Below are 68,337 nucleotides of genomic sequence, written 5' to 3' on the forward strand. Positions count from 1 at the left end.
ACGACAACGGCTTGGTTAGTTGGGCCCTGTGTCGCTTCAACTTTAACAACCTTCCAATCTGCTGGAGGCAGCAGATCTGTTGGAGGTTCAGGTTGCAGCTTGTCCAGCCGTCTCTTGCGAGCGCTGACTTTTGGGTTGGTGCGGCGTTCTTTGAGGCTCCAGACTAAAGTTTGGAAGCACTTCCGTGCCCCACTTCACCTTTTTCAGCCAGTCCTCTGATGGGCTGGCTTCTGTGTTTGCGTATTGCCGACAGAGTATGTGCCCTGAACTCCTCTTTTCGGCATACGTGAAGCGTTTGGCTTCTGCGCTGGTCGATGGCCCAACCTCCCCCTTTACTTTGCCAGAAGGTCGGGCAGCCGCAATGTTGCTTAGCTGCCTCTCCAAGGCGTCGGTATGGGGGGGTACTGTGCCACCCACCCCAGGATTGGAGTGGGGCCTCGAAGGGTTCGCACGCTCGCTTTCAATCGAGCAGGTCTTTCCTGCTGTTGAGCGGGTTAGGCCAGGCCTTTGGGCCTGTAGACGTTTCGGGAGTGTCTTTCTCATTTGTTTTTTTTTTGTGTTTTTTTGTTTGTATTTGTCTGCTCTATATTATTCCCACGAGATGCAGAGAAGGGGAACGGTCAGCCCAGGCAGAAATCCACGTTGCCCGGGTAAGGAATCATTAGAACAGGGGACTGCCATATCCCTGAGCTCTTGTTGCTTGTTGCTAAGTAAAGAGGATGTTCAGCAATGACTATGCAATGCTATAAAGTTTTCTAACTTTGAAATAAAGTATGCATCTCTAAATTCTAAACTTTGTTGACTCAGGCTTTTCAAAGAATAATTTTGGTGCTCGAAAACTTAGCTGCACTGTACAACTCAAGTCACCGAACATTGTTGCCTGGAGAAGGACTTATATGTTAAGGATCTCAGCCAGATCCGAGCAAGCTTTTCTTAAACTTCAATATTTATTCCGATTTGCACAAACAATTTGGAGTAAAACTTGGACCTGAAAAATATCTGAGAAAATTTCGTATTAGAAATGGAGTCACTGGGTCCTGGTAAAAAAACGGATAGTCCGCCTCCAAGGTCGTCACGTCTGGTGTTCCAGCTTCCGACGAGGAATATGGCATTTGGCGAAAGACCAGCCACGAGCCGTGTCCATGCTCCTGCTTCGGATAAGAATACTGCTTCTGATCCAAATGAGCCGCCAAAAGAGGAAAGACGCGGCTTATTCGGACGAAGCAAGAAGACACTGAGTGTGAGCCCGAAAAGGACTACAGTTCCTCATGAACCAATACCCCAAAACCAAAAAGGGAAGACTACGCGTATTCTCTATACCACAGATGAGGAAGTTCGCGACGCTTTACTGGAGTTTGGTGTCTTCATAATCTTTCTTTTCCTTACATCTTTGGGTGAGTAGAAATTTAAAGATTTTCTAAACGAATGGATAAATACTTTAGGTGTAGTGTAGTGAAGTACACCTGTTCATCCTGTTATTTAAAAAGTAGAAGGTTAAAATTATTTTGAATTTTGCAAGGATATCAAAACTTTCAAAGGGATAGACTCCGTTTTATGCTTTCGTGGATACTGAAGAAACATCGGAAATAAATTAATATAAGAGAACCAACTCTTAAAGCAATTCTTAGATCTTAAAAGCCAGAAAACTAGAATTTGTATGTATTTTTATGGCCCCAATCCGTGTTAAGAAACGCATTTTCATTCCAGTTACTCTGTCTGTGCGTCACCCTCACATGTTCTACTTTAACGATACTGTAAAGAAACTGTTTACCACTCGAGAACTGGTTGTGGCTCCATCAGTGACGATTTCTTTTGAGAAGATTCTCACTATCCCAGATTGGTGGGACTATTTGGTGTACAACTATATAAAAACATTGCACGGAGATATGACAATTACTACTCCAGAAAGTAGCCTAGATCCAAATGGAAATTTAACCAGTAGGAGCAACTCTGAATATTTGCGACATGGCACCGCGACTCACTGGAATACAAGGGAGGGATTTGTAGACCGCGATGATAATGAATCCCACCAACGGAACAAGGAAGTTGAAGCACGGACCCAAGATTTCGGGCTTGAAGACGTAGTTGGGAACGCCAAGTCTGAAAGCCTAGACCTGGGTGAACAAACTGTCGATACAAAAAAAGGTCAGGGTGGTTTGGGTGGCATCTCACATCTCCAGGGTCGCGTATTTCTGCTGGAGAACCTTCTACTCGGTCCCCCGCGACTTCGGCAGATTCGTGTTCAAAAGGAGAGTTGCCATGTTAGCGAAGACTTTGTACGACACTTCAACACCTGCTACGCCGCATATTCGGCGGGAGTCGAGGAAAAAACGGGGTTGCACAAAGGTACACAATTTCATTCGATGGGCGCACTCCACGCCACTCCGATTTGGACAGTGCTGGCATTCTATCGAACTGGTGGGTACATTGCCGATCTGACCTATGAAAGGGATGAAAATCTTCGGAAAATAAATAAACTGAAGGACGACAATTGGCTGGATAGTGGATCAAGGCTTTGTTTAATGGAGTTTAATCTGTACAACGAGAATACGGACATATTTCAGAGCGTCAAGTAGGGTTCAGCTTCGATTTAAGGTTACGTGCATTTAAAGTTTCTCTTCCAACCAGACTTCTAGCCGAAATACCCCCCACGGGAGGGGTGATTCCACAGACGCATATGCAAACTGTCAAGCAGTATTCTTTTTTCACCGATCGCAGTCTGACTATGACTGTGATCTATATATTTTGGTACATCATGGTCGCCTACTACACTATCTATGAGATCAATGGATTACGCAAGTCGGGCTGTAAAATGTACTACAAATCGTTGCTTAATGTTCTCGACAGTATTGTATTAGTGGTAAATATAATCTATTTTCGTGGCTTTCTGATCTACCTTTCCATTTTCGACAGTGTTATTAATCGCTTCCCAATCTTCGTTACCATCGCTTCCCGATCATCCTTTCCATTCCTAGCTTTGCTACCTTGCCTTGGTCTACAACGTCTGGCATACCTTCCAAGTTCAATCCCTTACAACTCAGGCCCAGACGCATGAGGGTTATCAAAGTATTGATATTCTTTGTTTCGTGAACATCATCTACGTGGATATGATGGCCATTCTAGCTTTTCTTGTATGGATAAAAATATTCAAGTTTATCAGTTTCAACAAAACACTGGTTCAGTTTACAACTACTTTAAGAAGGGTATATTTACATTTTTAAATTTCATTGGATGTAATATTTGATACGTTGTTTGAACATTTGTAGTGCTCCAAAGATCTGGCTGGCTTCAGTCTAATGTTTGGCATTGTTTTCTTGGCCTATGCTCAACTGGGTCTCCTGCTCTTTGGTACTAAGCATCCAGATTTTCATAACTTTGTCACCTCAGTCTTGACCATGATCCGCATGATCTTAGGCGACTTTCAGTATAATCTCATTGAGCAGGCGAATCGAGTGCTGGGCCCGATCTATTTCCTCACCTACATTCTACTTGTATTCTTTATATTGTTGGTAAGCTTCGAGCGCGAAATGAGTTTTTCCAGTTAATATAAGTATAATTTCTCTAGAATATGTTCCTAGCCATCATCATGGAAACTTATAACTCGGTAAAGAGTGAAATTACGCAAGGGCGCAGTCAATTGGGTTCATATATCTATAAGAAGCTGGCTGGGGCCCTTTACTGGATCATCCACTGTGGCCGGAAGCGACGGGCTCACCCTAACCGCCTCACTATTTCTGCCAATGAGGTTGATCTGGATGGCACGAACGCTGAATTCGAGGAGCCTAAAGTGCTAACAAACATCACCCAAGCAGAGTAAATTTACTTGAGTAAACTTACTAGCCGGTACTTATTTATTCAGCTAAATATATTTTTTAGCGCACGTTACTTTGAAGAGGTTCCCCCCGATGTTCAAAACAAGGAACTATTTCAGTAAGAGCCTCGAAAATGTTATTGATGGCATTAAATATTTATAAAACACCTGGGTTTTCTTTACTAACTCTTAGTCTGACAAATCGCGTGACACTGATGGAAGAAATTCTGGAACAGCTGGTCACCAATATGGATGATGTACTTAAACGCATCGAGAGAGAGCAAGGTACAAGAAAGAACTAACCTCCATGTACATATGCATTCCAGTGATGTATCAAAAATACTGTTTGTTTTTTTTTATATAAAGCATTGGTTAATCATTTGAACATAATATTTATGAGGAATGCGGGAGGGATAGTGGAGTGACAAAGAACACCTGAAGCGGTCATACCGCTGGGTAGCGTCTGTCTCTTTACGAAGTTGCAACGGGAGAATGAGAGTGTCAACAGACCTCCGGTATCAGTCGCAGCCAGAAACTCATACTGAACATATCAAACACATAATCTATTAAAAATAAGCCAAACCTGAATTGACGTGTGAGACGCTTCTTACTCGTCACAACCAGTAAACCCGGAACTCTGTAGTACATCTGATGCTTAGTGGTTTTTTTGCAAATGTTACATTTTAAATTTTTTCTACATATGTCATCTACATCTACATCACTCTTTTAGCTCGCCCCCCTCCCCTAGAGCCACACACTACACGAAGCAAAGTGTAAATGAGAGAATGTGCAAAGAACAACAAAAGCTGCGGGACAGGGTGGGTTTAGCCACTGCAAATTAAGTTCTTCATTGTGGCTATAATAATGATCCAATCGGATCCCAATTTGGTAATCTGATAGATATGGGCATTCCCTACGAAATGGCGTTTTCTTTTATCTTAAAAATTGTAGATGTGGGAGGTTTTCGCCCTTTTGCGTGGGCGGGGCTAATTTTGTAACTACACTGGTTTCACTGGTGTGAGCATATAGCAGTCTGAATGCCAAATTTGGTGGCTCTAGCTCTTATACTCTCTGAGAACTAGCCGACAAACAAGACGGACAGACGGACGGACGGACAGACGGACGGACGGACAGACGGACGGACGGGCAGACGGACAGACAGACATGGCTCTATCGACTTGGCTTTTGATGCTGATCAAGAATATATATATTTTATGGGTCGAAAACGTTTCCTTCTGTGCGTTACATACAACCGTTATTCGCACAAATGCAATATACCCTATTTACTCTTCGAGTACCGGGTATAAAAATTCCAGTTTTTAAAAACTCTTCACAACAAAGTTCTGCCATAGAAAAAAACCATAATTCATCAAAAAATTGGAATGCCTCAAATCTATCAGAAAAAGTTGGTTTGGTTCGAGGCTTAAATAAAATGTGCAATTTGGTGGGGAAGTGTTATCGATGTAGATAATAGCATAGTTTTAGGAGGGACGAATACAAGCTCTGTTGTTACAACATATGTTAGATAGATACATATGTTATGTGAAAAAATGTGTACAGCGGATTGAAGCTTTTGAGCTGGAGTTCGTTTAAATTTTTTTAGATCGAATTTAAACAGATCAAAAGGCTAGGTCGTTCTGGCAAACACCCAGACAGAACGCGTCACAACTTGTATACCCGGTATATGGCCAAGTATGGCCATCGTACCACCACCTAAAACATTCTTGATTAGAAAGTTTTGAATTATTAAATAAGTGAAAATAACGAAAAGTGCACAATTGAGTACATGCGAGTTTTTTAAGTTTTTTATTGTTCGCTATTTAAAAGTTTCACATTTGTATTTATCTGGGATTGCCTATTTGCTAAGGATAAAGTGATTGATATCTACAAAAAAATTGGTTACGTTTGCATTATGCGTTTAGAAGTTATGGGCGACGAAAGTCAGTTATTGTGAACATGTACTCATCATTGCTCCCAACTGTATATACTGCTTGAGTACCGTGTATAAAAGTTTTGTCGCGTTCCGTAGCATCGCCCAACGTTCCTCCACGTTTTATTTGTTTTTCCTTTTTCCAATATTATTTGTTTCACTTTTCCCAAAGAAATCTTTTTTATACTCCCACTTTCGCTTTGCTTTGCTATCCACCCACCAGAGACTTCAGTACCGGCGCACTGCTTCACACATGAACTTCTCGATACGAAATAATTATTTTTTTTGGTAGGTCTGTTTTTAAAATCGACATGAAGCAGCTTACATATCCCTTTTTTATGAGATTGTATTTCTAATACATCACTCACGTACTGATCAATAACATATATCCAACAGGTGTTTATTCTCACAATTATAAAAGACAAAAGAATTGCGCGCTAATACGAGACATAATAGGGACCTAACATCACACAAATACCCAAAAGCCCTCACTCTATTTCGGCAAATTCCGGAACAGTTTCTCCGCCTCAGGGTAAATCTTCCCTTCTTTGAACATTCCTGGACCACCAAAATATTTACGGCATTGCCGCTTGGCGTTCCTAGAGCTCCTACAGGGACAAGTTCAACAGGCAGAATCTGGTTCCAGGAGTCATTGGCCAGTTGCCACAGGCAGTCGAAATTTATAAGCTTCAAAAGGCTTGAAACATTTATCCAATCAAACATCAGACAAGCGCCAGACAGACAGACAAGCACAGGTGGAAAAAGCGTATACAAATGAAATCCAATCATGAGTCTCAGTTAAGTGTGGGTCAATTGTTTGATTAGGCAATTCGCACTCTAAAGCATTTAACCCATTGACCAGGCTATCTGTATCTGTAGAGAAGTGTTTGTGATCAATCAGATAACTTAAGCCAGATGATGTGCGCTGTGGAACAAATCCAACTGCAAGTCTGTCCATAATATATATGTACATATATACACATGTAGCAACTAACATAGATATTGTAGATAATAATTTGTGCCATCGCTTGCCATAACATAAATACACAGTTAAGTCTAGGTTGCGCTTGGCCTGGGTGGGCCGCAGAAATATTATACATAGAATAAAATATATTTGAGTACATAATTATTTTGTCTAAGAACAAAAAAATCTAAAAGTTCACCAAAAGTCGGGAACGAAAGAAAAAAAACACTACAAACATACATACATACACAGCATTATAATGTGGTAATCGTACTTAAATGATTATGGTATTAGTATAACAAAGTTTTGTGACACGTTTTCACGTATTTCACTTATCCGTCGCATTTATGCAGCTCGTGTTTGTCATGCGGGGCAAATGCAATCAATCCTTACTTGAATTATACAAATTAAGTGTAACTTCGTATAAGTAACAAACCTAAAAATGTATACAAGAAATATATATTTAGTTAGAAAAATGCCTTGCAAATAAAAATTACCTAAGTATTGCACATATTGGATAAAAACACTCAACCTGAATCATTGCGTGCGAGCAATCGCTAGAAATCTTACAAAAAGATTGTAGAATTAATGTTTATAATTGATAGTTTGTAAATATTTATTGATAACTAGCCTATCGAGTAATCGCTACTTGTCTTTGCTCGTTTACTTAGCAGCTATTTCTTCATTTCGTCACGTTGTTTATTCAATTAAATTTTGACAATACTAATCGGCTAATCGTTACATATACGACTAGTTGCTTATATATTCATAGCTTGTTTTATGTTTCGTTAATAATAGGCTTAAGGGAACAAGGCTTGCCTTGTTTCTCGATTAACCACCTTCCTATCAAATATATGTTATCTATCAATCATTCTCGATTGCTCGCTTCTTATCGCTTATCGATTAATATCTTTCTTATCGATTACTCGATTGTTCACTGTTTTTCTTCTTTGCTTTTTGTTTGCATTGTACAAGCTGCCGAATGGGTTTAAAAATGTTTAAGTGTAACAAGGAACTATATCTATAATGTTGGCTAACTCGAATGTTATCGTAAGAATATCGTAAGAATTGTATATATCGGTACTGTTATTATTGTTTTTTTCGAGTATGGATTTTTGAAGAAAGTGGTTGACTTGGGGAACTGGTACTTGGGCGCCACCCGTCTCTGTTCACATAGCTTATGTGTGTGTGTTTTTTTCCGCTATTTTCAAAAGTTTCGGGTTTAGTTGTTCTCTTGTATTTGATTCTGCATTTGGCAACGCTTGTTACTATGTCTTTCGCACTTGGTTGTACATTATTTGTAGGTATTCTGTATTATGTTTGTTTAAGATATAAATGTTAGATTTATATGGGGAGTTACTACACGGAGTTACCAAATTCACTCTATATATTTATAAAATCATAAAAATACACACACAAATTAAATTGTGCTGTGACAGTTTGCGTAAACATATTAGAAAATCTTGACCTAGTCTCGCTTAAAAATTACATTAAAACTGTACGTTTTTTTGGTGTATGATTAGTTAGGAATGGAGATGGGGGGGTTACATAAAATTGCTGGCATATCTAGAAGATAATCTCCCACCTCGTTTTTTCTGAATCAATGTACAAAATGGTTACATATAAAATAAATCGGGTTGATTGGGAGTTTTAATAAATAAAAATGAGTGTAAGTGGGTTTGTGGATTGTAAAACATAACAGTAATAGAATTTAAAATACAAATACTCTCTCTCTCTCTCTCTCTCTCTCTATCTATCCCTATGTCTCTCCCTATGTTGTTTCGGTGATTTCCTGATTTGTTGCTTCTTTTTGTTGGTTATGTCGACAACTCTGTGCTACCGCGCCGCATCATGTTGAGTTCGCTGAAGTCCATCTCAGTCGATTCAATCGACTGAATGGATGCACTGCGCAGCTTTGTACCCGGCAATTTTCCGCGACTCTTCAGCGCCGTCAACTGTTAGGGGACGGAAAGAACTTATCAGTTTAAAGATGTTTAAAATTAAAATAATTTGGAAAAACCCCAAAGAAAGTAACGCTCTTTTTACAATTATACAAGTTAAGCAATCATTTTAATGAAAAAACCACTGGATTTTGACTCCCCTTTGCAGAAATTAAAATACATTTGAGGCCTACATAGAAAGCTTATTCCTTTTTTGTCAAATTATTTGAAATAAAAACTGCAAAGGGTATTCAAAAGTCTAGCAATTCTTTCATATCTTCTATATATTTTGCATGCAATTACTATCTCTGATTGATTTAGAAGTTAGTTAAGCAAACATCGAGATGCAAAATACCTATTTAAGTAATTAATCACTATTGAATAATGTTATGCGCATGCAGGCGTGCAGAATAATAGCATTAGTATTATAAGTGTTTTTTTCGCCAAGACACTCCCGAAAAATTGAGGTGCGAGTAAATGAATATGTAAACATACGTAAACATCAAACGAAGACGGTTAAAACGTAAACATCAAACGAAAGACGGTTAAAACAAACAAAAACGGCTTCTATTGTGAAACAACTATAAGTAAAATCTATTGAAGAGATACGTAGAAGTAACTTTTATTCTCAATTAATTCACGCAAAGGAAAAAGGGTTTCGTCTAGGCTTGCAGAAACGTTTCATGCCTGGGCTAAAAGAAAAGGTTCAGGCCTACGTTGAAAGAAAAGATTCATGCACACGCTGACAGGCACGTCAGCAAAAGCGTGGCAAAAAATGCAATTTACAGCTATTTACTTGAATAGCAACGGGAAAATAGAAAGAGGCAGAGTAGGGAATAATGGGAATGATGGGTAGAAAATAATGGAAGTAGAACATGCTACTGTGGCACAAATGGAAACTAAACGATATTATACAAATAAATAGAACGCATATGACCATGCCTAAATTATTATTTCAAAAAACATTTTATCATCAGATTTTTTCATAAAGACCTGTCGTATTTTTCTGAAGTTTTGTTTTAAATTGGTTTTTGCAGGGTGGTTTGCAGGAGGGGAGCATGTTGCATTGTAATTGAGTTTGGAATTAGTTTAACTTGTTGTAACTTTTTTCGGTTTCAGTTTGTTTTTTTTGTTCTTTTTCATTTCGTTTTGTTTTTATGTTAATTTGTTTCATTTCGTTTTCATTTTTAGTACATTTTTTTCTTAATTCGGGCTAAAAGTTAATTTTAGCTTATCCATTTCCACGGCTCAGTATCGGGGCTGGTTATTGGCGTGGGAAACTATAAGTAAACCGACGACAATGGACAATATTTTTTATTTTTTAGCTTTGAACAGAATAGAATGAAACAAAAATTCAATGGGCTACTAAAAAAACATAAAATTACACTACCCGACACGATTTTTGCTCAAGGAAGCAAACCAACTTTGTATCAAAGATAAGGGTCTTAGAAATGGTCTGATCATTTTTTTTTTTATGTCAGAACTTTTTTGAAGAATTTTTAAATTAAGCTGGGAAATATTAAATGTTAAAAGGCTAAAATATTGATATTTGTGAGGTATTTTTAACGACATTTTTGACTATAAAAACTCTGGAAAAGTTGAACAAAAATTATACCCTGGGTTCTTGAGGAAAAAAATTTGGATTTTGTCGAGTAGTGTTATCATCGGGGCTTACACTCGTTGACTAAATGGGTATACAAATATTCGGAAACAAAAGTAAGAACAATTTTAAGGAAAAAATGGAAGGCAAATAATGTTAACTCCCTTCTATACATGATTGAAGCACTTTGAAGCTAGCTAGTGGGAGGTCACACAACATTTATGGGTGTAAATAATAGCGGCTGTGAGTGAGTAGCCTCGAAGAGTAGCTTGATCGAGTTTTACAGAGCTCCCTGATCCTTGATCGAGTATAATGTGCTTTCTGTGCATCGATGAAACATCCTTCAACCCTCTCCAGAGAATACAGACAAAGTTTTTGGTTTTTAAATGAAGCTGCAAGGAGTGTGTTATACTCCTTGCTGGTGTGCTCCTAGATCTTCTTTTCTGTATGCTTTCTGCACAAAACACAGCTGTGTGCACAGCTATAATGTGAAGTTTGTTAACAGGCGACCAGAAAAGAGCCAACGAAAGAGCAAACAAAAAAACTCAAAACAAAAACGGACAAAAGGAAAACTCAAACAACGAGAAGGGACGTGTGAGACGCTTCTTACGCGTCACAACTTTTATACCCGACACTCAGTACTACATCTGCACCTTAGCGGTGTTTTGTTAAATTTTTTTTCAACTGTCATCTACATCTACAACACTTCTTACACCAACACGCTCCATTAGCTCGCCGCCCTTCCCTAGACCCACACACTGCAGACTCGCGGCAGAGGCAGCACCCGCACACAAAAAAAAAAAATAAGCTGCGGGTGGGTTAAAAGTCGGCAGAGGCCGAGTGAAGCAGAAGCAGAGTGTGACAGAATGTGAAAGGAACAACAAAAGCTGAGGGACAGGGTGGGTTTAGCCACTTCAAATTAATTTCTTCATTCTGGCTATAATAATTATCCAATCGGATCCCAATTTGGTGATCTGATAGATATGGCCATTCCCTACAGAATGGCGTTTTCTTTTAACTTCAAAATTGTAGATTTGGGAGGTTTTCGCCCTATTGCGGGGGCGGAAGGGGGCGTGGCTCATTTTTTAAATACACTGGTTTCAGTGTGAGCATATAGCAGTCTGGTGGCTCTAGCTCTTATAGTCTCTGGCTCAAACAAGACGGACGGACGGACGGACGGACAGACAGACATGGCTCAATCGACTCGGCTATTGATGCTGATCAAAAATATATATACTTTATGGGGTCGGAAACGTTTCCTTCTGTGCGTTACATACAACCGTTATTCCCCGCAAATTGTTGTGAATTGGTTAAAGGTTTGAGGTTAGCTGCTATCGTTTGGGCAACTCCACTTGCAGACTCTCTCTCTCACCTCCGCCTTTATGTCGGCCAGTCTGTCCTGCAGGTCGCGCACCTTATCCGATTCATCCAAATTGGCACGCAGTTCGCCTTCAGCCAGCATTTCCGAGTTCTGATTGAAATGAAACAAAAGAGAGTTAGGAAAGGAGAAAATACAACAAATACAAATACTCGACATACGAAATACTTTTCCGCTTCGATGCAGACCTACTCTTTTTGAAAGATATAGAGCTTATAATGTTATAATAGTTTGATGATACTATTTTTTTTTCTATGGAATTTTTTTTTTATAAATTAAATTATTATGTTTATGTTTAAATTATGTTATTTTTTTAAAATATCTCTTTAGAGGTAGTGGTCCTTTTTTCACATAACTTAGGTATCTTGAATCTGGTTTTAATGAACTTAGCCATTCTATAAAGCTGATGAATGCATCTATAAACAGTTACCGACTGTTTTGTTGTTTTAGCTTACCGTTTGAAAAATATTAAGCTTTGAAATGCAAAAATGTTGATTTTTGACTTTAAAAAATCTCGAAAAAATTAAATCCTCTGTCCTCTTTAGGTGCATTCGGCGTCGATTAAAGTATTGCTTATAAAAATTTATGGCTTAATTTCGACATGAGTCTATCAGAAAAAGTCAGTTTGGTTCGAAAAAATTGCGATTTTGTTGAGTAGTGTAATCAGAGAGTTGCAGTGCTTACCTTGGTCTCCAGTCGGGATATTTCCTGTTTCAGTTCGGCCACCGTTTGGCTCTGTTCCGTGAATTTGATCTTCACATTCATCAGTTCATCCTTCATACGAGATTCCAGATCCGAGTATCTGTAGGGAAGATTATAAGTATCTTTATGTTGGTACACTTATTTTTTATAACATCTGGCTCTTACCTGTGCTGCTGTTCTCGCGCCTTATTGGCCATATCCTTCTCCCGGGTAACGGCCATCTCGAGCTCTTCTTTGAGCTTCTTTTGCTCCTCGTCCTGGCGTCGCAGCTGGTTGGTGGATACCTGCACTTGGGTCTCCAACTCCATGACCTTGAGGCGCAGCTCCTTCAGCTCGGTGAGTGTCTCCATCTCTCGTATACGTGTGGTCATCAGCTCCTCCTCGAGCTTTTGGGTTAACTCGCTGGACTTGGAGCCCTCAAAGAAATTGGTCAACAGCTTCTTGGGCGTCGAGTCCAGCGCTTGGGTGTTCCTTTCACTCTCGCTGCGCTGATTCTCGGCCAGCTGGCGCTGCCACTGAGAGCTGAGTTCCTGCACCCGCTGCTTGAGATCCTTGAGGGAGAGTGAGGCCTCCGCCTCGCGCAACTTGCTGGCAATCAGTTCGTCCTGCAGATGCGCCACCGAGTTGTCCGGCGTTGTCTCGCGCAGTGTCTTCTTGTCCTCCTCCAGCTCCTCGACCTTTGTCTTAAGATTCCTGATCTGATCCTCGCTCTCGGCCAGACCCTGACGCACCTTCACTAGCTCTTCCAGCAAACAGGAAACCATCTCGTCGCGCTGCTTCAGTGCCTCCTCCTTCATGCACAGCTCATCGATGGACGACTGGCGCGAGTTGTTCTACATTTTGTTGGGTAACATCATTTATCATTAAACTTCTTTCATCTATGAATGAATGGGCGGTTTTAGGGCATGCGGTGGCAGTGTTTAGCTATTATACAAATTAAACTCGTACTATGACTGATAAGATACAGATACAAATTATTCTCTGGCTGCTACAGATACACATAATTCGGCTACTTAATACTAAGTCACGCACACGGATTATAGGTGGGTTTTTATAAAACGTTTCCAACCCCATAAAGTATATGTATATATTCTTAATCAGCATCAATAGCATCAGAGACTTTAGGAGCTCGTGCCACCAAATTTTGCCTTCAGTCTGCTGTATTCTCACGCTGAAACTAGTGCATTTCAAAAAATAGCACCGCCCCCTTCCACCCCCACAAAGGGCGAAAATCTGCCCTTTGCTTTGTACAATGGCTAAGTTCATAACAACCAGACGTAAGATACTTAAGTTATGTTACAAAAAAAACCAGACTTAAAAAATTCTATTAAAAAAATGTCTGCCATAGAAAAAAAATTATCATCAAACCATTTCTTAGTCCCATATATTTCATAAAAAGTTTGTCTGGATCGAAGCGGCAAAATTGTGTCGAGTAGTGTTATCTCTTTTACGGTTTAATTCTTAGATCTAACAAACAAAGACTTTATCTAATACAAACAACCAAAAAAGCATGCACAAAAATAAAAAAAATAATTTATACATATTTATGTACAATGTATACTATACATATAATTAATGAGTGGAATTCACTTGGGATTTTAGGAGAGGAAGGCAGGTAAGCTTTGGGAAAGTTACGCATAAACTACAACAACATTTTGATGTCTTTTTCTCTTTTTTGAGATACTTACGCTTTCGATGGATACATTCTGTTTTTTTTTTTTAATTTTGGGTGTGTACATTTTTTGTTTTTTGAATAAAGCGAACATTTTGTGTGTGAAGCACCACAACCATAAAGTAAACCAAATAAAATAGAAAAGAATACAGAAAAGATTAGAAACATAGTCCGTTTTAGTTACAGGAAACAATCAATAGAGAGTGAGCGGTAGGGAATCAGGTGGTGGAACAGATGGCAGTAGGTCGGGCGGGATTGCACTTACATTCTCCTGCAGCCGTAGACTGAGACCACGAACCTCCTCATTGGCATTCTCTAGCTGATGGGAGACTTCCAGATAGGAACGTCTAAGCTGCATCAGTTCCGTTTGAATGGCATAGCTAAAGGAAAAATGATTAGAAAGAGTTATCTAAAGATATTAAATCTCTTCCCACTTACCTTGTTTCCTCCTCTTCGGCACGTGAGACCTGACCTCGCACCAGGCGATCGGCCAGCTCTGCACTCTCCGCCTCAAGCAAATCATTTCGCTGCTTGAGCAGACAATTCTCGCGACGCAGCCGACGCAATTCCACCATTTCCTCCTGCTCCTTTTTCTTCAAGTCTTGATACTCTTTCTCCATTTTTTTCATGCGCTTTGTATTCAGCTTCTGGGCATAGGCGAGATTGAAGAAACCCTCCGGATCGGCCTCCACACGTCCGGGCAGCTCCTTCTGGAAGAACTTCAGCATGGCCTCCATGTCCAGGCAGAGGAGCGTCTCCTTGCCGGTGAGGAGCAGGGCCAGTGCCACCTTAAAGATAAACTCCATGCCCTCGCTGAGGAAGACGTCCATGATGCGGCAGCTGAGGTTCACATTCAGCGTGGTCGTGTAGAGGGTGAGGAACCAACTAGATGCGTACATCGTTGTCTGGAAGCCCTGCTGCTGGAAGTGTATGTGCATGTCGGGTATCTGCTCCTGCACGAGATTCTCCAGCTGGTACATGCACAGACCCAGTTCGGACATCGATGGCTTGAACATGTGCCGCATGCGATGCTGTTGCATTATTTGCACGAGCACCGCGAACGCCTCCTCCTCGGGCATTTGCATCAGCAGCAGGCCCACAATGAAACCGGAGCCCTGGCAATAGCCCACCTCGCGATCGTGCAGCGAATACGCCTTGATCACATTGAACAGTGCCTCCTGGCCGGGCCCGTCCTTCTCCTTGAAGAAGTCCACCTCCGGGTAGGTGCGCGCAATGTCGCGGCGTATCACCTTCTCGCAGGCGCTCGTCGCCTTGATGTACTCCGCATACTGTTTCTTGTCCGCCTCCGCCGCTGTGCTCAACTGTTGCCACACAATCGCCCGAAAATGGTGCGGTATGCCGCGACGCACCAGCTCGCGCACACACGGATTTTTGCGCTTCAGTGCCCCTTCCCAGTCGTTCAGAATGGTGGCCCATGTTGTCCAGATGTCCTCCTCAGCCACGGAATTGCCGCCTGTTGGAAAAACCACACATTTAATTAGTTCTCGAATTCTCAAGGGAGTGGGGGGGGGGGGGTCGAAGCTTCAGGGGTTTATCATACGTCGCATTATAGCTAATTTATGCATTAATTGGAATGCCATTTGTAAATGGTTCTCCGATTCGGATCCAGATATAAAGGAAATCGCTCTCTTCCTCCACACGCCCGGGAGAGATCAGATATTTGTGGGCGCTTTCAACTTTCCACTTTTTCGATAATTTGATAGCTAAATAAAACCCGACTACGATTGTGGAATGATTGATGAATGATGTGGTAAAGGCACAACTTTGTGACTAATTTGTTCCAAAAATGTTTCCCATAAGTGAAAGGACACGATCGATCGTATGTGAATGTGAATTAGGGCCGGCAATTGGTACTACAAATTACTTACTCGATGTGAGACTAATCTGACTCGTGTCGGAATTCTTGCGACTGTGCGTAGAGTGCAGTGAATTGAGTGACTTGGCATCGCTCTCGATGAGCTTGTTTGCTGCCTCCAGTTTGGCCAACAAATCCATTTCAGAGGTGGGCAAATTCTCATCGGCTGTGGGAGGTTGAGTGTTACTGTTGCTCCCAGTGACCTTCACGTCCATCTTCGTTTGGCTCTCCTGTGTTGCGGCAATTGTCGTGGCTGTCAGGGTCATAGCGACGCTGACGGCAACGGCAATGGCGATAGCGACCTGATAGTAGCGTAGTCAAAGCTGGCACACAGACAGGCACAGAGAGAAAGAGAGAGACAGAGAGTTGTATTTCTGAGTGTGTGTGTGATCTTTCAGCAGGGATTCCTGATCCTTTGATCTAACAGCAACGACACATGATGCTCGAATTCTTCTGTTTGCGATGCTCAGACGCCTCTTACTGAAATTGTCAGAAGAAAGTGGAAAAAAAAAAAAAAATAGTTAAAAGAAGTAATAATCTTTAAAATAAACGAATAGGAACGTTTTTGAGACCGCTTCGTATGCGTCACAACTTTTACACCCGGTACTCAGTCAGTATATATGAACCCTATTGGTTTTTTTCGAATTTTAAGAAGAAATTAGTATTTCAAAAGTATAAGAGTCATCTTGATCCATCTATTTTCGTACATTTTGTTTCTCATTTCTAAAAAAGATGTCTTTCTCGTCACTTCTCTTCTAACATCCTTCTTAAGTACTTGGCATTAAACGCGACAACAATGCTGTGCAGAAAAGCACAGGAAATTTGCCGTTTCGAAACGTTATCGAAGTGCTCTCGCCGAGAAGTAACACCTTCCGCCCAGAACAGTTATCAAAATCGGAAATAGCTGGAGAAAAAGAGAAAACCAAAAAAACTTTTGCTTTTATTTTATTCTTTTACTATGTTTACTATTTCTTACATGTATTACATGTTATTCTTTCATTTTCTTTTATTTAATTTTATAATGTTTTTTTTTTTTCTTTCTTCTTCAAATTTTTCCATTTCATTTACATTCCATTTCCATTTTTCTTTTATTCTGCGTCTTTTCTGATTGACTGCAAGGCAGTAAGAAGCGAAAAGAGAGAGATAAAGACAGGTAAAGAGCGCCGTCATTATCGCGCCAATGATAACCGAAAGTTTTTTGTTGTATAAACTTTAGTTCGTTTTGTTGTTTTTTTGTGTAGTGTGTGTTTCGATTAATCCGACATTCCTCATTAGAAGAACTTGTTTTATAGATTGATTATATTTCATTAGCTTGGATTTAACTTTGGTTTCTGGTTTAGATTTTTGAATGTTCTTTTATGGGGGTGAAAGATCGAATGGACTGATCTCTTAATTGCTTTTATTGACTCATTGTATATACTGATACCGTATATGTATAAACTGATCCCGTTCTTAAAGTATCTGCTTTGATTCTTGAATGCACTGCCGCAATACGTGCTAATCGATTACATTCTTTTGGTGGTTCAATGCAAAATTATATCCCATTCTTCACACTGCAGTATTATTGTGACAAAGCCTCATACAACCTGCAAACTGAAATAAAACCATAAACAAATATAAATTAACCAGTAAAGTCAGCTATAATGAGAATTGAAATATTTACATACATATGTAAAATGGGTATGTTCTGGTGCAGCTGTCACTTTAATGTAAGAACCAAAGTGGCAACACGATAAGTTCAGAATTGTGTAAAAGCCTTTTCCTAAAATAAAACAAATAAATCTGCTCGCCATTAAGGGGTATGCTCTGGTGTTTTATCAGCTATCCCTTTCTGACAGAGAGAGAGAAGAGCCTGTCTCTTTGGTGGCTGCCACTCCCAGTCGATATTCATCTATCTCTGCTGTTGGGTTTGGGAATTGAAAAGCAAAGTAAATTCATCATCATGCACAGGGATACATCATACATACACATGTACTTATTCATTTACAAAGATACATACATACAATGTAGGTCAGGAAGCGATAAACAATAGAGTGGCTAAGAGCCTGGGGCTGGTTTTTATCGGTATGTCTGTGTCAGTGTTTCTGTAAAGTGCATGCAGTCGGTGGGTAACCACTTAAGTGCCACGGGCCCCCTCTTCTTCGTGATCCATCAAAAGCCACATGTTCTCCATTACACCCAACTCCCCGCTGAAGCACCGCTTAAGACCTATGAGGTGGGGAGTTTGTCTGTCTATGGTTTATCTATGGGAGGCTCTGGACATTAATTGAAGGGGCCCTCTGAGTGATTCATTCTGGTGGCGGTGGTTGTGGATGAATCAACCTGCAATCCAGATATGAATCAAGAGTAATCAGACTTTTTCCACTGTACCCTTTATTATTCTTTAGGATTGGGTTTCCGTGGTAGCTGTAAGTGCTCTGCACATCTGCTTTTAAACGAATTTCCTCCCATCCTTAGATTTCAGTTTAAAGCTAATTTCTCTTCTTTTTTTTTGCCCAATTGGAAAGCAGATCATTTTCCATGTCAGTGCAATTTACCTATATTCCTTAAAGTTGTCTTTAGAGACGAGCTGTAGTTTAAGCTTACAATCAGTGGAATATGCTAAAACGTGTTTACATTAATCTATGTATTAAGCAGTGAAGGAAACCGAATATTTTTATGACTTTACATCGAAGCTAACGAATGACTATATTTATTAACTATCTGCTTTTGCAGCTGTGGGGACTCTACCCCACCCTCCCCCCTCCGAAATTGGCATAAAAATACGAAAACAATATGAAAAACGAGAAGGGACGTGAGAGACGCTTCTCACGCGTCACAACTTTTATACCCGGCACTAAGTACTACATCTGCACCTTAGCGGTGTTTTGTCAAATTTTTCATTTTTTCTTCATCTGCCATCTACATCTACAACACTTCTCACACCAACACGCTCCTTTAGCTGGCACCCCCTTCCTAGACCCACACACTGCAGACTCGCGGCAGACGCAGTGGCCGCACATGGTAGAATTCCTAATAGGTAACGTCGTCAGCTGGGCTTATTCACCACGGGCACCATGGGCTTATTCACCAGCTTATTCACCACGCTCTCTCAGCTCTCAGAGAGACAAGCGCTAAAGAGAGATAGCAAACGTTTTACGTTCTGCACTCTTCGCTTTTATTGTTTCTGCTGACAGCAAAGTTAATATTTGGAGCAACAAATATTTTGCAGACATGTTTGTTTCTAAAAAAAATTTAATTGAATAAAGATTCAATTACATACACATTACATTACACATCCAAAATAAAATAGTAGTTGCATGCATATTTCATTGTCTTCCGCTTACGTCTTCATTCGTAAACAATGAAGAAAAATAAGAAGACAATGAAAAAATCGTGCGCTACACAACCTCTTTCGTCGACGTTTGGCAAACGACTGACAAGCTGGTGTACCTCGAATGAGAAGGCACTGTTGTGAATCCGTCACCTTGTTACTAGTTTCACCATGCCCTAAACTGCGAAATAAAATAGCTCATAGAGGAGTCAAACTGACCTAAAAACTGGCTGCATAATCAGTAAAGGGGATTGGCTCCCAGTGCCTTCGGCTCTGGGTGAGAGAGCCTTCGGCTGAGAGTTTGGCGTTTGGCTCTCTTGAGCATTGAACGCAAAGCAACATTCACACATTTTGCTCTCCCTCTTTCGCGCATTCAAAGTTTAAGGCAAATTGCAGCTTAAATGTGCAACAAGGATTGACAACTTGATTATAATTTTTCGAGAATATTGATTAAGTGTCGCAAAATGCACTTTTATTTTTGGATGTCTATAATCATTTTGCCTGTCGTAAATCTGTTGGGTTTCTATTTTTAAGTGAAACTCAATTTAAGCTTATATTTTGGCCTTTGACGTTGACTAAGTGCGAGTGGTGTCATTCAGGCCTATGAAAGTAATGAGGACGAGGGGTGAAGCAAAGAATAACAGAGTGATAGTTGACAATATCTCTGTTGCAGTGTTACTCATATGGCAGTAGTGTTCACATACAGGCTAGACATAGTCAGAAAAAGAGACAGCCGTGTGTTTGGGTTTTTTTTTTGTTGTTGTAGAAAATATATTATAGAAAAAGCCATCAACAACAACAGATAACTGGGGGAAGAGAAGATAAAGACATACTAATATCTCCATCGATACGATACGTGTTGATTAGATTTCGACACGACACTAAAACAACAACAAAAGCAACAAATAAAGCGCCCAAGATTGTGCCAGCGTGTATGCGTGTGTGTGCATATGTGTGCATATGTGTGTGAAATCAACTGTAACAGCAAAAGCAAAAGGCACAACAGCAACCGATGTGCAAATCGTAAAATCTCCATTAAAAATAAGGTTAGTGTTGACCCTCGCCCACGGGCCCGACTCAGTACGAAAAGCGCACAGGAAGCGATCGGTACGGAACGGAACAACGGTACGAAACGACACGAAAAAAAAAAATAAAAGCAAAAGAGACGCAAGCTCCGACGGTCATGAGAACTCGCATGTAGAAAAATAATTATTTCATTTAATGGAAAACACATTAAAATAATAAGGCAAACAATCATATTAATCCAACAAAACAAACCTAGGCAAAGGCCAGGCCAAAAAATAAACGGGTTTCAAAACCTTTCTCCCCTCCCCTCTCCCGCTATCTTTCCAACCAACATACATATGTATGTATGTATACTGATCTTCATTTTGCGCCATCGACTTTTACGGTTTGTGCTTGTGGTTGATTTTATTGTTGTTGTTTTTTTATTAGTGCCAAAGACAAGGTTAAAAAAGACTCCACTCAAAAATAAAGAGAGATAGAGCGAGCGAGAGCCACCCACGGTGCATACAAAGAAAAGCTGCACAAGGTGCAGAAATACGACAAACTACTCCAAAGCCGGCGAGACATAGAGTGAGGAAGAAACAAACATAGACAAACTTCAGAGAGAGAGAGAGGATTCATAGACATACACTTCAAAGAGTAGAGAGCACAAAAGCGAGCGAGAGATTGAGAGAGCGTGCTCATGACAGCCACAACGGAAGCCGTGGCCGCGGCCGCCATTGCCACCACTCCCGTCCAGGAGCAGACTGCGCTGCATCCCACTCACCCCGCTAACAAGATCATGTCGTCTCTGCCCTCCACCCCCACAACCGCCACCACAGAGACGAGTCAAGCTTTGAGCGAGATCTTCTTTGTGGAGAGCAGCCGCCGAAAGCACAGCATTAAGATTCAGGTGAAGCTCTGTCCGGAGGGCGTGTACCTGCGACGTGAGACCGATCAGGATGATCACATCAACGAGCAGCTCATACGCATCGATGACATCATTGGTTCCCGGTATGGTCCACGCCTGAAGAAGCGACCACGCGGCGGCCTCACTTCGTGCAAGAATCCAAGCGGGGATGCTACACAGGAGCAGGAACAACAGCCAGATAGTGATAACAGCGCCTACCTATATATCTATGCGTATCTGAAGAAAGAGAAGCCCCTGCGCCGCGTGCAGACGCTACGCATTCTGCGCTTTCGCTCGAGCAACGACTACGCGGAGAATCTGCAGACGGCAGAGCTCTGGCATCGCACCATACGGGATCACAAACAGCGTAACACCACAATTATCGACATCTCAGGCTCCATTTTGGGCTCTGGCTCGAGAAAACACCTGTTGATCCTGCTCAATCCGAAATCGGGCTCGGGCAAGGGCAGAGAGCTCTTTCAGAAGCAGGTGGCGCCGCTGCTCACTGAAGCTGAGCTTCAGTATGATCTTCAAATCACAACGCATCCCCATTATGCCCAGGAGTTTGTGCGCACTCGCAAGGATCTGCTGGAGCGTTACTCTGGCATTGTGGTGGCCTCCGGCGATGGGCTCTTCTATGAGGTCCTCAACGGCTTGATGGAGCGCATGGATTGGCGTCGCGCCTGCCACAATCTGCCGCTAGGCATCATACCCTGTGGCAGCGGCAATGGTCTAGCCAAGAGCGTGGCACATCACTGCAATGAACCGTACGAGCCGAAGCCTATTCTTCATGCCACGCTCACATGCATTGCCGGGCGGAGCACTGCCATGGATGTGGTTCGTGTCGAGTTATCCTCCAAAGATAAACACTACGTGATGTACTCCTTCTTGTCCGTGGGTTGGGGCCTCATTGCCGACATTGACATCGAAAGCGAACGACTACGCTCGATTGGAGCCCAACGATTCACACTGTGGGCCATCAAGCGGCTCATCTCGCTGCGGACATACAAGGGCAAGGTCTACTATCTGCCACACCCCAAAGAGGAGCAGGAGAAACCCATCGCCGCTGCAGCTGCTTCTGTTGCTTCCCACCAAGAAAAGGAAATGGAAAAGGAAGCCCCAGTGCAGCTGTCAGTGGAGGTGCCGGCTCCACCGAGCAGGCCCATCTCGTTGCCCCTTAACCTCAACGGCGATGTCGGAAGTGTCAATGATTTCAGCGAATTCAGGGATCTGCCCGAGGACTTCAACGAGGAATCCGAAGCGGACCCGGACCAGTTTGTCGATGCCCTGTCCTTGGATCGTTCTATCTTTCGCCAGCACGCAGACAGCTGGCACTCGGCAATGTCCCGCCGCACCGCCTTCTATTCGGTGGGGGGCCAGAGCATCCGCTCGAGTCGCAGCCGGATGAGCGTGCACCAGCGGATTGAGGCGGCCAATGCAGAGTTTGCGGAGCTACTGCCCTCGGGCACTATACCGGGACTGCAGATGCCATTGCCTGCCGCCGATGGATGGTTCTGCGAGGACGGGGATTTCGTGATGGTACATGCCGCCTACACGACGCACCTGTCATCCGACTGCTACTTTGCGCCCGAATCCCGACTGAACGATGGCATTATCTATCTAGTGATCATCCGCAGTGGCGTGGGCCGCCACCAGATGCTTAACTTTCTGCTGAGCATGAACACGGGCACCCATCTGCCGCACGGCGACGATGATCCCTTCATTCGCGTGGTGCCTGTCAGGGCGTTCCGCATCGAGCCGTGCGGTAGCGATGGCATCCTGGTCGTCGATGGCGAACGTGTCGAATATGGACCCATACAGGCGGAGGTGCTGCCGGGACTGATCAATGTGATGACCACCAATGGACAGTGAGCGATATATCGATAAAATTATGGTAGCTATGCGACATTAGATATGTGTTGCAGATCATAAGAGAACAGTTACTACGCATGAGCATTTGTCGATAATTGTCTACGTTCGAAAGACATTATTCCATCATCCAATTTATACGATATATTAACGTAAATGTACGCAAAAATGTTAGTTATTCGATAAAGCCCATTCTTTTGTTAGCTATATATTAGATTTATTATTAAAAGCCAGTCGATTTCACTAATTAATGAGATATCGATAGGGCGATACCTGTGCTTTCATTCCAAAAAGATCATGACACTAATCGATGGTAAGCTTACTGAAAATATGAATTATGTGGATGGAGGGATACACATGTGCATATGCATGTATGTACATATGTAGATAGGTTATTTGATAATCGATTTTTAATGGGATCGTTACCAGATCGTTCAAAGCTATGAAGTGCACACTCTCTACAGTAGATCTGCAGAAAGATCCGTCAGAAAAGGAAAAAAATACTTAAATAACACTACTCGACACGATTTTGCCGCTTCGATCCACAAAAAAATTCGGACTTTAAAAAATCGGGCAAAAGTCGAAAAAAAAATATGTGTCCCCACTACCTCTAAAAAAATCCGTTACAAAAAAATACCAGACTTTAACAGTTTGTTAAAATAATTTCTGGCACGGAAAAGAACCAGATCTTAAAAAAAAAAAATTAAAGCCCCCAGAAAAAGCCTATCAGAAAAGGCGGATTGGTTTGAAGAGGAAAGAAAAAGGTGTATTTTGTCGAGTAGTGTAATCAATTATGTTGGTTTCCACTAAAATATATTTTTTTTTGCAAACTGTTTATTATTTTAAGACCAAGATAAAGCAAATAAAAGACTAAACAAAATACATATAAATATGTATGTATGTATGTACATACAGTTGTGTTCAATGAAATAGTACTCGGGGCAATCGGTCCGATGTTCAAGAGGGATGCCCATTAAAATTCAAACTTCGACGACCAGCTTATGCCAAAGGGATTACCGAAAGCACACATAATCTATATTAAATAGTGAATGCTCTGTCCCGTCTGTACATATTTGCCCTGCGGGCTGGGTGGGTGTCAAGTAGCTTAGAGCTTTCACTGTGTCGCTATGAATCAACATATCATATCAGAAATTATCTCTGACAGGTACTTAAGTCCGCGGCAGCAATTATTCCTGTAATGACAATCGAAACTCTCTGTTGGATACCCCTTAAATATAACTATTCAACACATCCATTTGAAATTGCAATGGAAATATGAAGCGGTCACTCTTTTGAAAGTAATTCCCCTAGTATTGCCTTCGAAGAGGTCTAGCTTTTCAAGGGTGTATAGCGATTGATTATATTTGCAATCTTATCATAAACTCAAACAACACATAGACCTATGGACAGGCCAACTCCGGTACACTGGAAACGTTTCCAAAGCATACTTTTAGGCCATGGTGGGAATCATTTCTGGTGCACATTTCGTTCTGGAAATGACGGCCTATGGGTAATTTATGTTTCTGGTAAACTTTTCGTCGCGCGAGTGTCCCGTGTCCCCGGAACGGCGTTGCTCATCGATCAGTTTTCCAAGATGTTTTGAAATGAAACTTAATAAAAATATATTTCCTGCTATATTCGGTACGTCGGTAATAAATAATATGTGAGTTAAACATCGGCAGCGCTGTGTGAATGTGTCACGAATTACCCCCATTTCTGGAAGCCCGACATTGACGTCACGGCAAGGCTGCAATCCGTTCAAAGTCTCGTAGGTCAAGGTTTATGGCAATATAACCATCCGAGAAAACAAAGCAGTGTACCGCTCAGTAAGCTCACGTCTCTCGCCCCCTCTCACTCACTCTCGCCCCCTCGTTCACAAAGAAGTAACGCTATTGAAACGCTGTCGTTGTTTAGTTTGCTTTAGTTACTAAACGGTCGTTAATTTCTTTACGTTCTCACATACTGTGAAAGGAGGACTGGGTACTGTGCAACAGTAAATGGTGATGAAAAAAAAGACCCATTGAACATAGGTAATACCATGGAGTTTGCATTTGGTTAACAATTTTGTCACGCACCCATGAGCTTTCCCTCTTTTATTATTGCGTCTGTCTGCTGTCTGTCTGCTTCCTGCTGCCCGCGCCACTTGTCTTCTCTTTTGTGTATTTGCTGCAGCCTGTAGCACACGAAAACACTTAAGCCAACCACTCCATGTAAATTCGGACCATGGAAGTGCACACTCGGCAGATATTTCTGCACTATTTCCAGTCTAATTCATTCAAAAAAAGTTCTCCTTCAGCCACTTGCCGCGCACGCCAGCCACATTTAATGTGTGTTTCGGCTTGGCTCCCTGGCCATGGCTTTTGCGGTGGGTCTGGCTTTTTATACCCGGTGCTCGAAGAGTAAATAGGTTATACTGTATTTGTGGGGAATAACGGATGTTTGTAACGCACAGAAGGAAACGTTTCCGACCCCATAAAGTATATATATTCTTGATCAACATCAACAGTCGAGTCGGTTGAGACGTGTCTGTCCATAAAAACTAGAGCCATCAAATTTTGCATCCAGACTGCTGTATGTTCACACTGAAACCAGTGCATTTAAAAAATTAGCCCCGCCCCCTTCCGACCCCGGAAAAGGGCGAAAACCCCACAAATCTACAGTTTTGAAGATAAAAGAAAACTAAAAACGACATTCCGTAGAGAATGGCCATATCTATCAGATCACCTAATTGGGATCCGATTGGATCATTATTATAGCCAAAATGAAGAAATTAATTTGCAGTGGCTAAACCCACCCTGTCCCGCAGCTTTTGTTGTTCTTTTCACATTCTCTCATTCAAACTCTGCTTCTGCTTCACTCGGCCTCTGCCTCTGCCGTCCCTCTGCCGACTTTTAACTCACCCCGTCCCGCAGCTTATTTTTTTTTTTTTTGCGTTCGGGCGCTGCCTCTGCCTCTGTCGCGAGTCTGCAGTGTGTGGGATTGAGGAGGAGGGGGGGGGGGGGGCGAGCTAAACTAGCATGTTGGTGTGAGTAGTGTTGTAGATGTATATGACAGATGAAGAAAAAATTTAAAATTTTACAAAACACCGCTAAGGTTGAGATGTAGTACTGAGTGCCGGGTATAAAAGTTGTGACGCGTAAGAAGCGTCTCACATGTCCCTTCTCGTTTTGGTTAAATATTTGACTGCGACATTACTTTTCTGATTCCTGAATATCAAGATAGAATAAAACTGGTGTAGAAGATTTTTACGGAGTACCATACATTTTTTGCGCGCTTTCAAAGTCGTCTGATTTTGAGATGCTTTGACTTGTGAAAAAGTGCGGTAAACATTAAGCAACTTGCAGCTTTAAGTGTAACTCAAATATAGGTCGAGATATTTCAATTCATTGCTAAAACATGTTTTTTGATAGTTATGTGTAGTTTTTTAATTGTCCAATGTTTTGTTCGTGTATATTTTTGGCTTGGTATTAATAATTGCACGTGTGTTCTGTGGAATATTACTTTTGCACAGCACATCCCTGCACAGAGGTTTAAGTAACATGTTATTAAAAAATTATTATAGAATCATGTGGTGTAATTTATTTTTGCCCGTTTTTGCCCCTTTTCGGAAAATTTTAAATTTTGCAGATGCCTTTGTTCGCTCATGCAGCGCTGCTAGAGGTCTGGACCAACTCCAATCATGAAGCAACAAGTACTAAGCGAAATGCAATTGTACGTTGGAACGATTCCTATCATATTAATTTTAACCAAGCAATCATTCGCTGAGTCAATCAAATATATTTTTTTTTAAGTTATAAAANGGGGGGGGGAGCTAAAGGAGCGTGTTGGTGTGAGTAGTGTTGTAGATGTATATGACAGATGAAGAAAAAATGCTAAATTTGACAAAACACCGCTAAGGTGCAGAAGTAGTACTGAGTGCCGGGTTTACAAGTTGTGAAGCGTCTCACACGTCCCCTCTCGTTTCGTTTGTTTTGTGTGCCGTATTTCCTAACTGCTCTTATCCGGTAAATATATGTATTATGATGCATAATATATTATGATGCTCGCTTTCTCCTTCCAAAAACGTCTGTACTTTTCGACTGCTCTCAATCATTAGCTCTCTTAAGTTCCCTATCTGTTAAATTCTGTTTGTGTTATTTGGAAACTTAATCCAAATTTATGGGGTATCAATCTCTTCGGCATGCTTTAACTTCATCTGCCTCGCAAATGCACCTCTCTCCATCCATCGCTGCAGTGACGCTGTTTCTTCTCCCGATTAGTCAGAAACCTGATATTGAATATTTTACGCTGACATTTGCTGCTCTCCCTGAACCGCAGCCCCTGTCTCCGTATCTCTCGCCCACTCTCTTTTAAACAAATCACACAATTTTTAGCCAATGATTTTTTTTGTTTAATGACGAATGAATAATACATTAGATGACCCACCCGCCACTCGCCACCGTGGGGGCATTCGCAGTATTAGTGGGGAAGTTCATTTTTGTTTATTGCTAACTTTAGGCACAAAAACAAAATCAACACACATTTCAGGGCACTCAATAAGCGCATTTTCAGGTGTGGAGTCATGCCAGGGAGGATTTCTGAATACAGTCACGGCGGCATCAGGAAATCTCAAGTATTGAAATTCCCCAAAGTGATATCACTGTGTCCCTGTGGGTTCTCTGCCTGTCCTGTCATTTCCATCCTTTGTGCGCCGTTTGTCCCCAATGTAATTATAACTTCACTCATCAAAAATTTATAAATGCCACGCCCACACGCACACACACACTGCCAAACCCTGGTTCCCAAACACTCTCATTAACCCAATTTTTATTGTTTGCATTGCATTGGCGCCAAGCCCCTGGCAAAGGCTTTGACGTCAGAAGCCAATGGAGACGTTCAATTACAGTGAAACTTTGCTTTAAAAGATAATGTACACCGAAAGTGAATAAATTTCTAGGGGAAATGTTTCACTTTTTCCACCTGTTCTCGTAAGTAAAGGAGAAACGTTTCACTTTGAGTGGCACACAAAAATAAGAAAAATAATTATATTTAATTCTTGTCTTTTTTCTCCGATCAAAATCTTTGTTTGGGGCCAACTTTCATTTTATCCAATTTGTGTTTCGTTTATAAGTGTTATAAAAATTATTAAACTCCCATAACCAGGGACTGCAATTAATGATTATTTGTAATTATTCAAATAAAAAAATCATTCAATCATATGCCAATATTCATCTTAAAGGATAATCTATGCATATCCACCATGATTTGAGTGTGTTGAAGTTATATCGAAATACTCACAGTATAATGATTAGTTTTGAGTTATACTTTACTACTCAATCAATAATAATTATGTTTGAGCACAAAAATAAAACTCAAGATATAATGATTAGTCGTTTTTTTTGCTCAAAAATAAAACTCAACTTTCAATTTTGACTTATTCTTACGTAACAAATGGAAAAGTTAAATTTATTCTTCATCCGTGAGCTCAGACCAACAATAATAAATATAAGTTTTCCACAAAATAAATCAACGTCTAATCATTATTTCTTGAGTTTTATTTTGTTGCTCAAAAATAATTCTTTTTGATTGAGTAAGTATAGTATAATTCAAACCAGATCATTATCTTGTGAGTTTTTCGATATAACTTGACAGTTAATCATTGTCGTTTAATTTTTTGCATAACACTTATATTGATTACCATTCCTGCCCAAAACTGTTCAACACACGAGTAATCGAATATCACACGAATATCATAATGCATAATGGAAAACCTTTGAATAATATATTCTTAAATGCAAAAAACAAGAAACTCGAGTGGAGAGAGACCCCGGATGGATAGGGGTTACCAAAAAAAACTACCAGAAGCATCAAGAAAGACCCAAAAGCAGGTGGCGGTGTTTTCGACTGGGTAGGGAAGATGCGATAAGAGTATCGTTGATTTCCTCAATCGGAATGTAGTGGACCGGAGGCGTAACAGGGGCAATGAATAAAAGAATGAAATCTTTATCTGAGAAAGCAAGAGTGGTTCGATCAAGAGAGCAAGTGCAAGCGTAGGACAGTGGCACAAGCGGCACAGAGCAACTAATGGAGTGGGCGTAGAGAGAGCGAGGAGGGACGTGTGAGACGCTTCTTAAGCGTCACAACTTTAATACCCGGTACTCAGTAGTACTAGTGGTTTTTTCCAAATTTTACAGTTTCCTTATTTTCTTTTATATTTTTCCTTATTCTACATCTACATATATCACTTCTCACGCCAACACGCACTTTTAGCTCGCCCCGCTCCCCTAGAGCCACACACTGCAGAGTCACGGCAGAGGCAGAGGCCGCACACTGTGCGAAGCAGAGTGTGAATGAGAGAATGTGCAAAAAACAAATATAGGCTTCTGGACGGGGTGGGTTAGCCACTGCAAATGAATTTCTTCATTCTGGCTACAATTCGATCCCGATTTTTCGGTGATCTGATAGATGAATCTATCTTTCTATTGTCCAGCTGTTAAAAATAACTTTCCGTTCCCTTATTTCCTGTTCCTGAAATTTCCCAACTACGGTATACCCCTATTTCACCTACCCACAACAGGGTATCGTTGGCGGCAACAACAAACGAAAGCCTGAGCCAAAAAGAAAGCAGCAACGCTGAAACTCGAAATTCGAATCTCGAAATACATGAAATACCAGCACGTACACACATACACACGCACAAATATGAACGGCTGTGATTGGAGATTGGCACGGATATTGGACATTGAAGTTGAATTGTGGAGTTTATATTGTTGTTTTTTTTTGTTGGATCTTCCAATATTTGCGGCAGGTAAATCTCGCAATAATTGACGCTGGTGGAGAGCGCGGAGGAGGGTCAGAGCGGGACCGTTCGCCCTCTGTTGTTTTTCTCTCTACCGTTTCTTCCGGCTGCTGCTCATTATACCCGGTACTCGAAGAGTAAATGGTTAAAATATTGTATTTGTGCGAATAACGGTTGTATGTAACGCACAGACGGAAACGTTTCCGACCCCATAAAGTATATATATTCTTGATCAGAATCAATAGCCGAGTCGATTGAGCCATGTCTGTCTGTCCGTCTGTCCGTCCGTCGGTCTGTCCGTTTTGTTTGTCGGCTAGTTCTCAGAGAGTATAAGAGCAAGAGAAACATCACAGCATCCAGACTGCTATATGCTCACACTGAAACCAGTGTATTTAAAAAATTAGCCCCGCCCCCTTCCGACCACGCAAAAAGGGCGAAAACCTCCCAAATCTACAATTTTGAAGATAAAAGAAAACGCAATTTCGTAGGGAATGCCCATAACTATTAGATTACCAAATTGGGATCCGATTAGATCATTATTATGGCCTCAAGTGCTAATTTTTTTTTTACACTTTTTTTTGTTTTGGCGGGTTTGTGACGAAGATCAAAAAGCGCTTCAAAAGGAAACATGTGGCACGGCAAGGCATACCACGGCACGTGCACAATAACAACAATAAAAATCGTAAAAAAAATCGAAAAAAGTGAAAAAAACTTTGAAAATTATGATGATAAAACTATGCAAATAAATAAAAGTCGGAAAAATATGACAGAAACACTTTAAAAGATACAAGATATACTATTCGAAAACCCCGAAACGTTTGAATCCCAGAAAAAGACACGGGACAAGAGAATAAAATGTTTGAAGGCTGTTTGTCCCGCTCCAACCTTCCTTTCACAAGATAATGACAATTGACAGATCGCAGCACCCACCCACGCACGCAGTGGAGACAGGGGACTGCGATGCCCAACTCGAGCCGCGCGCACTTTCAAGTAGATTTATGATGAACATTAACATGATGACGACGTTCTGCGTGCTCCATGTGTTCCACAAAATGATTTTAATGATTGTGATTTAAATAGAGGACAGAAAAGAAGAACAAAACAATAAACAATTGAATAAAGCGCAGTCACGCTCACACATACTCGTACGTACATACATATGATAAGGTGGCGCAAAGTTACAAATTTTTCAGGCCAAATTTCTAGGCTTGGAAAGTCTGCACAAGGGGCAGTGCGAAAAGGTCACGGATCCGACCACACTCCGATTCCCCGCTCAAGCGGTGTCCCGGTCAACGTGACGTCGGGGACCGGGGAGGGGCGGTATATCCCCCATCGTGAAGCCAAGGTGAAATCCGTGTCCAGCGAGGGAGCCCACTAGTACGGACTACGTAGCCACGCAGCGGATATAGCGCAGATATGGATACGGGACACCCGTTCGGTACACCGGTACTACAGACAACGCCAGCAGCAGTTCAGGGTTCTGAAGATAAACCCAAAGAGACAACCAAAAGGGTTCGGGACCCCGCAAGCCCGGCGAGATCGCAGAGATCGACGCCGCCAAATAAGGCATCGCAGAACCTAGCGGAGCTGGGTAGACTTCTGGAGGAGATTAAGTCTCGGATGCTGGACAAGAGCACGCGCCATATAAAGGAGGCGACCAGAAGCCTGTTCGTGCGCACAAAGATGCTGCATTCGGCCATACAGGATGCAAACCAGGCAGCCGCAGCGGGTAGCAGCGACATTCAGGAGATCGCGGAGGGCGTAGTCCTCTGCTCGAAATGCGCACAGAGCACTCAGAGCGCGGACAAGGAGCAGCAGACAACGACCGAGCCGTGGCGAAGGCTAAGCCAGCCCGTTGTGTCGGATGGCCCTGTTGGGGAGCAGGCTCCAACGCGTATGCGCCCAGCAGGTCACAAAAGCGCACCCAAGAAGCAACAGAGGAAGGCCCAGATAAAGCCACACGAGGAGAAGGCGACGCACAATGCCCCAGCCAACAAGAGAGCCTAGAAAACCATGATAGCGGGTGGAGGGTAGTGGCCAAGTAGACCAGGAAAGCGCACCGCGCACGCCCTGACGCGGTCGTAGTGCCTGAGGACGGCAAGACGTACAGGTGCTGGCCATGGTGACCAGGAGGGAGGACAACCAGCTGTCGGACCTGGGAAGCTGCGTCTCCAGGGTACGCAGCACCTTCAACGGCAATCTTTTGCTGGAGGTGGCAAAAGGCAGCTCAGAGAGCGCGGATTCCATGAAAGAGAGCATCGCCCGCGTACTTGGCGACGCAGCGGCAGTGCGTGCGCTGACAGAGGACTCGAAGTTGGTCGTCTTGGAGATCCGCGATCTCGACTCCCTAGCGACAGAGCGTGAGATCTGTACCGCCATCACGAGCCAGTTCGGCATAGAGGAGGGACGAGTCAGGGTGCGAAGCCTGCGACGCGGCTACGCGGAGTCCCAACGGCGGTGGTCAGCTTGCCTTTTTCCCTGGACAAAGCAGTAATGCAGCGGAGACAGGTGCGCATCGGCTGGACCGTCTGCAGGATCCGCGAAAGAGGAGGACTTCCGAGGTGCTACAGATGCCTGGAACCTGGGCACATTGCGAGCAGCTGCAGGAGTGCAATAGATAGGAGTGGCTGCTGCATCAAATGCGGCCTGGCACCAGGCCGGCAGCAAAAGCTTCCCGGCCGCGGGCTCAGTCAACGCAGCAAGACATGCGGTTGATCCAGCTCAACATGAACCACTGCACTGCCGCGCTGGACCTCCTGCAACAGACGGTGCGTGAGCGGGGATCGTAGATGGCAATCCTCAGCGAGCCCTATAGGGTTCCCAGCTGCAGCAACTGGGCCACAGATGGCTCGGGCAGAGCTGCGTTGTGGACATGTGGAGTGGAGATGCCCCAGATCTGCGACATAAAGTCGGCCGATGGGTTCGTCCGAGGCAAAGTAGGCGGTAAGTGGGTCTATAGCTGCTACCTGGCGCCCAGCCTCCCGCTGGAGACCTTCAGCCGAATCATCGACGAGCTGATCGGAGACCTGCGAGGACGAAGCGGCGTCGTGGTCGGGGGCGACTTCACTCCTGAGCTAAGGGAGTGGGGATCCTCCCTAAGCAACGCTAAAGGACGCACGGTGCTGGAGGCCTTCGCCACCTTGGACATGGTGCTGCTCAACGAAGGATCCCAACAAACGTTCAGCAGGGGAGGCATGGGGTCAGTCATTGACATCACATGCGCCAGCAGCGCGTGGGCCAGAAACTCCAGTTGGAGAATCAGCGACGCCTACACCGCTAGCGACCACGAGGCCATCGAGTGCGTGTTTGGCGGACCGGATCGGGGAAGAGCAGCCCCTACGCAGCAAAGGAAGGCGTATCGGCAGGTCACGCTAAGGACACAGGCCTTCGCAAGCGCCCTCCGGACCCACACGGCATCAGAATCTGAAAGCTGTAGAAACAGCAAGTGCGCAGGTCGGTGGCACTACGATACGCTCGCAGAGGGCAATTAAGTACCTCGGGGTGCTCATCGACACTCGACTCTCCTTCAAGGAGCACTTGGAGTACGTGCAGAGGAAGGCCAGCGGAACCGCAGGAGCGCTCTCGCGAATGCTTCTCAACACCAGAGGCCCGAAGCAGGCAACGCGGAATCTCCCGACGAGTGTTGTGACTTCGCAGATCCTGTACGCCGCACCCGCGTGGGCGAAAGCCGCTCAGGCCGACCCACATGCGAGGCGTCCCCTAAGGATCGCGTGCTCGTTCCGGACTGTGTAGGACGAAGCAGCGCTGGTCATCGCTGGGCAAGTCCCACTCAGGGAGCTGATAAGAGAAAGAGAAGAGATCCATACCGCCGGCGGAAGCGAGTCGACAAGAACCGAGCTGAAGGCTACAGCAAGGAGGAAGAGCATCAGTAGATGGCAGACCCAGTGGGACGGTTCAACTAAGGGGCGCTGGACATATTCCCTCATCTCGAAGCGGCAAGACTGGATCGTGAGGAAGCACGGCCAGGTAGATTTTTATCTCACCCAGGCGCTTTGTGGACACGGCTGCTTTCGCAGCTACCTCAAGCGCTTCGGCCATGACACGGAGGACTGGTGCCCAGCGTGCGGCACCGGCATAGTGGAGGAGTCCTCTTCGAATGCCAAAGGTTTGATCACGAGCGTCTCCGCCTGGAGGCAGTAGTAGGCGCCAGGATCTCTACCGAGACCTTGGTGCCGATCATGCTGGCCGAGCCAAGGGCATGGGAAGCGGCCGCAGAGTTCGCCTCTAGCGTTATTCGAACTCTAAGAGTGTTGGAGAGGAGGCGTAAGCAGGAGACGGAGTAGGAACCTTCGAGCGTGCGAAGCAAAGCTTTGCGGCAGTACCGCGCGCGTTGGGCGCCCACTCCCACTCCCAAATACGGCCCGCATTAAATTATAGCCACTAGTGTAAGAATGTAGTATTAAAGCAAGAAAATAGAATAGAAGGAATAAACGAATGAATACAAAAAGACGAGAAGGAACGTTTTAGACGCTTCTTACGCGTCACAACTTTTATACCCGGCACTCAGTACTACATCTGCACCTTAGCGGTTATTTGTCAAATTTACCATTTTTTCTTCATCTGTCATATACATCAACAACACTTCTCACGCCAACACGCTCCTTTAGCTCGCCGCCCTTCCCTAGACCCATACACTGCAGACTTGCGGCAGAGGCAGAGGCAGCGCCCGCAAAAAAAAAAACAAATATAAGCGGGGTGGGTTAAAAGTCGGCAGAGGCAAAGCCAGAGGGACGGCAGAGGCAGGGGCCGAGTAAAGCAGAATCAGAGTGTGAATGAGAGAATGTAAAAAGAACAACAAAAGCTGCGGAACAGGGTGGGTTTAGCCACTGCAAATTAATTTCTTCATTTTGGCTATAATAATGATCCAATCGAATCCCAATTAGGTGATCTGATAGATATGGCCATTCTCTACGGAATGTCGTTTTTAGTTTTCTTTTATCTTCAAAACTGTAGGTTTGGCAGGTTTTCGCCCTTTTGCGGAGGCGGAAGGGGGCGGGGTAATTTTTGAAATACAATGCTCTTATAGTCTCTGAGAACTAGCCGACAAACAAGACGGACGGACAGACGGACAGACGGACAGACGGACAAACAAACATGGCTCTATCGACTCGTCTATTGATGCTGATCAAGAATATATATACTTCATGGGGTCGGAACGTTTCCTTCTGTGCGTTACATACAACCGTTATTCACACAAATACAATATACCCTATTTACTCTTCGAGTACCGGGTATAAAAATACATACATATGTATGTACACAAAGATAGTTAGATAGGGCAAGACGGCAGCACTGCGTTGCGTTTCGCCGTGGTGCGACGGTGCGGCAATGCTTGCAAGGTGTTGGCAAGGTGGCAACGCGCATGCGCAAAGCAAGGTAAATCGGGAGAGAACTTTAGATCAAGATGCCACGCCAAGCGGTGTTGAGGGTGGTGGCAGGTTATGGATGGGTGATTAGAAGGAAAGACAAAGTTACAAAAGCAGCAGAGAGCAGCTGATGTGCTGGAAGCGCATGGGAGTAATAGAGACAGTCAACGAACAGGATAGGGTGTTGACGGAGAAGGGTAGAGCAAGGGCAGGGCTAAAATTTGTTGTTGTTGGGGAAGCTGCAAATGGCGGAATGACTGATGATGATGATAAACGCAAGCGAACACGTGTAATTAATTACATTAATGCACGAAAATATGTACATATAATACATATGTATGTATGTACATATTTATGAAGAAAATACAACAACTTGTACTACATATGTTCGTGTGTGTTGGAGAAATTGCCAACAAAACCGTTCGGTCTTGTAAAAATTTGTTTTTGTACAAAAAATATGTATGTATATGTATATAAAAAACACACACGAGAGGCCAGACAAGAGAGAAAAGAAGTCATAAAAGACGGAAAGAAAGTTTTTTTTTCGAAGATAATAATGGAGATGCGATGCACTGGGGCAGACTACACGCACACACGTCCACTAAGTTATGCATATTTGAATCTGGAATAGAACAGTTCGATCAACTTACCTTTCCTTCTCGCTTCCCCTTTTGATAATTTTCACTAATGTGAATGAATTCTCGAGCGGGATGGAGAAGGGTGGTTGCCTGTTCTTCTTTTGTTGTTATCGCTGTCACCGTCGCTCCGTTAACAGCCCGCAAGCAGCAGCAGACACAAATCTAGGAATCGGAAATTCTGCCTGCAAGTGCCATGGGAATCGGCAGACGAATTAACTCCAAACTACAGATGCCTCTTCCATTAAGTTGGTTTTTTGCTCTTGTTTCACACACAACATTTAGACAGAGATACCGAAACGAAGGCACAAACTTTGCAAACGTCACTCTGTTTCTCCTCCTCACACTTGCGCGCAAACACACGTACACAGGCAGACACGCACACACCTCTTTCACACTCTCCCACCTCCTTCTTTTATTTATCTGTTTCTGGCCGTGTGTTTCGAGATCACTTTTCAGTAAAATAGCACTCGAAAAAAAAAAACATGCAGTTTTCATTCAATGGAGTATGTTACTCTGTTTAGCTATCCACGACTACGACAGTCCAACTAGACTCTGTCTATTTTTCCAGGTCCAGCCCAAAATCTGTTTGGGTACCATATCTGTTTATCTGTGCACGACAATAAGTGTGACCACGCATTTATCGATAGTATATACCGCACAACCATAAAAAATATACCGAACTATACCTTCTCATTTTAAAAATGTACCGTAAATATAGCGTACGTCTTAAATTATTGTCCTCGGTTTTAATGTTCTATTTAAAATTACTAGATTGACTATTAAATCAATTCTACATAACATTGCCCAATTTTCATTACTTTTTTTGGATTGTTTGCAAAATAAAACCAAGTACTCAGATCATAAAAAAAGGGGCCGCTGGAAACATCAGGGATGATATTCGCATTCGAAATGTTGTGAAACACAAACTACTTTCTAGCCGGGCAGTACTTAGCTTTTTAGGGTCAATAAAACAAATCATTATATGTAAAGCCTAGTACTCATATCGAGGGGCCACTAAAAAAAATTCAGGAAGGCTATTCGTATGGAGCCGATAAGAAATTTTGCGTTACTTCCTAGCGGCTGTACGCCAGACAGGACTCAGATCGACAAAAAAAAACAGGCCGATTAAATCAAGAAGTCAGCCGATAGTATTTCGTGGTATTGATAGTATTTGAGTGCTATTCATGGTATTTGTGAGATATTCGTTGGAGTGTTGCTAGCAGCTCGAAAAACAAAGATCTGTTTTAATTTCCGAGAGGGTACCTTGCAAACAGAGAGTATAGTTATCAAGCAAATGGAGGCAACAATGCCACTGAAGTTGATAGATAAATGACCACCGTGCTTCTAAACGAGCTTAAGGCCATCAAACGGCAAAAAAGGAAACAATTATTATAGATTAATGAGATTATATTGAATTTATTTGCATTTTTAATTTGTTTAACTTATTTGAACGCTAGTATCTTCATGTTGCCAAGACACAGACCGGGCTGGGCTGTTAACAAAATGGGTTAAGTTGTTTTCCTTTTGGGACCACGTACTGCTTCACAGGGTCATGCCGTGGAGGGGCGAAGGAGGCGATTTTGACTCAAAACTATCCAATTTTGAAAAGGAAGGGTGCTTGGATGCGCCGTTTAACAACCTTGCAAAGGGCGCAAATATTCCTTGGCACAGCTGCAGATGTTATTCAAAGACATATGCAAAATCTCTGTCATATTTTCAAACTGCGGAATATGCAAAGGGTATTGTTTTATGGGTTTCCATAAATACACACATATTTATATGATTTATAATACTGTATAGACAAACGATTCTCCTGGTTTCTTTCCTGCAGATATGGGTTTAATCAAATTTTGTTACGAACCTGTTTTGGTGTTGGGGCAAGGCCGGCTAGCCAGTCATCCCAGGGCTGACTTCTTCCCAGGCCCCCAGGTCGCACAACAAACCAACTCTTCGGACATCTCGAACAAATACGATAGCAAAACGACAAATCAAAATCAATGCAACGGACTTTACTCTACATCTAACGGACAATCATCTCTTCGACACAGACGTGGACCAGTTTGAGGTGCCGATGGTCTACCTCGGGCGTACTCTACTTGAGATCCGACTCAAAACAACTACGAATCTCCTCTCCCAAGTGCGGCGGCCTTTCTCCTTCTCGCCTTTGTGGTCCCCTTTCCCCGCCCATACTAAACACACTAGCACTTCATTTCAAACGTTATAATATTTAACTCAAAAACTAAATATATACTTAACTATAAATCCCTACACTATTTTGTTGTTGTTGATATTTTATGTTACCGCTCTACCCTTGGGTAGAGGGGGATTATTTGGCCGCCCGCCTTTACAAGGTGGAAATCGCCACTTCGAGATAGGTAACTTGTTTCAGTTTTGCTCCTATACTTACCTGGCGTAGAGGTTATGTTCCCCACGTGCTTGCAGTGTGACCGCGTAGTTACGACTAATCCCTACACTAAATCTTGGTGGCGCGTCCGCCTACTCCCGCCTCTTCAACTTATATTTTTTGGTGAAATAAATAAGTGTTAATAAATATAAAGAAATAAACGTGAATATAAGTGCAACGACTACATATAAATCCTCCTCCTTCGATCATGCAAGAGCCGCCAATCCCACTAAAAGCTATCTCCTGCATGGATCCATTTTGCATTCATTGTTTTATTAACCTTTTATTCAATTTTCACACATTTTCAAATAGGTAAAAAAAACACAACACAGCTGCCTGATAAGTGTGACCGTTCGGAATGAGTTTTCACATCTGGTCACACTCTGCTGCTAGGAAAAATATATTGCACATTTTGCTAGCAAGCGTGCCAATAAGGTATTTTATTAAGGGTCAGGCGGTACATCTTATCGATAAGTCCGCGGTTACATTGTCCTTTACTTATCGCCAAATTGCCGATCACTACAATAAACTAAAAAAATTTGATTCGCGAAAAAATAAAAAACTTAATAAAGTTTAAAATGCCCGATGCTGAACAATTGCCTGATGGCTGGGAGAAGCGCACAAGTCGCTCCACAGGTGAGCAAATCTAAACAAAAAAAACTGACGTTAAACAGTTTTGGTACACAATTTTCTGATGACCGGTAAAATCATTATTTTTTTTGCAACAAATTTGCAACATGTGAAACGCACGCAGGTCTTAGCTATTATCTGAACGTGCACACCAAGGAGTCGCAGTGGGATCAGCCCACCGAGATAGCCAAAAAGTCGGGCTCGAACGCTGCCGATGGACCGGCCGAGGTGCAGTGCCTCCACTTGCTGGTGAAGCACAAGGGCAGCCGACGGCCGAGCTCGTGGCGCGAGCAGCATATCACACGGACCAAAGAGGAGGCCCAGCTGCTACTCGAGGTCTATCGCAACAAGATCGTACAGCAGGAGACGACATTCGAGGAGCTGGCCCGGTCCTATTCCGATTGCAGTTCGGCCAAGCGCGGCGGCGATCTCGGCAAGTTTGGACGCGGTAAGTCGCGACAGAAAAGTTTGTGTATTTATTTTTGCATGGCATGACATGACCCTGAAGCTCACAAATCGTAACTGCGTCATTTCCGGTTATCTAGGTCAAATGCAGCCACCCTTCGAGAAAGCCGCCTTCGCCTTGAATGTAGGTCAACTCTCGGGCATTGTGGATACCGACTCGGGCCTACACATCATACAGCGCAAGTCCTAGGCACCCAGCATAAGCATGAAAATTAAAACAATTATTAATTAAGTTGAAACAATACAAAGGCGCTACAGCTGAAGGAAAATTAATGCTTGAAGGTTACTTCCATGCACGAAAAGAAGGAGAAAGAACAGCTAAACGGCGGTCCATGAGGATAAAATGTAAAAGGATTTAAGTCGCTTCCCAGATCCCAGTTAAAATTTTAAACCTACGAAAATGCTGCGCGCACCATTAGAAGGGATAAATTCAAACATATAAACAAACATATACAAAAATACCAACATTCATTTCAAAATAGAACTGTAGTTTCGAATTGATTTTCATTAGCCAATGTTCAGTTTGCCGGCCAGTAGTTTGGCCCCCAAAGTCTTCTGGCTTCTCAGCAGCTGGCTGACCTCCGGCTCGGCCTGGATGGCCGTGCGGCAAGTTTGCAGCTGTTGGGGTCGCTCTTCGACAAGCTTCAGCAAAACGAAGCAGCCACGATTCACCGACAGCCAGGCCTTGAGCTGCGAGCAAAAAGGGGGGCACAAAAATTAGTTAAGAGGCACGTGGAAAACGGAAAGAGAGACATTAACTTACCCCATCGCTGGTCAAATGTTTCAGTATCTGTTCGCCAAATGATTGCCCCTCCTCGACCTGTTGCTTTCCATCGTTCTTGAGGATCTTCTTAAGCACAATGTGCATGCCGGCCTCCTCGATGCCCTTGACCAGCGGCTTGGCCGGCTCTTCCTTTGTAGGTTTAGGTTCTTTCTTGGCCCGTTTAGGCTTAACAGTGCCATTTTCGGCTTCCTCTTTGTCAGGTTTATCCTCCTCCTGCTCTGATTGATCGTCATCGTCGTCACTGCTTTCCTCGATTTTGGTCAGTTTCTTGCGCTGCTTTGTGGCCTCAGAAATGATATCCTCCAAATCCTGATGGCCCTTCTTCTGCTGTGACGGCTGTGCACCATCGGCGTCCGCTGTTATGCGCCAATCCGGCTGAACCACAAGTTGAGCGAGAGCTTCCACAGCCTTTTGATAGGAGACACCTTGGACTGCAAGAGACGGTATGTAATTAATGGGCAGGAGAGAGAGCTAGAGAGGAGACCATCCTGTGTAACTTACTGTGATTCAGAATATCTGCTGTGACCAAGCCAATGTGACTGTTGGACAGCCAGAAGGCAGCGTCCTCCACAATGGCCTCGGCAATGGGCGCCTCAATCTGTTCGAATATTTCCTTGCGACGCGTCTCCTTTTCTTTTTTTCCAAACGCCAGTCCCTCCTCGATGACGCGTATGAATGTGGGGTGAAAACAGGTGGTATCGCCCGGTGCCACCAGCCATTGGACAACCCTGCGGCCATATTGATTGCCCACCAATTGCTTCAAATCGCCATGCAGATGATCGTAAATGGCCTTTTTGGTGGCCTTTGTGTCATCGAGGGCGTTCAGCAGCGAGATGAGAAAAACGTGGCCATGCTCGTGGGTGGCTATCTTCAGCAGATGCTCCTTAATGTTCTTGATGATTGCCTGAAAAATACGAGAGAATAGACGGCATTGAAATAACGAAACCCGTAAGCGCCTTGGAGCTCACTTACGCGACGATTTTTGGGAGTGGATTTGTAGAAGCAAATGACGGCCGCCTCGCTGCCCTCCTTGGTGCTGAGCATGTGCGGCACAAGGGCGGCAAATGCGGTGACCGTCTCCTCCAGCTTCTCCTCCTCATCCTCGCAGGCACGCAGATACTCGAGCATTACGCAGTGAACCAGGGAGCTGTCCACCAGATTTTTATTGGCCACATGATCCAGATTGGCCTTGACAGAGCCCAGAATGGAGGCCTTCATGTTGGTGGCCTCCTTGTAGGTGTCGCTCAGTGTTTTCACACTCGAATCCTTGGCCTTCCGATACAGATCCCCGTAGAACTCCTGCCGCATATGCGTGCGCTGCTGACGCGTGCCGCCCTGGTACATAACATCCAGCAGACCGCTGGCAATGCTGTGCCCGGCCAGGCGGACAATGTGCCCGAAGAGGCTGTCCACCAGCTTACTTTTGGTGGCTGAGGCGCCGTATTTAAGCATACGCTGGACACAAAACTGAGCGTACTTCGACTGGCACATCTCGACGGCGAAGGGCAGCAGCTTGTCGGATATTTCGACACGAAGAGCCGGTGTGGCATGCTTCAGCATGCACTGGAGCACCCTGGCTGTGTCGTGGGCTTTGACTATCTTCGAAATGGTGTCCCCCACATTGAGAATCTTGAACATTTGCTCCACCAGCTGGTCCTTGTTTTCGGTTTTGCGGCTATTCAGTGACAAGTGACAAGTTCAGTGACAGTTAATTTGGGAAGAATTGAAATCTATGTGCCGTCTCGTGCGTGTGTTGCCTTACCATCGGAGCTTCTCGTACATCTGCTTGGCCTCCTTGGTGATCTCGTAGGTGTCGCGGGTGCTCTTGCGCTTCAGCTTGAGCTCCTTTTTCTCCAGCTTGAACTTGTTCCAGTCCTGCTTCTCGGGCTCCCCACTGCACACTGGTTTGCCAGCAAATTTGTTAACACCACCATCTGACTTTTTGCCAAATTTCGGTGCGGATTTGAACTTATCATTTGATTTCTTGTTGCCAGGCTTTAAGTTCGGCTTTGGACGGGGCGGCCGGGTCTTGTCAGCTTCTTTGGAACTGACCATGTTTGCTTTTATATGACGCTTAGGTAAACTTTGAAGTCAAACAAAAAAATAATGTCTCCTACACGTGCTGGCGGTGCAGTGTGACCAGGTCTTGTCTTTTGTGCACAGCTAACATTTCTTGAGAGGCAAATAATACCAGAAAATAAAGGGGTAACAACGTAGCATTTTTATAATATAATTCGCATATTTTGAATAGCGATTTAATTAAAAAAAAAAAATAATAATATAATTCGTCGGTGTCCGTTCGGCAAACAACTCTTTTTAGAGTTCAAAATTTTCAGTAAAATATTTTGGTTTTCTAATATTCCCCCAACATAATCTAAAGTACCTGGTCAGTGCGACCACTAACCATATAGTATAGGTTAGTGGTGCAACCATCCAATTTCGCGATTAAATACCAAAAAAAATTAATATAATTTAAATTCTGAATTATCAATAAAAATTAAACTATATAGGGTATACAACAAAATTTTTCTATCGTTTAATTATTGTTGCTCGTCAGTACACTTCACTAAAAGAGCGTGAGACCAGCATTAAGTACCCTCTGGGTAGCGCATGTAGTGGGAGCGAAAAGTACATATGTATCATTTGAATATGTATTCTCAAGTACCACTGGCAGCATATACATAGAAACAATAAATTCACACTATATAAACCATAATTTCCTGTATAACTGCCACCAAACTTCAATCTTGCCAAAAAAACAAGAAAAAACCGTTCGAATATATTTAGAAATAGCTATAAAAAGGCAGCATTAATCTCACAAACATCTCATCAAGTGTAATAGGGACGCAGAGAGGGAGCGAGCCGGGGCGATAGTTATCGACAGATACATACGATATGCAAACATCGCCGTGTTCGTGCCAGCAGCCAGTGCTGTAGTTGTATTTGTAATTTTACTCTACTGTACATTCGCCAATACCACGGCAAATAGCTCTCTTCTTCACATTTACTGTTGTTTTTTCTTTTTCGCGGCAAAAAATAGGAACGAATTTCGGAAATATTTGTTCTGGCGGCCTCAAACTTGCGCACTGAGGACCCGGAATTAGATAAAAAACAATTGAAAACGACCTACAACCATCCAAACGAATAATGGGTAAGCTAGGCAAAAAGAAGGTGGCCGAAGAAATGAGCCGCAAAAAATCGGAGGCCGTGGCCAAACAGAAGAACGGCAATGGCGACGTCAACTCTGACGATGGTATCGACTCCAAGGACGGCAGCTCCGATAAGAATGATGCCGCATCCTCGCTCAGCGGCAGCTCCTCCCAAAAGCAACGCTCCAATCAGCAAAAACGCAAGTCCTCGGTCATGGTCGCCAGCGTCGAAGCCGCGGGCGGCGCCCCTGATGCTGCCACCAAAGCCAAATCGAAATCCAAGTCCAAGTCTATAGATGGAGACTCCGATGATAGCGACGATCTGCCGCTGAATGGCAGAAAGAGTTCCAATTCGAACGAGTCTACTGGCGGTGGTCCGCCGGCCAAAAAACCGCGCAAACAGGCCAAACCCAAATCGACAAAGTCAGGCACGGCCCCATCGACATCCACAGCTGCGGCAGCGAAAGGCAAAGCCAGCAATAGCAAAAAGAAGGCAGCCGCACAAAATATTGCCGCCAATTCAGACAATGACTACGAGGACGCTGTCGATGATGAGTCGCTGGCCAAGTCCGATGATGATTCGGACTTCAAGCAGCACGATCTTGAAAAGGAGTACGAGGTCAGCGGAACATAGCAGATGTCCTGCCTTAGACTTGGTTTTAATCTCTGAAAATGATTTCCAGGTGGAGGCCATCATTGGCCACAAGAAGGTGCGTGGCGCCTCGTTTTTTCTGGTACGCTGGAAGGGCTACAGTTCCGACTCGGACACATGGGAGCCGGAAAGTGAATTAAATTGCGATGCTCTGATCGCTGAATTCCGCAAAAAGGTGCGCCCCGTCTCTTTCTAAGTTATTTTCCTCTTACCCTGCTCGTTTTCTCTTTCCCTCTCTCTCTCTCTCTCGCTCTCACGTTCTGTTTGGTAGGCAACGTCAACTCAAGGCGGACCGTTAAAGGGCAAGGGCAAAGGCAATGACAATGGCAATGTCAAGGTAAAGACCAAAAAAGAAGCATCATTAAAATTCGAAAGAGCTGCTGCTGCTGGCAAATCTGCTGGGGGCAAGAAGGCAGCACACGGCAAGCAATCGTCCAGTAAGAAGTCCACCGATGATCCCAAAAAGGAATGGGTGGTTGAGCGTATCATTGATTTCGTTGACGATGACGAGGCTGGCGGCCTGTATCGTATACGCTGGAAGGGTTTCGGCGCCAAAGACGACACATGGGAGCCCGAAATGAATCTCTCCTGCGAGGGTCTGATTCGGAAATTCAAGCGGGGCCTCGTCTCGCAGCACAACGTTGATGTCAAGGAGCTGCGAGAATCGCCCAAGAAGACCAAGCGACTGGTTAACGAGTGCTATCCACGCACCAATATAGCGAATCGCATCGAGCGCTCGTCCAAGCGGGCAGCTGCCAAGAATCGGTGAGAATAGAACAAACAAAATCGGTCGCTGATTGCTCGATTCTAATGCACCACTTAATACCTTAACTCGCACACAGTGTCTTTTATGGGGAGGAGTGAGATACGGCCTAGAGGGGGAAGACAACGGCGAAAAGCAAACGCCTGCAGTTCCCCATCTACATACACCCCATACCGATGGCGTAGATACCGGGTTAAATTTGCATAGAACTACAAACATTTTTCCTTTGATGTGCGCGAGTACGCCCGCGTGATGTCCTGGCACGAAGATCCAAGCCAAAGCATACACCCCGAACATAATTCCCCAACCACCCCCAAATCGATGCACAGATCCCACAGCAAAAAAACTTAGCAATTTAAATGATGGATTACAACGCAAGAGAGAAAGTTGAATTTCCAGCAATTAAATGTAAAAAGCCAGCCTCTGGAGGGGACAGGCCCGGGCGGGACCGGAGGCATTCGAAGACACAGATAACACTGGCATTAGTCTGTAAGCTTCTGCATCGTACTATCCTCGTAGTACTACCCGTTTGCATATGCATGCATATATGCAGTTACACCAGCGGAAGGTGTAGTTGAAGGTGCAAACGATTCGCTCTTCTTTTATGTATAATTAATAAATAATATACTGTACACAATGTAATACAAAAACACCCCAAAACACCCAGAATAGTTATTGACTCTTCCACGTATTCGCACTATTACTGGACTTCTTGTGAGGGGACTTTTGTTTCGCTTGATTCCCGAGCCTTGTCCAAGTTGAAAAATTCTGCAAAATAGCAACAGCCAGTTTAGGGCGTACCTCAAGTTGACGGCTCGACTCGAGACGCACAAGCGAATAGTGCAAAAGAGAACGCCCGAGAATCGCAAGAACAATAAAAAGGTGCCTCTCTTTCTCTGCTCTTTCTATGTACAAAGCAATTAGCGAAATAGTTAACTTTTAGGCTGCCAATTGGTGGATTAAAAATGATGCAAGTGTAATTGATTGTGGGTTTAACCTTTTTTCTTTGAGTTGCTTAGCGTTTATTTCACTTTTTCTTTCGACAATCAGTGTATAGAACGGGCTTTACGGTTCCTATTTCTTAGGGCCCTCTTTGTCATCGTTCGTCTCATCGCCGAGTTCGATGCAACGTTGGACACCGAAACCAGCCGCTTTTGGCTCCTCGGTCAATGAAGTGGGCTTGCCCTTAGGCTCGCTAGCAAAGCGACCATTGCGTGGACCGGATGGCGAAATCTTGTCTGCTTTTAGGTCCCGCAGTATTTCCTGCATATCTTTGGCGGTCAGATCCTCCTGCAACAAACGGTTGCATATTAGCTGTATATTTATGCCTGTACCCCACTCACATAGTAATCATCGTTGACCGCCACCATGGGCGCATTGACACATGCACCCAGGCACTCCACCTCGGAGATGGTGAACTTCTTGTCCTTGCTGATTTCCCCGATTCCGATGCCCAGCTGCTGCTTGCATGTCTCGAGTATCTCGTCGGAGCCTCGCAGCCAGCAGGGCGTTGTGGTGCACACCTGAATGTGGTACTTGCCGGTGGGCTTGCGCAAGAACATTGTGTAGAAGGTGGCCACCTCGTAGACGCGCATGTTCGGCAGGCCTAGGATCGCAGCCACCTTGTGCATGGCCGACAATGGCAGCCAGCCGTACTGGCGCTGGGCTAAGTCCAGCAGCGGGATCATAGCGCCGCGCTTGTGACCCTCCGGATAGATGCTCATGATCGCCTCCACGCGCTTCTTGTTCTCCGCCGTGAACTCGAACGGTATGTTGGGATTATCCTCGGGTGTGTCGCGGTGCACGAAAAGATTGTCGCTGCACTGGACACCGCTGGTGGCAATGGCGCGCATGCCGCCGCGCTGCAAAACGTTCGGATGGGACAGAATGTCAAATGTTATTGTTTTTCTAGTGTAACTTATATAACCCACGGAGGCGACTGGCTTTCCGTGTTTCATTGGCAAGTGGTGGGGCGGCCGCCCTGCGCTGCTGGGCTACTTACCACGGCGGCCAGCGTCTTCGAGGCACAACTCGTCAGCATTTTGGTGTTTCCCAGGCGGAACAACTCTACGAAGCAAGTGAAAATTTGCTGTTATATGAAATATAGTCGGTTTTCAACAAGCACCGCTGACAGCTGTTCCAGCGCACGCTTTACAGCACTGCTCAGCGCGGCCAAAGTTTTCGATATGTGCTAAGAGCAAATTGCCATCCAAGAGAAAGCACTGAAAACGGGTTTGTCCTGTAGTTCATGTAACTTTAACTATTGTTTTAATACAAATATAATAAATATAATATAATATAATAAAAACCACATCGAAAGTGCCAGCAACGCGTTTTCCAGTTCAAAAGAGGAGTCGATTATACTCTGCCTATCGATAAAATTCAATCTTAACCGAAACGACGCAACCGAAACGAAGCAGAAAACATGGATAGATTGCCAGCAGTAATGGAACACCTGGGCAATATGTGCGCCAGCTATCCCAAGATAGGCCAGTCTATGAAGGAGTTCGAAGAGGCACTGCAGAATAACAAAACACTGAAGAGCAGTGTTAACCGTACGCAATATATGCAAACACAAACACTACACGCAAGAACACCCACACACATTTAGTTCACCCATACAGGATTACAGTTACAGATTGAGGATCAGGAGGTGGATGCGAAACTGGTGGGAAAGGCGGCTCAATCCATGGATGACTGCAGGGCCGAGACAGAATTGGCGGCCAGAATAGCAACTGCCTGCTATAGCAGTATCCTGGCCATTGAAAATCACATGAGTGACGCCCAAGTCCAAGACGTTCTGCGATTAACTGTACACCTCAAGCAGGGGGAGATCATGGCGGAGATCCAGGGCGTGGAGAAACGTTGCGGCACTGTTAACGAGAGCAATGCTACATTAGAGAGTCGCAGCATTGGTAAAATTCGAGTTGGATATGTGCCACAAATATAACTCTCAACTTGGAATTTGTATTTTGGACATTTCAGTGCAGGAGTTCCGTCAGCTGAGGCGCACCATGAATGAGGCCGCCGACGAGCTGTTGCGTAATGAAAGGGAGGTGCAGGCCATGCTCCAGCAGTGGAGCAGCAAGATCAAATCCTCGACAGCCTATCGCAACAAGAAGATCGTCTATGTGCTCAAGCTGAGGAAGGAGATACACCAGCTTCGAGATGAGGTCGGTTTGTCGTCACCCCCCACCTGCAAATTTCTAAATCAAATGAAATTCCATTCGATCCCCAGCTAGTGAAACCACTCCTGCAGCCTGTTGAGAAGTGGGCAAAACCCGCAGACCCCTGTCCATCTGCGTGTTCCTCTGTAATGGCAGCGGCCAGCAACTTGATGCTGCAGTCGGCCACGACATTTGTAACCGACTTTCTCAACGGCCCCAAAGCGTCGCAAATGGAATGTAGTGGGGGGGCGCAACCGTTGCGCTCCATACTGGTGCAAGGCGAGCGCAAGCGCGCTGCAAGTCCCACCAAGCTGGTGCACTTCGCAGCGTCGCCGGTTTGTTCCAGCTCAAGCTACGATAACGTTTACGGAGCATTGGGCGCGACTTTCACCCAGGCAATTGATGACTCCCTAAAGGAATTTAATGACTTGAACGTGGCCACGCCACCAAAAAAGGGAAAAGTTACCAAAGTGGAGATACTACCAGCTATGGACATAAGCGCATTCCAGCCCCATGCCAGTGGCAATGCAAACTTGAAGGATTTCTCCAACTTATTTCCCAGCTTGGAGAGCCAAGAGCAGCAGGATATCATGGAAATTGATAACGAAGCGGCGAGAACTTCCACTAAGCAGCACCAGCCAGAAATGGTTTCGGTCGAGCAAGAAGAGCTGCTGTTTGTGCGTCCCACGACGGCGTTGAGCCATCAGCAGGATTCTATTGGTATGATGGCTACCACGAGTGCCACCTCGTTTCAATTTTCGGAAACGAGCTACGATCCCATTGACGATTTCATGATCAACTTCAGCGACGATAACAACGAGGATGATACACAAAACGGATATAATCTATAGAGCCATTACATAATATGACTATAGGAAGAAGCTTCCCACATTTAAAAATTTGTTAAATATTTCTATCCGTTAGTCCTACGTGAAAATCATATCTATTAAAAAGTAAAACATCCAACAAAATTTGTAAAAAAAATACCCTTTCAGTCACAATTAAAACGTTCATGTTGCGATTTTTACCCGAAATACATCTTGAATGGGCGATTTTTGTAAGTCCCGCCAATTATTTAAGTCGTGGTTCAGCACCAAGAGAATGTGAAACATCGATAGAAACTCCCACACGTATGTATTCTTTTAGTGGGGTATACGGTATATGTTAAAAATGACTAGGTATATTTCGGTATATTTTTGTGGGTTGTGAGCTAAATTTTATTGCGGGCACACTGGCTCTGGCGTAAATAAAACCACGAGTTCGAACCACAAACACTTTCGTGCGACCATCACATTTCGCGGTAGCAAATAAATAACAAAAACAAAGAACCACAAACAATTAATGGCTCGAGCACGAAAAATTCCAGTGCGCAAGCATCACGGCATTCGTGATCCTCTTAAACAGCAGGAGCAGAGGGAAAAGAAGTGAGTCCCTGCCAATCCCAATCAAACAAATGGCACTGAAATGTGGTTTCTGTTTGCGCCCGCCTACAGGTTGTCCAAAGTGACGAACAATCCGCCATCGAAGACCGATGAGCAGCATGTCTCCTTTAAATTCAAGCAGTTCCAACAGCTGTCAGACGGTGCCAGGGCCGGCAAGAAGCTGAGGCTATGCGAAATCGGCAAGGAGGACAAGCCCAAGTCCTCCGGGAAAGCTTTGGATATACAGAGGGCATCGAAAAACACGCGCAACATCAAGCAGTTCGCCAACGAGACGGACACGGACTATCTGCGCCGCGTGAACCGCATTACCAGTGCCTCGGTGCGTGAGGCCCAATACGAGGCCAAGTATGGAGTTAATGTGATACGCAACCCCAAGACGGGTGAAATAACAGTCCAGAAACGCCCCAAGAACGAAATCGACGAGCTGCTCAAGCAGAAGCAGAAGGAGCAACGTAACGCAGGGAGAAGGGTGCGCAAGAAGACGAACCAGAAGCCCACCATGGACGCAAAGACCAGCAAGGAGCTAATCAAACGCGCCTTCAAGGAGGCGAAGGAGGAGAAGTCGCCGGACGATGAAAATTCACCAATTGTCGAGTACAAACGCGATACGTTCGCCTTCGGTGATATTGTGCACGCGCCGCCAGCGTTAAAGACACGTCCACGCAAGGCGAACAAGGACGATACCACCGCCCGGCCTGGACGCAAGTCGAATCTGCTGCTCAAATCCTTGCTGGACTCGAGCCAGCAGCCATACGACACTGCTGACGCTCACAGCCCCATATCAGCAAAACCCGTCGCCACGCCCACGCCCAAAAAGTCTCCCAAAATATCCCTAAAGATGCAAATGAAGGGCAAGCGCAAGGATCTGCCCATCGGCATGCGGTCCATGCTGGAGACTGAGCGGGAAAAGATGGTCTTGCTGTATCGCAAGTTGAAAGAGCAAAAGGCTGAGAAAAGTACATAATATGAATTAATGGTTAAAATTTTCAGACTCCTTTAGATTTAAGCAAATGAGAAATGTTATATGCATATTTTTTGATTTTTTGATAAAGCTTAGTACTCAGATCGAAAAAAAGGGGCCGGTAAAAAAATCAGGGATGATATTCGTATGGAACTGATAAGAAATTGTTGTGAGCACAAGCACTAACCAAATAGTATAGTAGACTATTAGCCTCCTATAAGCGAAACGTCACCGCTAAATGTGCGTCTCGAAGTCCCAGGCCTCTGCCAAAGTCCCAGCTACAAGTATTAGTGCGTGTAAAACAAGCAGCTAGAAGCCCCAGCTACATGTGTATTAATGCGTGTAGGGCATACTATTTGGCTGATCGACAAAAAAACAGGCCAAAATAATATAGAAAGTCAGACGATAGTATTTGAGTGCTATTCATAGTATTTGTGAGATATTCGTTGGTGTGTTGCTAGCAGCTCGAAAAACAAAGATCTGTTTTAATTTCCGAGAGGGTACCTTGCAAACAGAGAGAATAGTTATAAAGCAAATGGAGGCAACAATGCCACTGAAGTTGAAAGAGAAATGACCACCGTGCTTCTAAACTAGCTTAAGGCCATCAAACGGCAAAAAGGAAAACAATTATTATAGATTAATGAGATTATATTGAATTTATTTGCATTTTTAATTTGTTAAACTTATTTGAACGCTAGTATCTTCATGTTGCCAAGACACATGCAAATTCTCTGTCATATTTTCAAACTGCGGAATATGCAGGGTATCGTTTTATGGGTTTTCATAAATGTACACAAATTTATATGAGCTATAATACTCAAATGCATATACAAAGACCGTTCTGGTTTCTTTCCTGCAGATATGGGTTTAATCAAAGTTGGCCAAAGTTGTATTTCGCTGATTGTCCTCCTCCTCCGATCATGCAAGAGCCGCCAATCCCACTAAAAGCAATCTCCTGATAGGATACATTTATCATTCATTGTTTTATTAACCTTTTATTCAATTTTCACACAATTTCAAAAAGGTAAACAAAACAACACAGCTGCCTGAGAAGTGTAACCGTACGGAATGCGGTTTTCATCTCAGGTCACACACTGCTGCTAGCAAAACATATTGCACATTTTGCTAGCAAGTTTTTTTTTCGATCTGAGTACTAGGCTTAATACAAGATTATAATTTGATAACGAAAGTTTGCATGTTATTTGAAATGAGGCAGCTGTTGCGAATGTTGGGCTAACTTTGTTTTTTTTTATCGATATTTCGACGGTATATTTGAAAAATTGCAATGATTACTATATTTATAGTATATTTTTGGGGGTCATATGGTATATTTTATCGATAGTCTGCGCTCACTATGGAAAAAACGAAAAAAAAAAAATGTAATTAGCATTTTCGTCATTGCCCGCGCTAGAAACGTCAGACCGTTAGAAAGTAAATGAATAGTACAAATTGTGAACAGTGTGGTATTTCGGCCTAGTTAAAAGAAATAGGGGCATTATATTCGTTCGTCTCCTCGATTTTTTTTCTGTTTTTATTGATTAAATTGTGACGGGAACACACACACACACGCATCGTCGTTGACAAAGGCAGAGAGGAACGTGAAAGAAAACAACAATTGTGCTGGCGCGCGATATACACAAAAAAACCCTCACACAGATCCGCAAAAACACGCAATCACACATACACTTAAGTAATTATATACATATGTGCATATTTATGTACGTGAGTTTGATACTGCTAACAATAAAAGCCGTTGCTAATTTTTGCTTAGACGCTAAATGCTAAATGACTCAAATATAATACAAAAAAGAGAAGAAAAACCAGCCAGTAACCAGAGAACAGCACAGCACACACCCTGCGCAAAGCCTCCGCCCCTCCCTTACAAGCATTCAAACACAAAAATAATACAGATAATCTTAACGTGTGCCGCGTCATGGCTTGTCGGATGGTGGAGAACATCAGTGGAAACGGCGACGGCAGTGGCAAATCTTCACTCAACGGTGGTAAGTGGTAGCGGGCAGGTAGCACCCATTCGCTTATCGGCTGTGGGCAGTGGGTGGTCTACTGAGCCCACTGAACTAAAGTGGTGTACACGCAACTAATGCCCGCCCTCTTTATTTTTCTTTATTTCCAGCCATTACTGATAAGATGGTGACGCTGAATCTAAACAGTTCGGACATAAAAAAAACAACGTCAGAAACTACCACCATGCGCAGTAATGGCAAGCATAAACCACCGAGGGAGGACCCACCACAACTCCAGCAGCATCAGGAGCAGCAGCAATTGCAACAGCAACAACAGCCGACATCGCAAAAACAGGCCATGTCTGCGGATGAGCGAAAGGCCACCAAGAAATCTCTAGTCATTGTTGCTGCAATATTTGTTACAAGTGTGGCGACCATGTGCTATGTCTATGCAATATTTCCCGAATTGAATGAGTGAGTGAAAGATACACATATCTACACATACATATGCAATGTGTGTATAAGCCCTGATCTGTTGCTGATGTGTCCCAAGAGCATTCGTGCTCCTGCAATGCGTGTGTGTGTTTGTGTACATATGTATGTACATCTGTACATATGCATGTGTTTGTATGAGTCTCGCTTGATTTGGGAGAAGGTTTATTGTACAGACAAACGCATATAGAATGATTGCCAAGTCACGCCTCCTCGAATATGGCCTGTTTACACCTTTTTTTTAAATTTCAATACTCTCTATTTTCTGTTCTCCGCAGGTCTGAGAAGCAACATTTAAAAATACCGCGTGATATACAAGATGCTAAAATGCTGGCCAAAGTCCTCGATCGCTACAAGGATATGTATTACTTTGAAGTGATGTTCGGCGTAGTAGTCGCCTATGTATTGTATCCTTTTTGCAAAAAACACACAAACATCTCAGGAAAGCTTTCGTTAGAGATCTTCTGCATCGGACTATACACTAATCGGGCACACGCTTCCGATTAGATAAGAATGCTGCTGTCAGCTATAACCTTGACCTGATTACTCAAAATAGTCGTCGTGGTAGTGATTCAGCTGATGCCCCCCAAAAACAGAATGACCGCCGGCCGAAGACATTTCACGGTCAACCCGTACATTTGGTTTGGTCACCTTGATTATGCACGATCGGTTAGACCGGTCGACCGGCGACGGGGGGCACCACGCATAGTTTGCATATTAATTATGTGTGGGCAGAAGACCTGGAAGCGCTCCGTGATAGCGGACAAGTGCACTGCACGGTCTCGTGTCTGCTCTCTGTCGCTTGTTGGACTTTGGTCATGTGACGCGTTCTGTTGGCTTGCTCGGACAACTGTTTTCACATACCCACACATATATGTAGAAGAATTCCAACGAAATCAGCTGAGCTTGTATTTAATTCAATTGCGTTTGCAACCAGAGCCCAGAGCTAGAGCTATAGCAAACAAATACATACGTAACATACATATGTAGGTTTATTCTGTTGATTGCTGCTTGGCAATTATTCAAAGCAGCAAGCGGGCGAGAGATACATACAAAAATATATGTACATACATATGTACATACAGATGTTGATGTATGGTATGTATGTATGTTTGTTGATTTGTTTTTTTCGCTATCGGGCATGCTCGAGAAGATGTGGTCCGATGGGGGTGCCATTGTCAATTGACAGCGTCTGCCTTGACATCTATTAATAAAAAAGCCACAACACCCGCAGACGCAGGCAGACCTTTAATCTGAAGAGATCCACCACAGAATATAAATTATCTTTATGTCGTGTTGGTCCGAGCTGCGGTATGTGCTGCGTTGGCTCCGGCGGCAGCGATCGGGTTCCCGTGGCCCGCCTTTTGTAGCGGGGGACGGTGGTTGCCTTTGGCAACTAAGTCTTCTACCGAAGATTATGTTGTGAATGTAACTGCCCTCTATTTCGTTGGCCCTTAAGGCTCAACAATATAATTTATTAATACGCTTTTTACGACTCGTGTCGGAGTTGATATGAAATTTATTCGTCCAGTTCTAAACTAAAGCTCACTTCTAAACCTAAACCGAAACTTAGCCTGCGAGCCGGCCGCGCACAAAAGAGATAAGAGCCGCCCGCGCACAAAACAAAATCATGCGATCGCTGGCTCCCAATCAGATAAGAGAGCCGGCCGTGTGTGTAAGAAGACTTTTATCAGATCTTATGATTGGTTGCTCTTAACTCTTTGTTTTCACGTTTAGCCTACAAACATTTGCCATTCCCGGTTCATTATTCCTGTCGATATTGCTTGGCTTCCTTTACAAGTTCCCCATCGCCCTGTTCCTGATCTGTTTTTGTTCGGCGCTGGGGGCCACACTATGCTACACGCTCTCGAATCTGGTGGGACGTCGCCTTATTCGTCACTTCTGGCCAAAGAAGACCAGCGAATGGTCGAAGCACGTTGAGGAGTATCGGGACAGTCTCTTCAACTACATGCTTTTCCTGCGCATGACACCCATTTTGCCCAATTGGTTTATCAACCTGGCCTCGCCCGTTATCGGGGTGCCGCTGCACACCTTCGCCCTGGGCACGTTCTGTGGCGTGGCGCCGCCATCGGTGATCGCTATACAGGCAGGCAAGACACTACAGAAGATGACCAGTTCGAGTGAGGCCTTCTCTTGGACCTCGATGGGGATACTCACAGTGTGTGCCTGCGCCTCGCTCCTGCCTGGACTATTGAAGAACAAGTTCAAGAAGAAGGAAACGTAAATGCTTGAGCCGGGACTAAGGAGTGGATGGATATACATACATATATATCGATAGAACAGAACTGAGCGTCTGGGACTGGAACACACGACTGCACTGCACGAATATGCAACACGCAAGGATCCAACGATGCTGGTGTTGGAGTCTCCCCAAAATGCCATTTCCAAAAAAACAAACAAACAAAAATCATAAACTGTATTTATACACGCCGTATATTTTGTAATTAAAAGAGCGAGGTCTCTATTTTTTAAACCATCGGGTATCCACTATGCTTAAGTCTACTACAAATATCTGTGTTTATTTTATGATAATTATTATTATTGAATATTCTTATTACTTTTTTTTCAACATACATATTACTACCTAACACACACTTTTGCCTCATATCTTTCCATTAATTGTTTTTAAAGTTAGTGAATTTTTGTTTAGTGCTAATGCAGTATTTACCCTAGAAAGCTTCTCATATAAGTAAATCAATTAGCGAATATCCATTGAATGTACGTCACACATATGTATGTATGTGCGCAAGTAAATGTTCTAAAACCGAAAACCCATTTGAAGCTCATTTGTAATCTTTGCCTTGTCATATATAGATGAGAGAGGTGGCCTCCAAAAAAATTCAAATTTGGAATTCAAAATATCACGCAGAACTTGTGCTGTGTAATGCGAAAAACCAACAAACTTCAACCATCGCAGCAAAATCTGTTTATACATATGTACTTATGAACATAAGTAAAAAGCATGTAGAAGTACCTTTTGGAGATGGAGCTCATCCAACAGATGGCGCTACCTGGGAGACGAACGTGTACAGTTCATGTAAAATTCATGTAGACCGAAAAAGTTTAGATTTTGCAATGGAAATTGTGGTGGTTGCTTGATGTGCTAGATTTGCACTCAACGGTCCACAGTCCTGCTATGAGAGCCCTCTGCTGTGTAATCTACTGGATGACAATCGCTTGCAAACGTTTTCGATACGGTATTTTCTCCCTTCCAAGATAATGAAAATAACGCATCGGTATGACGGTAAGGGTTGAATTTGCATTCTTCTTAATACATTCTTTTGGCCTGAAAACTTTTTCCCTGCGTGAATCTCTCTCTTCCAAAAGAATGCATAAAGAACAATTCGGAGTGTTCCCCGTACGATCGGAATGCGGTCCGGGTTCGTGCGACCGACCATGGGTGATACAAGAAGAAAAAACCTGCTTTAATTGCGCTTTTAAAGCCGTGCACAGCACATGTGTCTTGTAATTGTCATATTTGAAACATTTTTGAATAAGTGTAATTAAAATTATGAATCTTTTGATTTACCACGTAAGTATTAGCAGATTATTTTGGCAGTTCGATTGCATCTAAAGCAGGGCTCGGCACACATACAGAGCGATTCGTTCTTGCGTTTGTGTGTGAAGACCGCACGCAAAACGGTACCCCGAATACATTTGTATTGGTACCAGATCCTGGATTTTTTGACAAAGTTAGTTCACATCTTGACCGCTAGATGGCGCCAAAAAAGCAGTAAGGATATATAATATGAGCTTATTAATATCAAAACACTACACAGAAAAATTTTGTTTCGTTTTCAATTCATTAAGTTTGGCCACAAGTGGTCAATTTCCCCAAAGTGTAATGGTCTCAGTTATATTAATAATAGTGTTATCTCTTAATCGTTGGTGAGTATCAAGTTAAGGCTTACTAACTTACTAAGCGCATTGCTTGTGCAGTGTACTTTCGTAACGCGTGGTATAAAGTGAAGTTTTCGTAATGGGCCGTAATTCCCATTTCTTTCGTTTATAGTGGGTGGGGATTTTTATACCCGGTACTCAAAGAGTAAATAGGGTATATTGTATTTGTGGGGAATAACGGTTGTATGTAACGCACAGAAGGAAGCGTTTCCGACCCCATAAAGTATATATATTCTTGATCAGCATCAATAGCCGAGTCGATAGAGCCATGTCTGTCTGTCCGTTTGTCCGTCTTGTTTGTCGGCTCGTTCTCAGAGACTATAAGAGCTAGAGCCCCCAAATTTTGCATCCAGTCTGCTATATACTCACATTGAAACAAGTGTATTTAAAAAATGAGCCACGCCCCCTTCCGCCCCCGCAAAAGAGCGAAAACCTCCCAAATCTACAGTTTTGAAGATAAAGAAAAACTAAAAACGCCATTCCATAGGAAATGGCCATATCTATCAGATCACCAAATTGGGATCCGATCGGATCATTATTATAGCCACAATGGAGAAATTAATTTCCTGTGGCTAAACACACCCTGTCCAGCAGCTTTTGTTGCTCTTTTTACATTCTCTCATTCACACTCTGCTTCTGCTTCACTCGGCCCCTGCCTCTGCCCTCCCCCTGGCGTTGACTCTTCCGACTTTTTACCAAGACTCGCTTTTTAACGTTAGATGGCGCCACTTTCGAAAAATTTGCTGTGAAACCTATCGGTCCAAGAATGTACCAATTTTATTGCTGTTTTAAATATCTCATAAATAGGAAAATATTAACTGATCCAATTTGTATGATGCATTTTATTTAGTAGGCTCTACTACGTGTTCTGTAATGTGAACGATATCTAGTGGTTGGCGATGTCTTCTACATCTAGATGTAGTCAAGTGCTGGGTATAAAAGTTGTGACGCGTAAGAAGCGTCTCACACGTCCCTTCTCGTTGGGATATGGTCTTGTGGGTTTTTTTTGCAAAGTAATGCACCGCCTGGTACTGCAACGTATTATGAAAGCTCTAAACAAAATAGTGAGATCCTTAAAATTCGTCCTTGAAGGAACTGCGATGTATCACGTGAAAGTTATTTTCTCAAGGATCAGGAATATACATACATACATTCATGATAACAAACCACTCAGTTCAAAGGATAATCAATTTAAATTTTATTTTTAACTTTTAAAATAAAAGTTACGGAATAGCTCTTATTTTCAACTTTTATAATAAAAATCAACTCTTATTTTATATGTATTATAAAAATCATAATTAATTCTTATTTTTGATTTTATAAGTATAAATTAAAAATAACTCTTAATTCTGATTTTTATTGAAAAAATTAAAAATAAGTGTTATTCGTAACTTTTATATAAAAAAGTTTAATATAATTCTTAGACTGAAATTTTACTTTAAAAGTTATAACACAAACACAAAACCATTGGAACACAAACACAAGACGACTTAGTCGTGTTTGATGTAATGCCCACAACTGATATTCTTTACAATAAAAATAATGTTCATCCAAAAAAGGAACTCTCAATAGATGATGAATCACATGATTTACCTAATAAAAATAATAAAGTAAAGGACACTTCATTTTTAGAAACTCTATTTTTAGACACTCAAGTAACAAAAAGACAAGCAATATCTAAAGTAAAGCTTACCGATAAGCAGCAAAAACTAAGAGCAAAACTTAAGAGGGATAAAAGTGATCCAAAACCATTACAAGACTTGAAATACGTAAGCGGACGGGAAAAGTTGAGTAGATCTGTTAGAAACAGAGAACCTTTGCAAATTGGAAAAAAACAAAATTAATTGGGTTTCCTAAAATTAATAAACGGAGAAGAACATAAAAAAAAGTTACAATTCAAAAATATTGAATATTATCCTATTGAAAAATGGTCACCAACGGAAATTTCAATATTAATTACTGATTCCAAAGGATATAAACTATAATTCGAATCTTCAACAGTACCAATATTTTTTACTCTACACTTTAGAAAACGAGTCGAAATGCTATAAATAAAACTGTACAAATCTAAATTAGTTCAGGGTAGAAATAGTCATCATGACGAGATCTTATCAACAATATTATTTAAATCAATTTGGTGGTGGGTTAAATCATATAGGAAGTCTATATGTGACACCCAGAGTTATCCAACAAGGTAGAGGAATTGGAAATTTGTTGAGTGGTCTTTTTAATTATATAAAACCACTCTTCTGTAAACTGTAAAGGCTGTGATAAATGAGTTTTGTCGAAAACCTCTAAGAAACATTATCCAGGAACAAAGCAAAACTGCATTTCAAAATCTGTCAAATAATTCAATAAATAAATTTACACGATTCCAAAATGGTGAAGGTAAAAAGAATAAAAAGAGTAGGTCTAGGAAAAACGGAACTCATTTATCATCTAAATAAGGACGCAAACATACACAGTCGAGACCAACATAGACAAAATCATCCAAGAAATGAAATATAAAAGAATATAAATATAAGAAATATATAATATAAAAGAATATAATATAAATATTTTTTCGAAATCAAAATGACCACCCATATAGAATGTATGAAAATTGGAACTGTTTAAACCACATCCCACACAAAGCTATATTCTGAGAACTGAAGAAGTTTCATACATCCCCAGTGCCTCTTCAATTGAATTCGTTTGCTTAGGAAATGGTGAAACATATCGAGTCCTGTCAAGTGTTTACCTATGACTTGTTGTACAGCTAATAAGCAATGATAATGATATCATTGAAGGAAGCAATGTTGGAGTAGTGAATAAAATTTTGCAATCAATGTTGAGGAGTTCATATGTCTTTTTAAATAATATATTGGTTTCTCAGAGCGAGAGCAATAACTATCATTATAGATCGTATTTGCAAACGATTTTTCACTATGGTAGTGATGCCAGTGAAAGTCACTTAGCTACTCAAGGGTATTATCTTAAATATGGAAATATAACTATCATTATAGATCGTATTTGCAAACGATTTTTTACTATGGTAGTGATGCCAGTGAAAGTCACTTAGCTACTCAAGGGTATTATCCTAAACATGGAAAATTAATATCTGGTCGATAAATTAACAAAGATAGGAAAATTATGCTCAAAAATATATTTCAAACCAGTTATAAGGTTGAGCTGTTCGGAAAAGTTCATGGATATATTTTTAATCAACCAAAATTACTCATAAATAATGTTGATTTGATGATCACTTTTAACATTGAAAAAACAGCATTTTATTTGATGGAAACTGATACTGAATCAAGTCTTAAGATATTGGAAGCAAAACTTTTCATGAACCACATAACTATCCAACATTTTATTGGCCCATCATCTTGTTTTACAAACTAAAAATCCATCAAAGTTCAAGTAAAATTATTAACAATATATCCATGAAATAATACGCTATCCGTTGACAACGCAGTTATTGGACAGCTTCCAAATTTCTTAGCATTTTGCATGGTAAAAACAAATCATATTCAGGAAATCGAACATTAAATCCCTTCAACTTTGATCATTTTAAAATTCAACGCTTTAATCTAATGGTAAATGGAGTGCAAGTACCATCGCAGGCACTTGAATTTGATTTCTCGAATTCTGAAAATGCTCAAAGCTCTAGAGGATATAATATGTTATTCAGATCAAGTGGCATAACACATTATGGAAATGTTTGATAAAAACAGTTTTATATTAGCATTTGACTTAACTTCAGATCATCATAATTCAACTGTATGCTCAAATTTGATTTCTCAAGGATCCATCCGAATTGAAGAACGTTTTTCTGAGCATCTTACAGAAGCAGTTACTTGTCTGGTGTACTGTGAATATGATTCAATGATTGATATTGATAAGCATCGAAATATACGTGTTCTTCTGTAAAAATAAATACATTGCAAATCGATAATTTGTTTTCCAAGCATTCAAAAACAAAGACGATTTTTATAGGAGTCAGAGAGCCTCTGATAGCCTCCCAAAAGTAATTTCTAAATATCCGGCTTTAATAATAGCTAACACAGATTCTTCAAACCGCCAGAACGCATTGGGTTGTATTTTACTTTGATAGTAAGCATTAAGCTGAATTTTTTGACTCGTATCCTCGTCAATATCCTCAGAAGAAAAATGTTTTAAAATTATTAAGAAATAATTCATTAAAGTTTACATTCAATAAACAACTACTTCAAGAATATTTTTCAAGTACATGTGGTCATTACTGTATCCTGTATGGAACTTTTAAAAGCAAAAAGAAAACCTTAAATTTTATTTTAAAATCAATTTAAGAAAAATTACTTTAATTATAATGATAAGCTAATGAAAATGTTTAAAAAAGTAGTTTAAAAGTAAAAATAAAAAAACAACGCATTTATATTTTCAAGTAAATATTTTATTTTTTGTAGTGGGATTAATTCTGTTATTTAATCTATAATATTTAAGCATGAGGTCTATAGCTTGGGCTTTCTTTGCCGGTAACGTATTGCAAAGGCATGTGTCAGGTCCATCGGTAGCATCGTCGTCGCTCCAGGGGCACAGCTTATAGTGAAACACGAACTTGGAGTATTGGAGCTCCTTTTCCTCCAGAACCTCCAAAATAACCATGAGGTTTTCCAGGATTTTCAAATGCTCATAGAAAATCATCTCTTTGAATTGAATAAGAAAAAGTTTTATTTGATGGTCGTGCATGATTCAACTGGCTTCTTGTAACTGATACTGATGATCGTTCAAGGAGCGTTATTCTTTTATATCCATGCCTTTACTCCTCATCATTAGGATTTTTCTTTTCATAAATATTGTAAATAAACCGTACTTTACCATTTATTTCTTTCTAAGTGCTAAGTGGGAAATGCTATTTCTGGTCATCTCTTTTCCTTTATATAAAAGATGTGAAATTCCATGCTCCTTTAGCATCTTAAAGGGTGCTTTTGTGCTTTTGTTGTTTTTTTCACATTCTCTCATTCACACTCTGCTTCTGCAGTGTGCGGCCTCTGGCTCTGCCTCGTCTCTGCCTTTGCCATGACTCTGCAGTGTGTGGGTCTAGGGAAGGGGGGCGAGCTAAATGAGCGTGTTGGCGAGAAGTGTTGTAGACGGACATATGTTACACATGGCTCAAGCCATGGTGCTGAGCGTTAAATTCTCATCTGGCTGCTACAACCGAACCGAACAAACGTCAGTGGTTCAAATGCTAGTAATGATAATTACATAACTGCATGTCCAGCAGCCTGCTTAGGATTTTCGGACTCAACACCGATAAGACATCTGAAATAAGATTGCCATGTACCCAAAGAGGAAATTTAATAATTGTCTGCGAATGACAGATCTTAAATAAAGTTGAACCACTGCTCAAAGAAAAAAATGTAACACACAGAAGGTGATCAGCATCAATAGCCGAGTCAATAAAGCCATTTCTGTCTGTTCGTCTGTCCGTCCGTCCGTCTTGTCGAGCGCCTGGATCTAAGTGACTAAAAAAGCCATTTGAGCCACTGAATGTTTCCTCCAGACTGCTGTTATATCACACTGAAGCAAGTGTCCAAAATTTTCCCCGCCCCTTCCCCACACAAATAGCGAAAATCTGCTGTATCCACAATTCTCAAGATAAGAGGAATCTAAAGTTCCGCAGGGAATTGGGATTCTCTCATTCCACACCAGGTAAGGGGGTGAGCTAAAAGAGAAGCGGTGTGGATTAAATATGAAGAAACCATTTGTAATTTGAAAAACCACTAAGGTACAGATGTACCATTGAGTACCGGGTATAAACGTTTTGACGTGTAAAGAGAGTCTCAAACGTCCCTCCTAGTTTTTTTTATATTTTTGTTGAAAACCCTCGTAGAAAAAAGGATACAAAAAAATGAGATGTTTCGACTATTGATGAGACTATTTTATAAGAGACTTTGTATGTATCTTGGCACTTTCTAAGCTTGGAGCCTTGGACTAGTGACGGAGATCCAGAAGTGTTGCGCTAGATGACAATTGTTTCTGATAACTTAGTTGAACAATTATACTTATAATAGAGATTCAAAATAAAACACTAAAGAGCAAATAAATTCACATTTAAACAAAAAAACTAAAAAGAAAAAATATAATTCATACAAATGGCTTTTTGTAAATCACTCGCCAAAGTTCTTGGCTTAGAAACGATTACAGTTCTAGCAGTCTTGTACTCAAAATGTGTTGCCAGTAACAGTCTGAACTGAACAAAATGTGTCTATCCGTCTGTACAGTCTGCCTGTAGTACTACTTAAGCTCAATAAAGATGTGCATATTTTTTAGACAATTACCAAATTGCCAACAATTGCCAAAAAGTTGGCGTACGGGTACACTCTGCTGTTCTGCTGATGTAATGCAACGTACATATGGCCAGAGAGGGAATTATGATATCGTTAATATAATTTCAGGCTACGTTTGTACGGATAAACACACATTGGGCCACACTCCACTACACGCATGCTAAATCGATGACCATAGGGTAGAGGTTGCGGCAGTTATCCTTGATGTTCATGATGTTGTGTCTGTCTGCCTGTCTGTCTTCTCTACGCCTCTTAGGGGGCACCTGTGGCATCGTCTGACTCGGGCTCTGGCTGTGGCCTTGGTCTGGGGATGGCCCTCGGGTTGCGGCTGGCAGATAGTTTGAAACAATTTGCACTGCCACTGCCCATGGGGACGCACAGCACACAGACAACACCGACAGCCGACAACAAAGTCATAATATACTTTATATATACCATACCAAAAAGCAGCGTAACTCATTTCGCCCGCAGGCAGAGAGCCATGATGGCAGTTTATCCTTTTAAAAAAGTTTGCCCAACGGATTAAGACAACAAACAAGAAAAACTGCCAAGCCAACAATAACAGGGACCAATTAAAACAACAGCCAAAAATCGAAAAAATAAACAAGAAAAACTTTAAGGAACGTTTTGGAGACGCTTCGTACGCGTCTCAACTTTTACACCCGGTACTCAGTCAGTATGTTTTACCTTAGTGGTTGTTTTCGAATTTTTCATTTACATATACATACACATGTACATCTACATACATCACTTTTCACACCAATACGCTCTTTTAGCTCGCCATCCTCCCCCAGTGACGCACACTGCATGTGGAAGAGTGTTCGAGCAAGAAAGAATTATAACCAGTAAGCAAGCATAAGCAAAGCTGGGGGTAGCCACTGCAAATGAATTTCTTTATTCTAGCTATGTATAATAATGATCCAATATAATTCCAATTCGGTGATCAGATAGATATGGTTTTTCCCAACCGAATTGCTGTTTGGTTTTCTCTTATCTTCAAATTTATGGATACAGCAGATTTTCGCTACGGCTATTGATGCTGATCAATATATATCAATATATTTACTTTATGAGGTCGGAAATGTTTATTTCAGTGCGTTACATTTTTCAGCATTCCATCGCAAATACAATAAACCCTATTTACTCTTCAAGTACTGGGTGTACAAAGTGGGCTCTGCTCTTGAAGGATCCTTACAGATTCACCAGTTACCCCACCGCTTTAATTTCCCTCCGCATGGACGCTTTGAAGTATTTTCTATGTATCCCCGGATTCATTTCCTCACTTACAGATCGATTTTGTATTTGAACATACTTTTATGTATCGTGTTTTCGCTTCTGATCTAGTTGGCTGACACTTTTCAGTACCTCAGACCCAACTCATTCGTTATTACTTGTTCATTCACTAAGGTAACTTACAACAAAAAACTAATAAATAAAAAGGAGAAGGGACATGTGAGACGCTTCTTACGCGTCACAACTTTTATACCTGGGTTTTGTCAAATTTTACATTTTTTCTTCAACTATCATCTACAACGTCAACTTTTTGGTAAAAACACAATAAACCCCATTTACTCGTCGAGTACCTGGTATAACAATGTTCCTACGTTTCTTTATTATTTTTTCAAAATAAGGGAATTATTCTGTATTACTACAACGTACCTGGAAAAATTAAAATATTGGCAAAAGAATGTAACACTGAAAAGGGTAAAACAAGTGAACTAGTGAGCTAACAGCTGAACAAATGAACAAATTAAGTCAGTGAACACTGAGCCAACAACTGAACAACTGAGTGAACAACTGAAAAAAAGATCACTCACTGAAGTGAACAACTCTTTTTTGTTCACTCACTCATGAGCATAAAGCAACTATATAAGGAGGACTCGTCGGTGGCAGAGTTACTCGCTGCGTTACCCAATTCTCAGTGCACGTTTGCTTGTCGACGCGGAAGGTTGGTTGCGGACAAAATTTTTGTTTAAATATATTTTATAAATGTTTGTTTTTTCAGAACACAGGCTACTATTATGTAGTAAACTATTAAAAACTAAATTATGTAACAATTATAATTTTTTCACATTGCTTTTAAATGATTAATCAGCACACTCCATTGTCGTTGCCCTCACACCTACAGCGAGAAGGTTGGTTGCGGACGATTTTTTTTTTAATTTTTCAAAATGTTTATTCTTTCAAAACACTGACTACTTTCATGAAGCAAACTATTAAAAACTAAATTATGTAACAATTATAACAACACTAGAATTGGTAGCTCATGAGCATAAAGCAACTATATAAGGAGGTCTCGTCGGAAAAAATTATGGAATAGTGCGAGTGAAAGGGCTCTCGCTGTAGGTGTGAGGGCAACGACAATGGAGAGTGCTCATTAATCATTTGAAGGCAATGTGAAAAAAACATAATAATTGTTTCATAATTTAGTTTTTAATAGTTTGCTTCATGAAAGTAGTCAGTGTTTTGAAAGAATAAACATTTTGAAAAATTAAAAAACAAAAATCGTCCGCAACCAACTTTCCGCGTCGACAAGCAAACGTGCACTGAGAATTGTTTAAAGCAGCGAGTAACTCTGCCACCGACGAGGCCTCCTTATATAGTTGCTTTATGACCATGCCCATGTTTGATGTGTTTTCTGAGTGGTGGGTTGGCACACAGAGAGAACGAATGAGTGGGTGGGTAGGGGGAAGCGTTGCCAAATAGACATTAATGTGACACACGAGGTGGGTGACTCGTGACCTGGGTCAACAAATAGCATTTGCCTGTTGGCGAAATTCGCTTTTTAGTTGCACTCCGAAAGGCCTTTCATTAGAGTGAGCCCCAGACTGGAGCCAAGTGCGTTTTACTACTACGAGAAGGTAGAAATTTGTACTTTAAACAGTGTTTGGCACTAGGGTCTCAGCTCATTTCTGAGAAACTGAGAGAGGGAGGGAGATAGAGAGGGGGAGAGAGAGAGAGGGAGATAGAGATAGAGAGGGGGAGAGAGAGAGGGAGAGACAGGCAGACCGACCGGATGAGAGATGAAAGGCAGAGAGAGAGAAGACAGGCAGATATACAGGCAGAGAGACAGGAGGCAGAGAGACAGGCAGACTGGAGAAACTGAAAAAGAAAGAGTGAGTGAGAGAGAGAGAGAGAGAGAGAGAGAAAGAGAGAGAGAAAGATTCCCCCTGGACACGCACATGCGATTTAATCCAAACTCAATTCACTTTAGTTGCGGACTTTATCAGGGGAACGAGGTCAAGAGCCACCCCCGGTTGAGGCCAAAGCACACAGTGCAGTGCGTAGGCCTAATGCCATGCCCTTGCCCATTCCCAGGCGCTGTGTAAGCTTTATTGCCTTGTCTGTGCTCAGCAGACCAATAACGTTGCCTCTTTCCATCCATCTACCCAACTGTGGGGCCCTGCTTTCGGATGCTTAATTAAATAAGATTGAAAAGCTTCAATTATTCAATAGAATAGTAGAAATGATAGCTGCACACGATACTGCCTGAGAAAAGACCATTTAAACGAAGGCATTGGCAATTGCATCTCTCCATGTCAATGAGTTACAAAGAAAGAAAAGGGCCACTTCTGAGCCAGAAGTACATGTTGTTACATATGTATATGTACATATGTACATACATATGTATGTATGTGTTGGTGCCCATTTTTCGCACTAATTCTAATTCGACTCAAATTGGACAACAAAGAAGACGGATTTTTTTATTAATTTATTCCATTGTCGTTGCCCTTACACTTACAGCGAGAGCCCTTTCACTCGCACTCTTCACTCGCCCGAATTTCTTAGTATTTCCGACGAGACCTCCTTATAGTTTCTTCATGGCGCTTTGCGTGCCTAATTTGAAGCGGCGGACATTAATAGAGAGAGAGAGAGTGTAGAGTATGGTAGGGGGAGTATGGTAGGGGTAGATCGAGTGATACACGGTAGAGAATTATGACAAGGATTCCCACTGTAGACTTCCTACGGCGGCGAAGATTACAAAGTGTCCGATACTCGATTTTCAGAGTGGATAAATGTAGCACCTAAGTAGGGCTGTAAGAAACTTCGCATTTGGAAGTACTCAATAAAGAAAAGTACCATTATACTCTCATAACTAATGTTTTATAATATAAATCAAATGAAAGCAAGAGAATGTGTCATAAAACTACACACAGAAACTCAGCTGCTAATTACTTTCTTATCATATACATAGGTTTCATGCATGCATACATACATATGTATGTATAGCACCATGAAAATAATTTTTTTCTTTGAGATATTTTGTTAAAGCAATGGTTCTAATGAAGATTTTTAAAAAACTTTAAACTTATCCGAAAGAGATGGTGTGCTTTGATGGCTTTAGTTGGAAATATTTGGAAGGAAAAGGAATTATTATGGTATTTGGGCTGCAACAAAAATAGCACCAATACTTCATTACTATAGTTTACTTTAATTGTATTCAAAGGTTAATAATTTGTTTTGAAGCTTTTGGCAGCAATTAAAAGGCTGCGAGTCATGTCATAAAATGTAACCTTATTTTCGCGTCTTTCCTGGGGAATTCATCTCCACAAATCTGCCAGAACCCCCAAATATTAAGCCTTTTCTTTGATTTCGTATTAGAAACATATTCTTTAACTGTTCCCCAAAGATTTTCCCTATGGTTCATATCTGGGGACTGAGCAAGAGAAAACATTGCATAAAAGTCACTGTTTTAAAACCCCTTAGAGCTCTCTATCTGGTCTGTTTTGGGTCATTTCCCTGATGAAAAGACACAACTCAACGGCATTTTCTATTGCATATAAGGAAGCATTATTGTTTTATAATATAATAACACAGCCATGTGGATTCATCTTCGATTTCAGCACGGGTACTGTACCACCTCCATAATACGAAAGGCATGAACATACCATGATTCTTGTCTCAGCATGATTATAAGATATTATTATGTGTCAAAGGGTTGTGTTTTTTACTTGGTAGTCGTTTTACATAAGATATAAAGATTTGGCAACAAAAAAATTGGCTTTCTCTGGATCTATATCCATATATATTTGGGCAAACTCCAGTGTTTTTTCTACCTTGTATTTACTTTGCCCCATGGTGTCTCTGCTAAACTGGATTTTTTCTCAGACTTATAAAACTTAATTTATATTCTTTTATTATATCAGGTACTCGAAGAGTAAATATGGTATATTGTATTTGTGCACAAAGTGAATTTATGTAACGCACAGAAAGAATCGTTTCCGACCCCATAAAGTATATATGTTTGTGTATATATATTCTTGATCAGAATCAATAGACGAGTCGATTGAGCCATTTCTGTCTGTCCGTCCGTCCGTCTTGTTTGTCGGCTAGTTCTCAGAGACTATAAGAGCTAGAGCCACCAAATGTTGGCTCCGGACTGCTGTATGCTCACACTGAAACCAGTGTATTTCAAAAATTAGCCCCGCCCCTTCCGCCTCCGCAAAATGGCGAAAACC

At 42.4% G+C, this 68,337-nt stretch overlaps 10 protein-coding genes across 14 annotated transcripts; 7 read left to right on the forward strand and 3 right to left on the reverse strand.

The window, feature by feature from the left end:
• The first annotated feature begins 1,021 nt into the window (after positions 1-1,021).
• LOC117591437 (polycystin-2-like) lies at positions 1,022-4,140 on the forward strand. Its single transcript, XM_034284700.1, has 8 exons — positions 1,022-1,394; positions 1,708-2,572; positions 2,629-2,860; positions 2,976-3,203; positions 3,267-3,509; positions 3,566-3,813; positions 3,877-3,930; positions 4,005-4,140. The coding sequence occupies exons 1-8, from the start codon at positions 1,022-1,024 to the stop codon at positions 4,111-4,113; spliced, it is 2,352 nt and encodes a 783-aa protein (XP_034140591.1). The 3' UTR covers positions 4,114-4,140.
• A 1,534-nt stretch (positions 4,141-5,674) lies between these two features.
• LOC117591431 (ecotropic viral integration site 5 ortholog) lies at positions 5,675-36,368 on the reverse strand. Of its 4 annotated transcripts, none has more exons than XM_034284692.1 (9): positions 35,786-36,368; positions 15,887-16,353; positions 14,436-15,471; positions 14,263-14,377; positions 14,014-14,031; positions 12,491-13,158; positions 12,308-12,425; positions 11,618-11,716; positions 5,675-8,660 (listed from the first exon to the last, which is right to left on the reverse strand). In XM_034284692.1, exons 2-9 carry the CDS (start codon positions 16,137-16,139, stop codon positions 8,523-8,525), a joined length of 2,445 nt encoding a protein of 814 aa, XP_034140583.1. In that variant the 5' UTR covers positions 16,140-16,353; positions 35,786-36,368; the 3' UTR covers positions 5,675-8,522. The 4 variants fall into 4 exon arrangements, with proteins under 4 accessions (XP_034140583.1, XP_034140584.1, XP_034140585.1 ...); XM_034284694.1 differs by lacking the exon at positions 5,675-8,660 and adding an exon at positions 9,781-9,925; XM_034284693.1 differs by lacking the exon at positions 14,014-14,031.
• On the forward strand, positions 20,254-23,507 carry LOC117591432 (sphingosine kinase 2). Its single transcript, XM_034284696.1, has one exon. The coding sequence runs from the start codon at positions 20,895-20,897 to the stop codon at positions 22,971-22,973; it is 2,079 nt and encodes a 692-aa protein (XP_034140587.1). The 5' UTR covers positions 20,254-20,894; the 3' UTR covers positions 22,974-23,507.
• A 2,297-nt stretch (positions 36,369-38,665) lies between the features above and the next one.
• LOC117591444 (putative peptidyl-prolyl cis-trans isomerase dodo) lies at positions 38,666-39,719 on the forward strand. The gene is made up of 3 exons (XM_034284709.1): positions 38,666-38,813; positions 38,932-39,255; positions 39,353-39,719. The coding sequence occupies exons 1-3, from the start codon at positions 38,756-38,758 to the stop codon at positions 39,460-39,462; spliced, it is 492 nt and encodes a 163-aa protein (XP_034140600.1). The 5' UTR covers positions 38,666-38,755; the 3' UTR covers positions 39,463-39,719.
• Positions 39,720-39,721: 2 nt separating this feature from the next.
• LOC117591443 (protein penguin) lies at positions 39,722-42,195 on the reverse strand. Its single transcript, XM_034284708.1, has 5 exons — positions 41,819-42,195; positions 41,029-41,731; positions 40,558-40,960; positions 40,036-40,487; positions 39,722-39,962 (listed from the first exon to the last, which is right to left on the reverse strand). The coding sequence occupies exons 1-5, from the start codon at positions 42,109-42,111 to the stop codon at positions 39,780-39,782; spliced, it is 2,034 nt and encodes a 677-aa protein (XP_034140599.1). The 5' UTR covers positions 42,112-42,195; the 3' UTR covers positions 39,722-39,779.
• An 808-nt stretch (positions 42,196-43,003) lies between these two features.
• On the forward strand, positions 43,004-45,252 carry LOC117591439 (chromodomain-helicase-DNA-binding protein 1). The gene is made up of 4 exons (XM_034284706.1): positions 43,004-43,824; positions 43,889-44,032; positions 44,129-44,622; positions 44,700-45,252. The coding sequence occupies exons 1-4, from the start codon at positions 43,204-43,206 to the stop codon at positions 44,719-44,721; spliced, it is 1,281 nt and encodes a 426-aa protein (XP_034140597.1). The 5' UTR covers positions 43,004-43,203; the 3' UTR covers positions 44,722-45,252.
• A 352-nt stretch (positions 45,253-45,604) lies between these two features.
• Positions 45,605-46,782, reverse strand: LOC117591440 (probable NADH dehydrogenase [ubiquinone] flavoprotein 2, mitochondrial). The gene is made up of 3 exons (XM_034284707.1): positions 46,623-46,782; positions 45,964-46,482; positions 45,605-45,910 (listed from the first exon to the last, which is right to left on the reverse strand). The coding sequence occupies exons 1-3, from the start codon at positions 46,659-46,661 to the stop codon at positions 45,695-45,697; spliced, it is 774 nt and encodes a 257-aa protein (XP_034140598.1). The 5' UTR covers positions 46,662-46,782; the 3' UTR covers positions 45,605-45,694.
• A 257-nt stretch (positions 46,783-47,039) lies between these two features.
• LOC117591448 lies at positions 47,040-48,638 on the forward strand. The gene is made up of 4 exons (XM_034284715.1): positions 47,040-47,175; positions 47,245-47,535; positions 47,606-47,793; positions 47,859-48,638. Exons 1-4 carry the CDS (start codon positions 47,046-47,048, stop codon positions 48,636-48,638), a joined length of 1,389 nt encoding a protein of 462 aa, XP_034140606.1. The 5' UTR covers positions 47,040-47,045.
• A 387-nt stretch (positions 48,639-49,025) lies between these two features.
• LOC117591446 lies at positions 49,026-50,271 on the forward strand. 2 transcript variants are annotated; one of them, XM_034284713.1, is made up of 3 exons: positions 49,026-49,060; positions 49,122-49,211; positions 49,281-50,271. In XM_034284713.1, the coding sequence occupies exons 2-3, from the start codon at positions 49,129-49,131 to the stop codon at positions 50,191-50,193; spliced, it is 996 nt and encodes a 331-aa protein (XP_034140604.1). In that variant the 5' UTR covers positions 49,026-49,060; positions 49,122-49,128; the 3' UTR covers positions 50,194-50,271. The 2 variants fall into 2 exon arrangements, with proteins under 2 accessions (XP_034140604.1, XP_034140603.1); XM_034284712.1 differs by having other exon boundaries at positions 49,029-49,050; positions 49,112-49,211; positions 49,281-50,270.
• A 1,310-nt stretch (positions 50,272-51,581) lies between these two features.
• On the forward strand, positions 51,582-55,143 carry LOC117591445 (transmembrane protein 41 homolog). Its single transcript, XM_034284710.1, has 4 exons — positions 51,582-52,193; positions 52,325-52,628; positions 52,925-53,053; positions 54,384-55,143. Exons 1-4 carry the CDS (start codon positions 52,124-52,126, stop codon positions 54,889-54,891), a joined length of 1,011 nt encoding a protein of 336 aa, XP_034140601.1. The 5' UTR covers positions 51,582-52,123; the 3' UTR covers positions 54,892-55,143.
• Positions 55,144-68,337: the final 13,194 nt, after the last annotated feature.

The sequence above is a fragment of the Drosophila guanche genome, unplaced genomic scaffold (genome assembly GCF_900245975.1).
Source record: "Drosophila guanche unplaced genomic scaffold, DGUA_6, whole genome shotgun sequence".
In the NCBI taxonomy this organism is placed as follows: domain Eukaryota; kingdom Metazoa; phylum Arthropoda; class Insecta; order Diptera; family Drosophilidae; genus Drosophila; species Drosophila guanche.

Bases quoted from the DNA above. Each gene is read 5' to 3' on its own strand.
- LOC117591437 (XM_034284700.1), top strand. From the start codon at position 1,022: ATGGAGTCACTGGGTCCTGGTAAAAAAACGGATAGTCCGCCTCCAAGG. The intron at 2,861-2,975 runs GTAAATATAATC...TTCCATTCCTAG, and splicing joins TCGACAGTATTGTATTAGTG to CTTTGCTACCTTGCCTTGGT. The intron at 3,510-3,565 runs GTAAGCTTCGAG...TAATTTCTCTAG, and splicing joins TTGTATTCTTTATATTGTTG to AATATGTTCCTAGCCATCAT.
- LOC117591431 (XM_034284692.1), bottom strand. From the start codon at position 16,139: ATGACCCTGACAGCCACGACAATTGCCGCAACACAGGAGAGCCAAACG. The intron at 14,378-14,435 runs GTAAGTGGGAAG...TTTTTCCTTTAG, and splicing joins GCCGAAGAGGAGGAAACAAG to CTATGCCATTCAAACGGAAC. The intron at 8,661-11,617 runs GTGAGAGAGAGA...GTCCCCTAACAG, and splicing joins TGGCCGACATAAAGGCGGAG to TTGACGGCGCTGAAGAGTCG.
- LOC117591432 (XM_034284696.1), top strand. From the start codon at position 20,895: ATGACAGCCACAACGGAAGCCGTGGCCGCGGCCGCCATTGCCACCACT.
- LOC117591444 (XM_034284709.1), top strand. From the start codon at position 38,756: ATGCCCGATGCTGAACAATTGCCTGATGGCTGGGAGAAGCGCACAAGT. The intron at 38,814-38,931 runs GTGAGCAAATCT...AAACGCACGCAG, and splicing joins GCGCACAAGTCGCTCCACAG to GTCTTAGCTATTATCTGAAC. The intron at 39,256-39,352 runs GTAAGTCGCGAC...CCGGTTATCTAG, and splicing joins TCTCGGCAAGTTTGGACGCG to GTCAAATGCAGCCACCCTTC.
- LOC117591443 (XM_034284708.1), bottom strand. From the start codon at position 42,111: ATGGTCAGTTCCAAAGAAGCTGACAAGACCCGGCCGCCCCGTCCAAAG. The intron at 40,488-40,557 runs GTAAGTTACACA...CGTCTCTTGCAG, and splicing joins AGCAGATATTCTGAATCACA to TCCAAGGTGTCTCCTATCAA. The intron at 39,963-40,035 runs GTAAGTTAATGT...TTTTGCTCGCAG, and splicing joins AACATTTGACCAGCGATGGG to CTCAAGGCCTGGCTGTCGGT.
- LOC117591439 (XM_034284706.1), top strand. From the start codon at position 43,204: ATGGGTAAGCTAGGCAAAAAGAAGGTGGCCGAAGAAATGAGCCGCAAA. The intron at 43,825-43,888 runs GTCAGCGGAACA...AATGATTTCCAG, and splicing joins ATCTTGAAAAGGAGTACGAG to GTGGAGGCCATCATTGGCCA. The intron at 44,033-44,128 runs GTGCGCCCCGTC...TCTGTTTGGTAG, and splicing joins TCGCTGAATTCCGCAAAAAG to GCAACGTCAACTCAAGGCGG.
- LOC117591440 (XM_034284707.1), bottom strand. From the start codon at position 46,661: ATGCTGACGAGTTGTGCCTCGAAGACGCTGGCCGCCGTG. The intron at 46,483-46,622 runs GTAAGTAGCCCA...AACGTTTTGCAG, and splicing joins CGAAGACGCTGGCCGCCGTG to CGCGGCGGCATGCGCGCCAT. The intron at 45,911-45,963 runs GTGAGTGGGGTA...CGTTTGTTGCAG, and splicing joins CGGTCAACGATGATTACTAT to GAGGATCTGACCGCCAAAGA.
- LOC117591448 (XM_034284715.1), top strand. From the start codon at position 47,046: ATGGATAGATTGCCAGCAGTAATGGAACACCTGGGCAATATGTGCGCC. The intron at 47,176-47,244 runs GTACGCAATATA...TCACCCATACAG, and splicing joins ACTGAAGAGCAGTGTTAACC to GATTACAGTTACAGATTGAG. The intron at 47,536-47,605 runs GTAAAATTCGAG...TGGACATTTCAG, and splicing joins ATTAGAGAGTCGCAGCATTG to TGCAGGAGTTCCGTCAGCTG.
- LOC117591446 (XM_034284713.1), top strand. From the start codon at position 49,129: ATGGCTCGAGCACGAAAAATTCCAGTGCGCAAGCATCACGGCATTCGT. The intron at 49,212-49,280 runs GTGAGTCCCTGC...GCCCGCCTACAG, and splicing joins CAGGAGCAGAGGGAAAAGAA to GTTGTCCAAAGTGACGAACA.
- LOC117591445 (XM_034284710.1), top strand. From the start codon at position 52,124: ATGGCTTGTCGGATGGTGGAGAACATCAGTGGAAACGGCGACGGCAGT. The intron at 52,194-52,324 runs GTAAGTGGTAGC...CTTTATTTCCAG, and splicing joins CAAATCTTCACTCAACGGTG to CCATTACTGATAAGATGGTG. The intron at 52,629-52,924 runs GTGAGTGAAAGA...TGTTCTCCGCAG, and splicing joins ATATTTCCCGAATTGAATGA to GTCTGAGAAGCAACATTTAA.